The sequence below is a fragment of the Hemitrygon akajei genome, chromosome 1, assembly GCF_048418815.1.
Source record: "Hemitrygon akajei chromosome 1, sHemAka1.3, whole genome shotgun sequence".
In the NCBI taxonomy this organism is placed as follows: Eukaryota; Metazoa; Chordata; class Chondrichthyes; order Myliobatiformes; family Dasyatidae; genus Hemitrygon; species Hemitrygon akajei.
In genome coordinates this window covers 164,477,618-164,549,706 of record NC_133124.1, presented here as the reverse complement: position 1 = coordinate 164,549,706, position 72,089 = coordinate 164,477,618, and the positions used below count along the sequence as shown (strand labels likewise).

At 45.5% G+C, this 72,089-nt stretch overlaps 1 protein-coding gene across 2 annotated transcripts; it reads left to right on the top strand.

Annotated features, from left to right (window-relative positions):
* Positions 1-18,941: 18,941 nt before the first annotated feature.
* Positions 18,942-67,698, top strand: LOC140735181 (interferon-induced protein 44-like). Of its 2 annotated transcripts, XM_073059999.1 has the most exons (7): positions 18,942-19,091; positions 19,176-19,221; positions 19,330-19,531; positions 35,427-35,576; positions 58,474-58,636; positions 58,720-58,817; positions 67,234-67,698. In XM_073059999.1, exons 1-7 carry the CDS (start codon positions 19,082-19,084, stop codon positions 67,393-67,395), a joined length of 831 nt encoding a protein of 276 aa, XP_072916100.1. In that variant the 5' UTR covers positions 18,942-19,081; the 3' UTR covers positions 67,396-67,698. The 2 variants fall into 2 exon arrangements, with proteins under 2 accessions (XP_072916100.1, XP_072916190.1); XM_073060089.1 differs by lacking the exon at positions 35,427-35,576.
* The last annotated feature ends 4,391 nt before the right edge of the window (positions 67,699-72,089 follow it).

Genomic DNA, 72,089 nt, shown 5'->3' with positions numbered 1-72,089 from the left:
TTCCCTTGTTTGTGGTTGTGTCATCTTGCCTTTAGAGTAATTCTTCCTCTTTGGGATGTAACCTGTGCCTTCATTATTGCTTTCAGAAATTCCAGCCATTGATGCTCTGCAATCATCCCTGGCAGTGCTCTTTTCCCATGAACTCTGGCCAACTCCTCTCTCATGCCTCTGTAATTCCTTTTACTCCACTTTCATACTGATTTAATACTGATTCTCTGTCTGCCAGAGAAAGTAGGATCTCCCAGTGGCCACACATTTTAATTCCACATCCCATTCCCATTCTGATATGTCTATCCATGGCCTCCTCTACTGTCAAGATGAAGCCACACTCAGGTTGGAGGAACAAAACCTTATATACCAGCTGGGTAGCCTCCAACCTGATGGCATGAACATTGACTTCTCTAACTTCCATTAATGCCCCTCCTCCCCTTCTTACCCTATCCCTGATTTATTTATTTCCCCCCTCTTTTTTTCTCTCTCTCTCTCTGCCCATCACTCTTTGCCAGTTCTCCATCTCCCTCTGGTGGTCCCCTCCCCCGTTCTTTCTCCCTGGGCCTCCTGTCCCATGATCCTTTCCCTTCTCCAGCTCTGTATCCCTTTTGCCAATCACCTTTCCAGCTCTTGGCTTCACCCCACCCCCTCTGGTCTTCTATCATTTTGGATATCCCCCTCCCTCTCCTACTTTCAAATCTCTTACTATCTTTTATTTCAGTTAGTCCTGATGAAGTTAGGCCCGAAACATCGACATTGCTTCTTCCTATAGATGCTGCCTGGCCTGCTGCGTTCCACCAGCATTTTGTGTGTGTTGAGTTAATACTGATACATCTGGTTTTAGATTCTCAAATTTCAGGATAAATTTGATCACATAATGATCACTTAACTCTAAAGATTCTTTTACTTTAAGCTCGGTAATCAATTCCTGTTCATTGCACAATACCCAATCCAGAATAGCTGATCCCCTGATAGACTCAGACACAAGCTGCTCTAAAAAGCCATCTTGCCGGCATTCCAGATATTCTCCCTCTGGAATCCCACCCCAACCTAATTTTCCTAATCTACCTGCATATTGAAATCCCCCGTGACTACTGTAACTCTCTCTCTCTGCCTTCCTGTCTGTCCTTTCAATACAACATTAAGCTCCCAGCTATAATCTTCTTTCAGCCATGATTTAGTGATGCCTACAAAATCAATCTGTAACTGTGCTACAAGTTCATCGACCTTATTCTGTACATTACATACATTCAAATATAACACTTTTAATCCTGTATTCACCTTTTCGATCTTGTACACCTTTTACATTTCAACATCCTGTTGACTGCAGTTTTGCCCTGTCACCAGCCTCTCCTTGCTGGGAGTCTCACTGCACATTGCCTCTGTTTGTAAACCAACAATCTCACCTTCAGCACTATCACTCCGACTCCCATCCCCCTGCATAATTCATTTAAACCCACCCAAACAACTCTAACCAACCTGCCCACAGGATGCTGGATCCCTTCGGGTTCAGGTGTAACCCGTCCCTTTTGTACAATCATACCTTCCACAGAAAGGATCACAATAATCCATGAATTTGAACCCCTGCCCTCTGCACCTGTTCCTCTGCCACGCTTTCACCTGCCAGATCATCCTATTCTTACCCTCACTGGCATATGGCATAGGCAGCAATCCAGAGATTATTACCCCGGAGGTCCTGTTTCTCAGCTTTCTACTTATCTCCCTAAAATCTCTTTTCAGGACCTCCTCACCTTGTCTACCTATGTCACTGCTGCCAATTTGTACCAAGACTGCACACCCTCACCCTTGAGAATGCCATGGGTACGTTCTGAGACATTCCTGATCCTGGTACCAGGGAGACAACATAACATATGAGTGTCTCTATCATCCCTGTCAATAGTATACTTATTATTGAGGGGAATGGCCACAGGTGTACTCTGCACTGGCTGTGGATTTCCACTCTTTCTCCTGACAGTCACCCAATTTCCTGTCTCCTGCAAGCTAGGGGTTAGTACCTCCCGGTAGCTCCTGACCATCATCTCATTCTCCCATATGAGCCAAAGGTCATCGAGCTGCATCTTCAGTTCTGTAATATGTTCTCTCAGGCGTTGCAGCTCGGTACACCTGGTACAGAAATGTTTATCTGGGAGACCGGACATCTCCCAGACTTCCCACGTCCCACACACAGTACAAAACACTGTCCCTGGAGCCACTCTCACTGTACTATGCAGTAATAGATGAGGAATGAACAAATAAAGATAGGGAAAGAGTGTAACGTGGAAGATAATCTACCTGATCCGAGCCTGATCAGCCAGAGCCACTGTAAGGACTAGCATACTCTCCAGAATGGCCACTCAAAGAATGGCCGCTCAGCTTGCCCTTGTATTCTTCTTATTTGCCCTTTCTAATGAATCCCTCTTGCTGACCGGTCACTCCTCAACTCAGGAAAACTGCCGTGAAATTCTGTCTTCAAAATCTCGATCGCCACCCTGATTTAAAAAGTATTTCTTTTCACACACCCCTGGTGTGGAATGTCCAATTTATAGATGAAAACATTTGTTCGTACGATTTCAATCTAAGTTTATATGGGCGTGAATTAAATTAAATTAAATTAAATTGGCACACAATAAATTTGCATGGGTGTGTTAAGAGCATAAAGGAGATAGTCTTATTTTTCCTCAAACCTTTATGATCTTAGGAACATAGGAACATAGAAAACCTACAACACAATACAGGCACTTCGGAACACAATGCTGTGCCAAGAATGTACTTGCTTTAAAAATTACCTAGAGTTACTCATAGCCCTCTATTTTTCTAAGCTCCATGTACCTATCCGGGAGTCTCTTAAAAGACCCTATTGTATCCGCCTTAACCACCATCGCTGGCAGCCCATTCCACGCACTCACCACTCTCTGCATAAAAAACTTACCCCTGACATCTCCTCTGTACCTACTTCCAAGCACCTTAAAATGGAACCCCCTCATGTTAACCATTTCAGCCCTGGGGAAAAGCCTCTGACTATCCACACGATCACTGCCTCTCATTATCTTATACACCTCTATCAAGTCACCTCTCATCCTCTGTCTCTCCAAAGAGAAAAGGCCAAGTTCACTCAACCTATTCTCATATGGCATGCTCCCCAATCCAGGCAACATCCTTGTAAAACTCCTCTGCGCCGTTTCCATGGTTGCCACATCCTTCCTGTAGTGAGGCGACCAGAACTGAGCACAATACTCCAAGTGGGGTCTGACCAGGGTCCTATATAGCTGCAACATTATCTCTCGGCTCCTAAACTCAATCTCACGGTTAATGATGGCTAATTCACCATATGCCTTCTTAACTACAGAGTCAATCTGTGTAGCAGCTTTGAGTGTCCTGTGGACTCGGACCCCCAAATCCCTCTGATCCTCCACACTGCCAAGAGTCTTACCATTAATACTATATTCTGCCATCATATTTGACCTACCAAAATGTACAAACTCACAATTATCTGGGTTGAACTCCATCTGCCACTTCTCAGCCCAGTTTTGCATCCTAGCAATGTCCCGCTGTAACTTCTGACAGCCCTCCACACTATCCACATCACCCCCCAAACTTCGTGTCATCAGCCAATTTCCCTCCACATCCTCATTCAGGTCGTTTATAAAAATCACGAAGAGAAAGGGTCAAAGAACAGATACGTGAAGAACTGGTGACCGACCTCCATGCAGAATATGACCCGTCTACAACCACTCTTTGCCTTCTGTGGGCAAGCCAGTTCTGGATCCACAAAGCAATGTCCCCTTGGATCACATGCCTCCTTACTTTCTCAATGAGCCTTGCATGAGGTATCTTATCAGATGCCTTGCTGAAATCCATATACACTGCATCCACTGCTCTACCTTCATCAATGTGTTTTGTCACATCCTCAAAAAATCCAATCAGGCTCATAAGGCACCTCTATCAAATGCCTTTGACAAAGCCACGCTGACTATTTCTAATCATATTATGCCTCTCCAAATGTTCATAAATCCTGCCTCTCAGGATCTTCTTCATCAACTTACCAAGTACTGAATAAGACTTACTGGTTTATAATTTCCTGGACTATCTCTACTCCCTTTCTTGAATAAGGGAACAACATCTGCAACCCTCCAATCCTCCAGAATCTCTCCTGTCCCCACTGATGATGAGGATTGCCAGAGGCTCAGTAATCTCCTCCCTCACCTCCCACAGTAGTCTGGGGTATATCTCGTCCAGTCCCGGTGACTTATCCAACTTGATAATTTTCAAAATTCCAGCACATCCTCTTTCTTAATGTCTGTATGCTCAAGCTTTTCAGTCCACTGTAAGTCATCCCTATAATCGCCAACGTCCTTTTCCATAGTGAATACTGAAGCAAAGTATTCATCAAGTACCTTTACTACCTCTTCCTGTTCCATACACACTTCTGCACTGTCACACTTGATTGGTCCTATTCTCTCATGTCTTATCCTCTTGCTCTTCACATAATTGTAGAATGCCTTGGGGTTATCCTTAATCCTGTCTGCCAAGGCTTTCTCATGGCCCCTCTGGCTCTCCTAATTTTATTAAGCTCCTTCCTGCTAGCCTTATAATTTTCTAGATCATTACCTAGTTTTGTGAACCTTTAGTAAGCTTTTCTTTTCTTCTTGACTAGATTTTCAACAGACTTTTTACAGCATGCTTCTTGTACTCTACCATCCTTTCCCTGTCTCATTGGAACGTACCTGTGTAGAATGCCACACAAGAATCTCCTGAACATATGCCACATTTTTGCCATACATTTCTCTGAGAACATCTGCTTGCAATTTATGTTTCCAAGTTCCTGCCTGATAGCCTCATATTTCTCCTTGTTCTAATTAAACGTTTTGCTGACTTGTCTGTTCCTGTCCCTCTCCAATGCTATGGTAAAGGAGATAGAATTGTGATCTCTATCTCCAAAATGCTTTCCCACTGAGAGATCTGACTCCTGACCAGTTTTATTTCCCAATACCAGATCAAGTGCAGCCTCTCCTCTTGTAGGCTTATCTACATACTGTGTCAAGAAACCTTCCTAAACACATCTAACAAACTCCACCCCATCTAAACCCCTCGCTCTGGGGAGATGCCAATCAATATTGAGGAAATTAAAATCTTCCACTACGACAACCCCGTTATTATTGCACCATTCCAGAATCTGTCTCCCTATCTGCTCCTCGATGTCCCTGTTACTATTGGGTGATCTATAAAAAACACCCAGTAGAGTTATTGACTCAGTAGGCAATCCCTCCATGACTTTCTCCTTTTCTGCAGCCGTGACACTATCTCTGGTCAATAGTGCCACACCACCACCACTTTTGCCTCCCTCCCTGTCCTTTCTGAAACATCTAAAGCCTGGCAATCTAAGTAACCATTCCTGCCCCTGAGCCATCCAAGTCTCTGTAATGGCCACTACAACATAGCTCCAAGTATTGATCCACACTCTCAGCTCTTCTGCTTTGTTCACAATACTCCTTGCATTAAAACGGACACATCTCAAACCGCTGGTCTGAGTGCGTCCCTTCTCTATCACCTGCCTATCCTCCCTTTCACACTGTCTCCAAGCTTTCTCTATTTGTGAGCCAGCCACCCCTTCCTTTTGTGGTTATCTGTATCATATCTACCCTAGACCTGTTTATTTATTAGAAATGGACTTTTCATTGTTATTCCCCATGGATTGTAGAGTCATGGTCCTGTTAGTTTGCATTCATAGTAATAGGAAGAATTTTCATCCTCAAATGTGGCATGCAGATTGCACACCTCTTTCCTCTGGTGGTAGTTTCAAGTTTTCTGGTTGAGAAAAAGAAAGAGAAATAGTCTCCTGTATTGAAAAATTTGATATCGAAGTCGTTCTTCTTTCATGACTCACCACTACCAGAGGAATGGATAAAGTCACTAACTGATAAGACGTTGGAATGCAAAGATGTCTTTTCTACTGACAAGTTTGCTGTTAGTTGCTCCAAGTGTACTCAGCACACTATCAAAGTGACAGAGGACACACCTTTCTGAGAGAGGTCTCGCTGGTCAGTAGCAGTGGAGGTTGGAGACGTTAGGCAGCACCTGCTGAAACTTAAGGAAGCTGGAATTATCACTGAGTCAAGGAGTTCCTAAGGTTGAGGAAAAAGAATGGAGAAATACCAATGATTTGGATGATGGAATTGAAGGCTTTGTTGCAATGTTTGCAGACAATATGAAGATAGGTGGAGGGGCAGGTAGTTTTGAGGAAATAGGGAAGCTACAGAGGGACTTGGACAGATTAGGAGAATGGGCAAAGAAGTAGCAGAAGTGTCAGGAAACGTATGATATTGCACTTCAATGGAAAAAATAAAAGGGTTGACTATTCTCTAAATGGAGAGAATATTCAAAAATCCAAGGCACAAAGGGATTTGGGAGTCATTGTGCAGGATTCTTGGTTAATTTGCAGGTTGAGTCTGTGATGAGGAATTGAAATGTGAAGTTAACATTCATTTCATCAGGAGTAGAATATAAAAGCAAGGATGTTTTGTTGAGGCTTTTTAATGCACTGATGAGGCCTGACTTGGAGTATTGACTGCAGTCTTGAGTCCCTTATCTTAGAAAGGGTATGTTGAAACTGGAGAGGTTTCAAAGGAGGTTCACAAAAATTATTCCAGGATTAAATAGCTTGTCATACGAAGAGTGTTTAATGGCTTGGGGCCTGTATTCACTGGAATTTAAAAGAATGAGGGGGGACCTACTTGAAACCTATCAAATGGTGAAAGGCCTTGATGGAGTGAATGTGGAAAGGATGTTTTCTATAGTGGGAGTGTCGACGACCAGATGACATCACCTCAAAATAGAGGGGCATCCTTTTAGAACACAGATGAGGGGGAATTTCTTTAGTCAGAGAGTGGTGAATCTGTGGAATTTGTTGACCCAGACAGTTGTGGAGGCCGGGTCCTGTTGTGTATTGAAGGCAGAGTTTGATAGATTCTTGATTGGTCAGGGCCTGAAGGGATACAGGGTTGGGGAATGGAAGGCAGGAGATTGGGTCATTTTGAGAAAATCTGCAAAAAATAAAATGCCCAATAGCATAACTGTATTAATAAAATAAAGCATTGTCTTAAACCAGGGTATTACAGTAGCTGCAGAAAATGTTGATCCACCTGTAAGTGTTTGCTACTTCTGTAATTACTTTGCCAGTGTACCAAACGGGTACTGTTGCTGCTACACAATTTACAAGGGATCTCAAATTGTGGGATTATTTCCTTTAACAAAATTTTGTGACTGTACATGTATTATACTTTCACCCAGCAAATGCTTCAATTGATCATGACCACACATTGGTGATGACTAGTATGTGGCGACCCACTTCCTAGCGCACTCGAACCGGCTCACAAATAGCCAGCGCGCCAGACTCACAAAGGCCAGTCCCAAAAGGGTGCCAGGTCTGCTTCACCAACAAAGGGAAAAGCCTGCGGGGGGTTGTGAGTACGTTCCCATACAGCATCCGCGCCCGGGGAGGGCGGGATCAGGGAGGCTTTAAAGCAAGGCTGTGAAGTTCGAATAAAATCTTCTTTAACTGCAGTTTACCGACTCCGTGTTGTTATTTTAGCGCTGCGTGTAGCACACCGCTACAAGTACATATTTATATCCACATGGATATCTGTCTATCTGTATGTAAAAGCGAGGTCTGAGCCTCTGTTACTTGTACCAGCTCTCCTGAGTTCTGTAAGAGAATTGCCTGGAGATTTGTTCTGCCACTTGACTCACTCAAGGGGCATAGCAAATTTGGTTTGTTTGATCAGTCATTGCCCTCTTGTCTGCATGTGTGTAAAGCTTTCACACATTTAACAAACAAACAAGGAGGGGCAGAACTTGTGGTGAACTACATATACCAGTGTGGTTTGCTCCCAACAGACCCCTGCTGACTGCTCCTGTGGCTCCTCCCACAAACCCCTGTATAAAGGCGAATGAGGCCTGAGGCCGGCCCTCATTCTCCAGGTTGACTGGAGTTCTTCATTCTTCCAGTCAATAAAAGCCGATATCTCACTTCTTACGTCTCAGAGTGAGTTATTGATGGTGCATCAGAACTGCTGCAAGGAGGCCCCGGCTGATTAACACATTTTAAAACACAAAAGTGAATACCTCCGGAGTAAAGTATTTCCCTTATCACCTTTTCATGTTCTGAACACAAGAACAATTCTCTCAATATCAGCAAAGTAAACACAACCTTTGCTCTCTTTCTCTCTCTCTCTCTCTCTCTTTCTCTCTTTCTCAAGTGAATTCATATGTGGCCACACCACAGAATTAAAACATGCAAACCATTCACACTTTACTGCAGCCTTCCTATCTGGTTTAAAAACTTGGTGTGATGTCCAGTGTTGCTTTTCTTTTCATGCGCTGATGTCGGTATCACTTTCATAGCCATCTTTAAATTACTGCATTGTGTCTTCAATCAGCTTTTCACAATGAAACTGGAACAGCTGCATTCACTGTGTCTATAATCAGTACATTATACAGTACAGTCTATAATCAGTACGGTATAAACAGGACGGTCTGCACCTGGGCTGGACTGGAACCAATGTCCTAGGCGGAGCGTTTGCTACTGCTGTTCAGGAGGCTTTATACTAATGTGGCAGGGGGATGGGAACAAGTGCAGAGAGATAGAGGGGTGTAAAATGAGGGTAGAAGCAAAAAGTAGTAAGGTGAAAAGTAAAAGTGGCAGGCAGGCAAATCCAGGGCAAAAATCAAAAAGGGCCACTTTTCAACATAATTGTATAAGGGCTAAGAGTGTTGTAAAAACAAGCCTGAAGGCTTTGTGTGTCAATGCGAGGAGCATTCATAACAAGGTGAATGAATTGAATGTGCAGATAGTTATTAATGAAAATGATATAGTTGGGATCACAGAGACATGACTCCAGGGTGACCAAGGATGGGAGCTCAACATCCAGGGATATTCAATATTCAGGAGGGATAGACAGGAAAGAAAAGGAGGTGGGGTAGCATTGCTGGTTAGAGAGGAGATTAACGCAATAGAAAGGAAGGACATTAGCCTGGAGGATGTGGAATCGATATGGGTAGAGCTACATAACACTAAGGGGTAGAAAATGCTGGTGTGTACAGGCCACCTAGCAGTAGTAGTGAGGTTGGGGATGGCATTAAACAGGAAATTAGAAATGTGTGCAATAAAGGAACAGTAGTTATAATGGGTGACTTGAATCTACATATAGATTGGGTGAACCAAATTGGTAAGGGTGCTGAGGAAGAGGATTTCTTGGAATGTATACGGGATGGTTTTCTGAACCAACATGACGAGGAATCAACTAGAGAGCAGGCCATTCTAGATTGGGTATTGAGCAATGAGGAAGGGTTAGTTAGCAATCTTGTCTTGGGTAAGAGTGACCATAATATAGTGGAATTCTTCATTAAGATAGAGAGTGACATAGTTAGTTCAGAAACAAAGGTTCTGAACTTAAAGAAGGGTAACATTGAAGGTATGAGACATGAATTATCTAAGATAGACTGGCAAATGATATTTAAAGGTTGACGGTGGATATGCAATGGCAAGCATTTAAAGATCGCATGGATGAACTACAACAATTGTTCTTCCCAGTTTGGCAAAAGAATAAACCAGGGAAGGTAGTGCACCCGTGGCTGACAAGGGAAATTAGGGATAGTATCAAGTCCAAAGAAGAAACATATAAATTAGCAAAAAAAAGTGGCACACCTGAGGACTGGGAGAAATTCAGAGACCAGCAGAGGGGACAAAGGGCTTAATTAGGAAAGGGAAAAAAGATTATGAGAGAAAGCTGGCAGGGAACATAAAAACTGACTGTAAAAGCTTTTATAGATATGTGAAAAGAAAAAGATTGGTTAAGACAAATGTAGGTCCCTTACAGTCAGAAAAAGGTGAATTGATCATAGGGAACAAAGACATGGCAGACCAATTGAATAACTACTTTGGTTCTGTCTTCACTAAGGAGGACATAAATAATCTTCCAGAAATAGTAAGGGACCGAGGGTCCAGTGAGATGGAGGAACTGAGAGAAATACATGTTAGTAGGGAAGTGGTGTTAGGTAAATTGAAGGGATTAAAGGCAGATAAATCCCCAGGGCCAGATGGTCTGCATCCCAGAGTGCTTAAGGAAGTAGCCCAAGAAATAGTGGATGCATTAGTGATTATTTTTCAAAACTCCTTAGATTCTGGATTAGTTCCTGAGGATTGGAGGGTGGCTAGTGTAACCCCACTTTTTAAAAAATGAGGGAGAGGAAAACCGGGGAATTATAGACCAGTTAGTCTGACATTGGTGGTGGGGAAAATGCTAGAGTCGGTTATCAAAGATGAGATAACAGCACATTTGGAAAGAGGTGAAATCATCGGACAAAGTCAGCATGGATTTGTGAAAGGAAAATCATGTCTGATGAATCTTATAGAATTTTTGAAGATGTAACTAGTAGAGTGGATAGGGGAGGGCCAGTGGATGTGGTATATTTAGATTTTCAAAAGGCTTTTGACAAGATCCCACACAGGAGATTAGTGTGCAATCTTAAAACACACAGTTTTGGGGGGTATGGTATTGATGTGGATAGAGAATTGGTTGGCAGACAGGAAGCAAAGAGTGAGAGTAAACGGGACCTTTTCAGAATGGCAGGCAGTGACTAGTGGGGTACCGCAAGGCTCACTGCTGGGACCCCAGTTGTTTACAATATATATTAATGATTTAGACGAGGGAATTAAATGCAGCATCTCCAAGTTTGCGGATGACATGAAGCTCGGCGGCAGTGTTAGCTGTGAGGAGGATGCTAAGAGGATGCAGGGTGATTTGGATAGGTTAGGTGAGTGGGCAAATTCATGGCAGATGCAATTTAATGTGGATAAATGTGAAGTTATCCACTTTGGTTGTAAGAACAGGAAAACAGATTATTATCTGAACAGTGGCCGATTAGGAAAAGGGGAGATGCAACGAGACCTGGGTGTCATTGTACACCGGTCATTGAAGGTGGGCATGCAGGAACAGCAGGTGGTGAAAAAGGCAAATGGTATGTTGGCATTCATAGCAAAAGGATTTGAGTACAGGAGCAGGGAGGTTTTACTGCAGTTGTACAAGGCCTTGGTGAGACCGCACCTAGAATATTGTGTGCAGTTTTGGTCCCCTAATCTGAGGAAAGACATTCTTGCCATAGAGGGAGTACAGAGAAGGTTCACCAGATTGATTTCTGGGATGGCAGGACTTTCATATGAAGAAATACTGGATCGACCAGGCTTATACTCACTGGAATTTAGAAGATTGAGGGGGGATCTTATTGAAACGTATAAAATTCTAATGGGATTGGACAGGCTAAATGCAGGAAGATTGTTCCCAATGTTGGGGAAGTCCAGAACAAGGGGTCACAGTTTAAGGAAAAAGGGGAAACCTTTTAGGACCGAGATGAGGAAAAACTTCTTCACACAGAGAGAGGTGAATCTGTGGAATTCTCTGCCACGGGAAACAGCTGAGGCCGGTTCATTGGCTATATTTAAGAGGAAGTTAGATATGGCCCTTGTGGCTAAAGTGATCAGGGGGTACGGAGAGAAGGCAGGTACAGGGTTCTGAGTTGGATGATCAGCCATGATCATACTGAATGGCGGTACAGGCTTGAAGGGCCGAATGGCCTACTCCTGCACCTATTTTCTATGTTTCTATTTCTCTCTCTGGATAAGGGAAAGACAAACACTGTCTGATCTCTCACTTATCCTTTAATTCACTTACATTGAGTCCTCTAATTTGCAGTCTATTGCTTCTGCGCTATAGCGTTCTATAGGTTTCAAGCCTCATGTAATATTTCTCAGCCATTATTGTAACTTTGCACTTCTGTTAATTTACGAGTGAACAATTGCTGCCACCTTTCTTAGACTAACAATGACTTAGTGCATCCCAGACACTGGATCCATGTGCCCCTGACACTGTCCTTAAACTTTTACTGACTTGAGCTGTGCATCCCAGATCCCCCTAAATGTCCCTGACACACTGAACCATCCAATTCGTTCACTCACCTCTTTCACATGAACCTTTCGACTCTTGTTTTAGCATTTCGGTCACCGTGCCGAATCCATTGAGATGACAGGGTAAGAAACCGATCCTCCAAACCATCGCATAGACTGCATCGTATAGGGCAGTCGTGAAATAGAAACCAGAGGCCTGACTCCGGGAGGGAAAATCACCGTAAGCAAAAAGCAACTTACTCTTTGGAGGTGACTACTCTCAGGGAATTTCACTCAGGCAACTCAGTCACCGGGATTCTCCCAGACAGCTACTATCACATTACAAGATCAACTACCTAAAAAACCTCAAAATTATGAATCTATTTCCACATCTCACAGGCAACAGTTTGGTATATTTGCAGCGATAGTTATCAATTTGGCCACATCAAAAGAGGTGAGATACCATGACACATCTGGTCCCTCTAGCACTGGTGTCTCCTGAACTTTCTCTGTGAGTGCAGGTCACATAGGGGCGGTGGGTGCTGAAGGTTCCTCTTCCTCCTGAGCAGATCCAGAGGGAGACAGGCCGTTTCCCCAATCATTCTCACTATTGTAGTGCGTTGTCTCATACACTGTCACCCCAGTCGATATCACTATCATCAGCAGTCCTCCCCTCAAATGCTCGTATCACTTCTCTCTGAGCTGAGAGTGACTCTGTGGCTTTTCGATCTGTTTTGTTGTGATCGGCGCTGCCTTTCTTTTCCGCTGCCAATTTCTGAATGACATTCATAGCAATCGTAAATCCTGACACTGACTTTTCCATTCCTCTGCTTCCATATTTCCTTTTACACTCTTCTTTCCTTTTCTCCTGTCACACATTCACTCAGTCTGAATCTGATCCACGTGTATCAAATTCACCCGACCCTGATCGCTCAGCATTCCATTCTCTATCCTCTCTCTCCAGCTCTTTTTACTCTCTCTTGCACAATTCCTCAGCCAGTTTCTGGTTTTCTATTTTCATTTCAACTATATCTTCCAGCATACATCCTAATGTAACATCTTTTAATCCATTGTAATTTATTTTCAATAACTTCAGATCACAGACACAGACTGCCCTCTTCATAAATGTTCTATCTTACCAGAGAACATCTCACAAACAGCTTCTTGTTTAGAAATAAGACCATAAGATTGAAAGACTGAAAGAACAATTATTATTGAAGTGTGTATGTATACAACTCTGAGATTCACCCTCTCCAGACGGCCATGAAACACAGAAAAACATGAATCCATTCAAAGAAAAACATCAAACCTCCAATGCACAGAAACCAGAATAAATCACACAAATGGCAAAGAGAAAATGTGTGATAAACAGAGAATGTAACACATGAAACCACATTCATCGAAGCAGTCTAGGAATGTTCACTTTCAGCTCATATCAGTAATCTAGCACTGTTCCTTCAAGAGCAGCAATCAAGAGTGAGATAGAGACGATCGAATGCAGGTACCCTCCTCTGGCAGCAGTTAAAGAGAATGGCCAAATGCAGGCAGACAGTGCTGAATACCCACTCACTTTCCCCTCTTACCCTCTTTGATTTCAGTCTTCCTCGACACTTTAATCAGTGAGATCGGTGAGAAGTGGAGTCAATGATGGGCTCACATCCCATCTCCAGGTTTCTTGGCCTCCAGGCTTCACTCTTTGCTCAAAACATCTCTGAACTCCCCTGAAGACAGCAAAGCACCAGATTGCTCAATTGGCCTGAAAACACATCATGGGTCCAACAGCAGCAGAACCCTATTTAGGGCCATTAGACACAGGATTAGAATAAAACAATTCAGCCCATCGAGTCTGCTGTGCCATTTTTATCATGGCTGATCCATGTTTTATCTCAATCCCATTTTCCTGTCTTCTCCCAATAATCTTTCCTGCCCTGACTAATCAAGAACCTATCAATCTCCACCTTAAATGCAGCTAATGACTTTGTCTCCACAGCCACCTGTGGTAGTCAGTTCTACTGATTCACCACACTCCAGCCAAAGAAATTCCTCCTCATCCCCGTACTAAATGGATGTCCCTCTATTCTGAGGCTGTGCCCTCTGGTCCTCCACTATATTCAATCCATATCCACTCTCTCTTGGCCTTTTAGCATTTGATAGGTTTCAATGAGAGATGGCTAGGATCTTTATGTCCTCGTTGTCCATGGGAATGGTACCGGAGGATTGGAGAGAGGCGAATGTTGTCCCCTCGTACAAAAAAGGTAGTAGGGATAGTCCGGGTAATTATAGACCAGTGAGCCTTACGTCTGTGGTGGGAAAGCTGTTGGAAAAGATTCTTAGAGAAAGGATCTATGGGCATTTAGAGAATCATGGTCTGATCAGGGACAGTCAGCATGGCTTTGTGAAGGGCAGATCGTGTCTAACAAGCCTGATACAGTTCTTTTAGGAGGTGACCAGGCATATAGATGAGGGTAGTGCAGTGGATGTGATCTACATGGATTTTAGTAAGGCATTTGACAAGGTTCCACATGGTAGGCTTATTCAGAAAGTCAGAAGGCATGGGATCAGGGAAGTTTGGCCAGGTGGATTCAGAATTGGTTTGCCTGCAGAAGGCAGAGGGTTGTGGTGGAGGGAGTACCTTCAGATTGGAGGGTTGTGACTAGTGGTGTCCCACAGGATTGGTTCTGGGACCTCTACTTTTCGTGATTTTTATTAACGACCTGGATGTGGGGGTAGAAAGGTGGGTTGGCAAGTTTGCAGATGACACAAAGGTTGGTGGTGTTGTGGAAAGTGTAGAGGATTGTCGAAGATTGCAGAGAGACATTGATAGGATGCAGAAGTGGGCTGAGAAGTGGCGGATGGAGTTCAACCCGGAGAAGTGTGAGGTGGTACACTTTGGAAGGACAAACTCCAAGGCAGAGTACAAAGTAAATAGCAGGATACTTGGTAGTGTGGAGGAGCAGAGGGATCTGGGGGTACATGTCCACAGATCCCTGAAAGTTGCCTCACAGGTAGATAGGGTAGTTAAGAAAGCTTATGGGGTGTTAGCTTTCATAAGTCGAGGTATAGAGTTTAAGAGTCGCGATGTAATGATGCAGCTCTATAAAACTCTGGTTAGGCCACACTTGGAGTACTGTGTCCAATTCTGGTTGCCTCACTATAGGAAGGATATGGAAGCACTGGAAAGGGTACAGAGGAGATTTACCAGGATGTTGCCTGGTTTAGAGAGTATGGATTATGACCAGAGATTAAGGGAGCTAGGGCTTTACTCTTTGGAGAGGAGGATAAGAGGAGACATGATAGAGGTATACAAGATATTAAGAGGAATAGATAGAGTGGGCAGCCAATGCCTCTTCCCCAGGGCACCACTGCTGAATACAAAAGGACATGGCTTTAAGGCAAGGGGAGGGAAGTTCAAGGGGGATATCAGAGGAAGGTTTTTTACTCAGAGAGTGGTTGGTGCGTGGAATGCACTGCCTGAGTCAGTGGTGGAGGCAGATACACTAGTGAAGTTTAAGAGACTACTAGACAGGTGTGTGGAGGAATTCAAGGTGCGGGGGGGGGGGGGGGGTTATATGGGAGGCAGAGTTTAAGGGTTGGCACAACATTGTGGGCCGAAGGGCCTGTACTGTGCTGTGCTATTCTATGCTCTATGTTCTATATCCCTTGATTCTTCTAAATTTCAGTGAGTACAAACGCAGAGCTATCAAACTCTCCTCATACAATAACTCTTTCACTCCTGGAATCACTCTTGTGAACCTCTTCTGAACCTTCTCTAACATCAGCACATCCTTTCCTAGATAAAAGGACCAAAACTCTCAAAATGAATCCTAACATCGCATTTGCCATCCTCACCACCAGCTCAACCCGCAAGATAACCTTTACAGAATCCTGCACCAGGACTCCCAGTCCCTTTGCACCTCAGATGTTTGAATTTGTTCCCTGGTTAGAAAACAGTCTATGCTTTTATTTTTCTGCCAAAGTGCATGATCACAGACTTCCCAACACTGTAGTCCATCTGCCAGTTCTTTGCCCATTCTCCTAATCTGTCTAAGTCCACCTGCGGCTTCACTAATTCCTCAACACTACCTGCCCCCACCGCACCCATCTTTGCAAGCCCTGCAAACTCGGCCACAAACACAGGAATTCCATCATCCAAATCAATGACGTACAGTAAAACAAAGCGGTTTTAACACTAACCACTAGTCACCAGAACAGGCTCCCTTTATTCTCACCCTTTGTCTCCTGACAATGAGCCAATCCTGCATCTTTCCTTTATTACCATGGGCTCTGAGTTTGCTAAGCAGTCTCATGTGTGGCAACTTGTCACAATCCTTCCGAAAATCCATGGGCACAACATCCACCGACATTGTCTCTCCTGATTGTTATTTCTTCAAAGAATTCCAACAGATTAGTCAGGCACAATTTTCCCTTAAGGAGACCATGCTTATTTGGCTTATTTTAACCTGTGCCTCCAAGTACCCTGAGATCTCATCCTTAACAAGGGACTGTAATACCTTCCCAACCCCTTAGGTTGAGCTAACTGGCACACATTTTCCTTTCTTCTGCCTCCCTTCCTTCTTGAAGAGTGGATTGGCATTTATCAACCTTCGACCTTTCAGTTTCTGAAGCACCTTCTCCCGAGTAATAGCAACTGCACTCACTTCTGCCCCTGACACTCTCAAACTTCCACCATACTGTTAGTGAGTGTGTTCCACAGTGAAGACTGATGCAGTTCTGACCAGCCAACTCTCAGAAGGATGTTGAGTCTTTGGAGAGGGTCCAGAAGAGGTTTACCAGGATGCTTCCTGGTTTACAGTCCATGTGCTACCACGAGAGGCTGGATAAACCTGCATTCTTCTCTCTGGAGCACCAGAGGCCGAGGGGACATCTGATGGACGTTTACAAGATTATGAGAAGGACAGATAGAGTGGACAGAGAGTATCTGTTTGCCAGGGTAAAATTTCTAATTCCAGAGGCAGTCATTGAAGGTGAGAGGGGGTAGGTTCAAAGGGGACATGCAGGGTAAGTTTAAAACTCAAGGAGTCATGGATGTCTGGAATGCACTGCCTGGTTTGGTGGCAGAGGCAGATACGCTGGAGGATTTTAAGAGATGCTTGGATAGGTACATGGATATGAGGAAGATGGAGAGTCATGGATACAGTGTTGGTTGTAGTGATCAGTGTTTGGGTGTTCTTGATTTGCTTTTAAGCTGGTTTGCCACAACATTGTGGGCTGAATGGCCCATTCCTGTGCTTTACTGTTCTATGTTCTAAAGGATTCTTCAGTTTGTCTGTCATTTCTTTGTCCCCAATTACTACATCCCCAGCATAATTCTGTGTTATATGTCCTCTTTATGCTTTTTTGTTGTCTTTAACTTCCTTTGTCAGCTACGGTTGTGTCATCCTGTCTTTAGAAATCTTCATCTTTGGGATGTGTCTATCCTGTGCCTCCCGAAATGCTCTGAGAAACTCCAGCCATCACGGTTCTGCCACAATACCTGGAAGTGTCCCATTCCAATCAACTTTGACCAGCCACTCTCTCATGCCTCTATAATTCCCTTTACTCCCCTGTGATACTGACACATCAGACTTTAGTTTCACCCTTGCATATTGCAGGATGAATTCTACCACCCTATGATCACTGCCTCCTAAGGGTTCCTTTACCTTGTGCTCCCCAATCAAATCTGGTTCATTACACAACACCCAATCCAGAATAACCTTTCCTCTAGAGGGTCCAACACAAGCTGCTTTGCAAAGCCATCTCGTAGGCATTCTACACATTCTCTCTATTGGGATCCAGCACCAATTTGACTTTCCTGATCCACTTACATATTGAAAACCCCCATGACTATATCATAACATTGCCCTGTTGACTTGCCCTTTCTACTGTCCATTGTAAGTTGTATCACACATCTTGGCTATGTTCAGAGGCCTTTATGTAACCCCCATCAGGGTATTTTTACCCTTTCAGTTTCATAACTCCACCTAGAAAAATTCTACATCACAGAAACATAGAAAACCTACAGCACAATACAAGCCCTTCAGCCCACATCCTCTGATCCCATGTTACCTCTCTCTAAGGATTTGATTTCATTTTTTACCAACAGTACCACACTTCTCCCTCTGTCTGTCCTTTCAATACCAGTGTATCATTGAGCAATCAGCTCTCAACTATGAACTTTTATCAGTAACAAAATGCCCACAGTCATACCTGCCGATCTCTACCTGCGCTGCAGGATCATCTGTCTTAAGTTCGATGATCTGATCTTGATCATCAATTCAGCACATTAACAGAAGGGGCCTCACTGTGTCCACTTTTCAGTGCTTTGATCCATGGATTCCTGTTCACAAGATGTTTCACAAAATGTAGATTGGAGAACAATCTCACTAATTAGCCGCCTCCATTCCTTCCACTACAAGACAAGAACAAATCAATTTGAGTTATTTATTTCCAGAATCCTCTCCTACTTCTCATCTGAAGTGACTCCTACATCTCCTGATGCCTTTCCCAGGCTGAGTACACGGCCCTGGAAAACCACTGCTCCCATGGGAAGGCCACTTCTCCATCTGGGATTGAGTGATATGGGGAACTATGACAACGTTGGTTGATCAAGGAGCAAAGATGAAGCTGATGTGTTGGGCAGGGGAGGAGGCAAAGAGACTGATCACAGTGTCCCCAGACTCACAGGGAAGGTGAAGGAATGGGAATTCACTCGGTGGTATGTGGGGTCTGGAGGGCAGCAACATTCCCCGGTGGAACAACGGGACAGAATTTTCCCGGTGGAGAGTCCCATCATGTTTCCTGGCCGAGGGTGGCGAGGACATAGTGTTATCTTCTTCTTCTGACTTTAATGGTAGTTTGCAATTTAACGTAAAGGTAAGGTCATAGTCTTATAAACGTAAAGGGCTGTTCACAGGTAAGGTGTTCGCCCTGGGAGGAGTCTCTGGATCCGGACGAACAGGAAGAGCGGAATGAACATCACGTGATGTCACTGTAAAATTATTTACTAGTTCCTGCCTTACATTGAGCATCCTGCCCAAGTTCGCACATTGACCAGTCGCAAAGTGAAACTGCAAGGTAGAAAAATACTTGGATTTGCGCAGTCTAAATCGCAATCAACTCTCCGCAGATTACTGTGTACACACGGCGCCAAACATGGGAAGCGGTAAGTTTCTATCTTCAGTCTGTTACTGAGACCACACTTGCGTGAGTAAAACAAAGAAATTAATGCTTTCATATTGCATTTCAGATTTTTCAAAGGAGGACAGTTTTCACTTCCCAACCATGGACAAGCGGTAGGTTCCCTTAATCACGGTGTGTCATCCCAACCGACACAGGTAACTGTGATGTTTTCGTTAACCCGTTTCACCCAGACAGCTGATGCTTGTCTCTGACTTTGTCAGGAATCTGAACACTCTGAGGGACTACTTGCGTAACTACAACCCTCCTGAGGGCTGTGGAGGCTGTATAAACATCCTGCTCTTCGGCCTGGTTGGGGCTGGGAAATCATCGATCATCAACACATTCCTCTCGGCTCTGGATCCACGAGGAGCGACCATAACCTGTGTCCCGACAGGAAACAATCCCGTGTGTCTCACACCAGAGGTACACACACTGCCGTCACTTTAATATAAACACACGGACTGTATAAGATGATGTATTCACCATGAATTCATTGCCCATTTTCTGTCTCCCTGATGTACCCCAGTGTCCACATCAGAGGCAGTGAATGGTCCAACAAGCCTCACTCCAAACGATTGGGTGGAGAGCACCCTGGGAGATCCTGAGGCTGGGAGAGGTGCCATTTAAATACATGTCCCGATAACCAGTGAACAATTTGCTGGGGAATTAAGAAGGGAGGGTGGGGGCAAAAGACAAGAAATTATAGGCCAGTTAGCCCGAGTTCAGTGGTTGGGAAAATGCTAGACTCCATTGTTATGGAAAAGGTTTTGATACACTTGCAGGCACAGGACAAAATAGGCCAAAGTCAGGGGATATTTTACCTGGCAATTCTGATGGAATTCTTTGAGGAAATAACAGGTAGGATACACAAGCAGAGTCAGTGGATGCTGTTTACTTAAATTTTCAGAAGGTCTTTGACAAGGAGTCCCACATGAAACTGTTAAACAAGTTAATAGCCTATGGTATTACAGGAGAGTTACTGGCATGGACAGAAGATGGGCTGACTGGCAGGAGGCAAAGTATTGGAATAGATGGGGCTTTTCCCGGTTGGCTGCCGGTGACTAGTCGTGTTCCAAAAGGGTCGATATTGGGATTGCTTCTTCTCATGTAGTTTGCCAATGATTTGGATGACGGAATTAATGGCTTAGTGGCCAGATCTGTGGACAATATGAACTTAGTTGGAGGGGTAGGCCATTTTGGGGAAACAGGGGTCCTGCAGAAGAAATTAGACAGATTGATACAGTGGTGTCCAGGTCCCAGGCCGTACTGAGGCAAATTGAACCTGATGCCTGGATGGAGATTTAAGTGGGGGGGTGGAATTGCGAAGTTCAGGTGCAGACCAAATCAAGACACTGGGGCCCTGCCCCGAGCATTTTGAGATGATTGAACTCGATGTTTGGACGTTGATTTAAGCACCAGATCAGATTGAAAATGTTTGGGTGTCAGGGCCTGAGGTGAGGGAAGGGCCAGTTCAGATCACTGTTTCACCACTCGGCTCTGTGCTGAACTATGGATCTCTCTTTGCAGACTTTGGTTCAGAGTGCAATTTGCTTGTGGTTATCGTTTGCGTGATGTGGTTTTTCTCTGCACATTGGGTGTCAATGGTCTTCTTTAAATATGGGTTCTTTTGGGTGTCTTTGTGTCATGGCTGCCTGTTAGAAAACAAATCTCAAGGTTGTATAAAGTATGCATATGTAGCGGTGTGCTACACGCAGCGCTGCAATAACGACACGAAGTCAGTGAGCTGCAGTTGCAAAAGAGATTTATTCAAACTTCGCGGCCTCGCTTTAAAGCCTTCCTGATCCCGCCCTCCCCGGGCGGGAATGCTGTAGGGGGCGCGTATTCACAGTCCCATTCCACGCGCGGGCTTTTCCCCTTGCTGGTGAAGCAGACTTGGCGCCCTCTTTGGGACTGGCCTCAATGTGGCGCGCGCTGGGAAGTAGGTCGCCACATAACCCCCCCTCCCCCCCAGTACTGGTGATACACCCCCCAATGTCCTCAGTCTGGATCAGCCTCTGTTTGGGATGTCTGCCTCTGCACCGCGGTGCCTGAATCTCGACCGGCTGCGCCACGTCCACATGGGCCGGTTTGAGTCGGTCCACCGTGAAAACCTCCTCTCCCCCCCCAATGTCCAGCACCAATGTGGACCCGTTGTTTCTGATCACTGTAAACGGCCCCTCGTAAGACCGCTGTAGCGGTGCCCGATGTCCGCCCCGTCGTACAAAAACGAACTTACAGTTTAGCAGGTCTTTGCGTACACAGGTCGGGTTCTGCCCATGCTGTGAAGTGGGTACGGGGGCCAGGTTGCCGAGCCTCTCGCGTAGTCTGTCCAGGACTGCTGCGGGTTCTTCTCTTGCCCTCTTGGGGCTGGTATGAACTCTCCTGGGACGACCAGGGGTGCGCCATACACCAACTCGGCCAACGAGGTGAGCAGATCGTCTTTGGGCGCCGTGCAGATTCCGAGCAGGACCCAGGGGAGCTCGTCCACCCAGTTAGGTCCTCTCAGGTGGGCCATGAGAGCCGACTTCAGGTGACGGTGGAAACGCTCCACCAGGCCGTTCAATTGTGGGTGGTAGGCAGTGGTGTGGTGCAGCTGTGTCCTCAAAAGGCTGGCCATAGCTGACCAGAGGCTGGAGGTGAACTGGGCGCCTCTGTCGGAGGTAATGTGGGCCGGTACATCAAAGCGAGATACCCAGGTGGCGATCAGTGCCTGGGCGCAAGATTCGGAGGTGGTGTCGGTGAGCGGGTATCTTGTGAACCAGCCCACGATAGTCAGGAGGTGCCACGCTCCGCGCGACACTGGCGGGGGCCCACGATATCCACAGGAATGTGGTCGAAACGCCGGTGGGTGGGGTGGAACTGCTGCGGCAGGGCTTTGATGTGCCGCTGCACCTTGGCTGTTTGGCAGTGCATGCACGTTTTGGCCCATTCACTGACCTGCTTGCGGAGTCCGTGCCAAACGAACCTGTTGGCTACCATCCGGATGGTTGTCCTGATGGAGGGGTGTGCTAAGTTATGAATGGAGTTGAAAACGCGCCGCCGCCAGGCTGCCGGGATGACGGGGCGGGGTTGGCCGGTGGTGACGTCACAGAGTAGGGTCCTCTCACCTGGGCCGACGGGGAGGTCCTGGAGCTGCAAACCGGAGACTGCAGTTCTGTAACTAGGGATCTCCTCATCTGCCTGCTGTGCCTCTGCCAGTGCTTCATAGTCTACCCCTTGGGAAAGGGCATGAATGTTAGGGCGAGAGAGCGCGTCCGCCACGACATTGTCCTTTCCCGAGACGTGCCGGACATCCATCGTGTATTCGGAGATGTAGGACAGATGTCGCTGCTGGCGGGACGACCAGGGGTCAGATGCTTTCGTGAACGCAAAGGTAAGCGGTTTGTTGTCCGTGAACGCGGTGCAGGGCCTACCTTCTAAGAAGTACCTGAAATGCCGGATTGCCAGGTATAGCGCCAACAGTTCCCGGTCGAAAGCACTGTATTTGAGCTTGGGTGGTCGCAGGTGTTTGCTGAAAAACGCCAGGGGTTGCCAGCAACCCTCGATGAGTTGTTCCAGTACTCCACCGACTGCCGTGTTAGATGCGTCCACTGTGAGGGCGGTAGGGACGTCCGTTCTGGGGTGCACTAGCATCGCGGCATTTGTCAAGGCTTCTTTGGTTTTAATGAAAGCGGCGGCGGACTCCTCGTCCCAGATAATGTCCTTGCCCGGACCCGACATCAGGGCGAACAGGGGGCGCATGATTCGGGCAGCTGAAGGGAGGAAGCGGTGTTAGAAATTCACCATACCCACGAATTCCTGAAGGCCTTGGATTGTGTTGGGTCGGGGGAAATGGCAGACTGCGTCTACCTTGGCGGGCAGAGGGATTGCCCCATCTTTAGTAATCCTGTAGCCCAGGAAGACGATGGTGTCGAGCCCGAACTGGCATTTGGCCGGGTTGATTGTCAGGCCGTATTCACTCAGTCAGGCGTAGAGTTGACGGAGGTGGGACAGATGCTCCTGACGACTGCTGCTGGCAATGAGGATGTCGTCCAAATAGATGAAAGCGAAGTCCAGGTCACGTCCCACCACGTCCATTAACCGCTGAAACGTCTGTGCGGCATTCTTTAGGCCGAACGGGGTGCTGAGTGCCGTTTTGGGGACATCATCCAGATGCATCAGGATTTGATGGTATCCCTGGATGAGGTCTACCTTGGAGAAGATCTGTGCGCCGTGCAGGTTTGCTGCAAAGTCCTGAATGTGCGGCACAGGGTAGCGGTCCGGTGTTGTAGTCTCGTTTAGCCTGCGGTAGTCGCCGCTTGGTCTCCAGCCCCCTGTCGCTTTGGGCACCATATGCAGGGGGGAGGCCCATGGGCTGTCGGACCGCCGTATGATCCCCAATTCCTCCATCCTCTTGAACTCCTCCTTCGCCAGTCGGAGCTTGTCCGGGGGAAGTCTTCGACCACGGGCGTGGAGGGGTGGTCCTTGTGTCGGGATGTGGTGCTGTATGCCGTGTCTGGGCATGGCTGCCATGAACTGCGGTGCCAGAACCGATGGGAAATCCGCCAGGACTCTGGTGAAGTCGTTGTCGGACAGCGTGATGGAGTCGAGGTGTGAGGCTGGCAACTGGGCTTCACCCAGGGAGAACATCTGAAAGGTCTCGGCGTGAACCAGTCTCTGCCTCGGCAGGTCGACCAGCAGGCTGTGAGACCGCAAAAAATCCGCACCCAGGAGCGGTTGGGCTACAGCGGCCAGTGTGAAGTCCCACGTGAACCGGCTGGAGCCGAACTGTAGTCGCACCGTACGGGTGCCGTAGGCCATTCACGGCCCTCAGGGGGGGACCCGGTGCCCTGCTGCGGGTGTCGTAACTCGTCGGAGGTAAGACACTGATCTCGGCTCCGGTGTCAACCAAAAAGCGGCGTCCCGACTGCTTGTCCCAGACATACAGGAGGCTATCCCGATGGCCAGCCGCCGTAGCCATCAGCAGTGGCTGGCCCTGGCGTTTCCCGGGAACTTACAGGGCGGGCTACAGCGGCGAGCTTCTACGCCCCACCGCTGGTGGTAGAAGCACCATTGTTCATTGGTCTCCTCACCCCTGCCTCTGGGGTTAGTGGGTTCTGCAGCCGGGCCTGGTCTGGTTTGCTGCTGGGAGGGTGGCCGGGTGATCTGTGTGACGGACACCCCACTCTCCTTCTTGGCGTTCCACAGCAAGTCCGCCCGGGCTGCCACCTTCCGGGGGTCGCTGAAATCCGCGTCGGACAGCAGCAGGCTTATGTCCTCGGGCATGTTTAAGCATTTCCAGGAATGCCTGCTCAAACATGAGGCAGGGCTTGTGTCCTCTGGCCAGAGACAACATCTCATTCATTAAAGCCGATGGAGTTCTGTCCCTCAAACCATCCAGGTGCAGTAAGCCGGCAGCTCGCTCGCGCCATGAGAGTCCGAAAGTCCTTATGAGCAGGGCTTTGAATTCTGTGTATTTGCCGTCCTCCGGGGGCGACTGTATGAACTCCTCAACCTGGGTCGCTGTGTCCTGGTCGAGGGAGCTCACCACGTAGTAGTAATGTGTGTCATCCGAGGTCAGCTGCCGAACGTGGAATTGGGCTTCTGCTTGCTGGAACCACAGGTGAGGTCGCAGCGTCCAGAAGCTTGGCAGTTTTAACGAAACTGCATGAACAGATGCGGCGTCGTTCAACTTCAGCCCAAATATCGTTTGGGCCGTCGGGGTCACCAATTGTAGTGGTGTGCTACACACAGCGCTGAATTAACGACACGCAGTCGGTGAGCTGCAGTTGCAAAAGAGGTTTATTCAAACTTCCCGGCCTCGCTTTAAAGCCTTCCTGTTCCCGCCCTCCCCGGACGGGAATACTGTAGGGGGCTCGTATTCACAGTCCCGTCCCACGCGTGGGCTTTTCCCCTTGCTGGTGAAGCAGACTTGGCGCCCTCTTTGGGACCGGCCTCAATGCCGGCCCGCGCCAGTTTGTGAGCCGGTTCGAGTGCGCTGGGAAGTGGGTCGCCACACATACTTTGATAATAAATGTACTTTGAACTTTGAAGTTTAAGATTTGAAGAGTGGGTGTATGGAGTGACATTTGCAAATTTTCACTCCTCCAGAATCATGCTAGAATTGAGTGTTTCTTCAAATCACTACCAGTGACTGCCTCCACAATCTCTTCAGGTCCCCATTTCAGAACTCTGGGCTGCAATTCCTCTGGTCTACATTACGTCTACCTTCAGACCTCTCCACCTCCCGAGCACCTTCTTACTCTCACTCCTGTCCCTGACACTTTAGCATTTCTGGCATATTGCTGGTGTCTTCCACATGTCATGTACCCCGTGACTGGGTTACCGAACCAGCAGAAATGGAATACACGTTGGAGTCTGGTATTACTGTAACTAATAGTGTTTATTAGTAAACTAAGTAATACAGTACTATAAAATGCAAATATATGAAACAGGTTAGCAATGATATATACAGACGTGTGGAAATAGGAACCAAAACCAAGCTCTTTCACAGTCTAGGGGTAAATGAATAGTCTTAAGATGATGCAGAGTTCAGTTCAGTTCAGTTTAGTTTAGGTCGAGGTAGTTGCTGGTGTACCATTGGTGGGGTGTGGAGAGAGAGATGATGCAGTTGCAGTCAAACTTTCCGTTGTCTTCTTGTCCTGTTGTGGTCACCGACTGTGACCCCTCTGTACCAGTCATAACCGATCTTCAATGGTAGGCCTGTCACCCAGGCGAGGATGGACACACACACAAGCCCCCACCGGACTGCCTTCACACACTGAGCCTCTGATCGATTCCCCCGGATCGAATCTCCAAACCCCCCACCTTCCTGTGGGTGCACAACACTCTTTCAGTGTCCCATGGTGCGTCTGCTTGTGTCTCAGCAGACTTGCTTTTTATCTCCCCTGACGGGGTACCGGCCATCCATCAGCTGTCCATCACCTGGTCCCGCCTTGCTGTCTCAGCAGGAATCCACACGAGCAGGCAAAGTGAGTGTCCTTGGAGCAAAGTAAACAATTAGTGAAGAAGCCATAATACTACATCATCCCTCTCTCTCTCTCTCCAATGTTACACTAGAACTACCTCGATCTAAACTAAACTGAACTGAACTCTGCACCATCTTAAGACTATCCATTTACCCCTAGACTTCGATAGAGCCTGGTTTTGATTCCTATTTCCACACGTCTGTATATATCATGCTATCCTGTTTCATATATTTGCATTTTATAGTACTGTATTACTTAGTTTACTAATAAACACTATTAAAGTGATACCAGACTCCAACGTAGTGTTCCATTTCTGCTGGTTCAGTAACCTGGTCATGGGGTACGTGACACACAGTGAAGCCATTCCTGTGTTCCCCATTTCTACCTTTCTAGCATTATTTTCCAGCTATTTAATATCTACTCTTGCATCTCTTTGACTCTATATATCTGAAAAATTCTTTCATATCCTTTTTATATTACTGGATAGCTTATCTTCTTATTTAATCTTTTCTATCCTAAAGGCTTTTTCAGTTAAAGTCAGAGCCATAACACAGAAACGAGGTTTTTGGCCCATCCAGTCTAGGCTGACCCATTTAAACTGCCTACCCCCATCGACCTGCACCAGGACCATAGTCCTCCATATCCCTATGATCCATGTGCCAATCCAAACTTCTCCTAAACATTGAAACTGAGCTTGCATGCACCACTTGTGCTGGCAGCTTTTTGAATACTCTCGTGACACTCTGAGTGAAGAAGTTTCCCTCATGTCCTGCTTAAACTTTTCACATTTCACACTTAACCCATGGCCTCTAGTTGAAGTTTCCCCCGACCCTCAGTGGAAAAAGCCTGCTTGCATTTGTCTATACCCCTCATAATTTTGTATACCTTTCTCAAATCTCCTCTCAATCTTCTACATTCCAAAGACTAAAGTCTAACCTATTAAATCTCTACATAACTCAGATCCTGCAAACCCGGCAACATCCATGTAAATTTTGTCTGTACTCTTCCAAATTAGACCTCACTAACATGATGTACAATGTCAACACAACATCCCATCTTCCATACTCAATCCATTGCTTTATGAAGGCCAATATGCCAAGAGCCTTCTTTACAACCTTAACTACCTGTGACACCACTTTCAATGAATTATGGACCTGTATTTCCAGATCCCTTTATTCCACCACACTCCTCCCTGTCTGACCGTTCCCTGTGTAAGAGTTACACTGGTTGGTCCTACCAAAGTGTAATACCTCACTCTTGTCTGCATTAAATTCCATCTGCCATTTTTCAACATATTTTTCCGGCTGATACAGATCAGTGTGAAAGCCACATTGGCCTTTCTCACTGTCCACTATTCCCCTATTTTGGTGTCATCTGCAAATTTGCTGATCCAGTTAACCACATTATCATACAGATCATTGATACAGATGACAAACAACAATGGACCAAGCACTGGTTCCTGCAGCATACCACTAGTCACAGGGCTCCAGCGAGGCAACCAGCTACTACCGTTCTCTGGCTTCTCCCACAAATCCAATGTCTAATCCAATTTACTATCTCATCTTGATCTCCAAGCAACTGGACCTTCTTGACCAACCTCCCATGAAGGACCTTTTCAATTGTTATGTAAACAAATCCACTGCTTTGCCTCCATCACATTCCTGGTAACTTGCTTGAAGTTACAACTTCTCAGTTTCCTTTTGTTGATTTTGAAAATCTTCCCAAACCTCTAACTTCCTGTGAGTTTTTTGCTATAATATGTGCTCTCTCTTTTGCTTTTCTGTTGTCTTTGACAGTCCCTGTAAGTTACAGTTATCCCGTTACCTCCCCACTTGATGTACGTCTTCTTTGGGATGAGTCTATCCTGCATATTTTGAATTACTCTCAGAAACTCCAGCCATGGCTGACGTGCCATTATCCCTGCTCATGTCCCCCTTCCAATAACTTTGGCTAGCTCCTCTCTCATGCCTCTGTACAGTCGGCCCTCCTTATCCGCGAATTCCGCAAGCACGAATTCAACCAGCCGCGAATCACAAAAACCCGGAAGTGCTCTTCCAGCACTTGTTCGAGCATGTACAGACTTTTTTTCTTGTCATTATTCCCTAAACAATGCAGTATAACAACTATTTTACATAGCATTTACATTGTATTAGGTATTATAAGTAATCCAGAGATGATTTAAAGTATACAGGAGGATGTGTGTGGGTTATCGTGGATCGGGATCGAAAAAAATCGGAAGTTCTTATGAAGTAAGTCAGAACAGGTACATCCGGTATTATTTAGCGTCAGTCAAACGTTTGTCTGAGTGTATAGTACATATTTTACCTTTCTATGCATATAAAACACTTGAGAACGTATGTTTTAGCGCTCGGCTCAGGAATGGAAATTCCCGAGTTCGATCTAGTGATAGATCGCTCCCAAGTGCGCTCTGCACCATGCTGGGTTGATGTGAGGATCAAAAACCCCAAACCCCAAAACCCAATAATTAAACCACTGCGTTGCTTAGTAATAATTGTAGCTTTCATCGGGGTAGAGCCTTTCTCACTTTATCCTTTAAAATTGTTCCGATCGTTGACCGATGTAGCCTAACACTTTTCCAGTGACTGATGGCGTTTCACCTCTTTCCGATCGCTTCATTATTTCCGCTTTACTTTCTTTTGTTTGTAATTTATTTTTTTATTGAAGTTCATCATCAAACAAACATTTCCATAAGATGTATTTCAGACATTGTACATATATATCACAAATCTCCACAAAGTATTTATCTGAGATACACACTTATAGAAAAGAGTAGAAAGAAAAAACAAGCAAAAGGAAAGAACTATGTCCAAATAGGGAGTGATCTTTTTTTTACAACATATTGATTTGTGAGAATAAAATCAGGCCTATGAGGTCTATAGTTAAACCATTTTTCCCAGTATGAATCAAATTGTTCCAGCTTATGATTAACAGATGCTGTTATCTTCTGCATTTTGTAAATGTCCATTGTAATTTCCATCCATGTATTTAAAGTTGGGCTCTCCTCCGATAACCATTTCCTAGAAAGAGTCTTTTTACCAGCCACCAACAGTATATTCATTAAATATTTATCTCTTTTCAACCTTTCTTGAGGTATATATCCAAAATTTATCATCTTACTCTCTAAGGGTATTTCATATTTAAAGATGTCTTGTAGGGCATTGTGTATCCCCCTCCAATAGTTTTTGATAACAGGGATTTCCCAAAAAATATGATAATGATTTACATTTTGATTTCCACAATTTCTCCAGCAAACAGGAAGGTTATTGTCATAATGGGATTTCTGAGAGGGTGTAATAAAATATCTTATCACGTTTTTCCATCCAAACTCCCTCCATTTCTGTGAACTGGTTCACTTCCATTGATATCTCCATATTATTGTCCATTCTTCCTCAGATATAATTATCCCTCCTTCCTTCTCCCATTTTGTTTTAATGTATGAAGTCGAATGTCTTAAAAGATTTGACAACCCCTTACACATGCTTGAAATGATGCTACTACCATTATCCGAATTATATGCTTTTCTAAAGAGCTCTATCAAGCATGTACTTGCATTGGTTACATTTTTAAGCATCTTATTAACATATTGTCGCATCTGTAAATACCAGTAAAAATCTTGTTTCTCTAATAAGTGTTTCTCTTTAAGCATTTCAAAACTGAACAGTGTTCCTTCTTTCATTATGTTGCAAAGAACTGTTATTTCTTTAGCTGTCCAGTCCTTAAATCTAGCATCCAATTTATTTGGAGTAAAATCTGAGTCATATGCACACCATTTAAGAATTGCAATATCTCCCTCTAGATTATATTCTTTTATAGTAGTTTTCCATATTTTAAGAGTCAATTTCACCCATGGGTTATCAATAGTGTTTATGTACCTTTGCAGGTTGTTATCAGCCAAAATTGCTTGTATGGGGATGGGAAGTACCCACTCCTCAATGTTTTCCCATTGAGCGTCATATGATGGGTTGCACCAACATATCACAGCTCTCAACTGTGCTGCAGGATAATAATCTCTAAGTGAAGGTAGACCCCATCCCTCCTTTTCCTTTGATAATTGCAAAGTTTTGAGTCAAACTCTAGGTCTTTTACCCTGCCAAATATACCTTGATAACATCTTGTTCCATTCATTGAATTGATTTTGATTAATCTCTATTGGTAGGGTCTGAAAGAGATATAACAGTCTGGGCAGTATATTCATTTTAAAAGACTCAGTCCTTGACCTGAGACTGAAAAAAGGAATCAGGTTCCATCTTGCCACATCTTCCGTAATTTTTTATATAAAGGCTGATAATTACATTCTGATAATTTTGCCAAATCTTTTGGCATAATTATGCCCAAATATTTGAAAGACTCTGTGTGCCATGCCCAGGAGTATCGACTTTCAATTTCTCTTGGTTGGCTATAGTAATATGAAAGTAATTGGGTTTTATCTATGTTGATCTTGTATCCCGACAATTGAACATATTGTTCAAAGGATTGCATCAATTTAGGTAAAGAGTATGTTGGTTGTCCTAGATAGATCAAAATATCATCTGCGTAACAAGCCAATTTATGCTCTGTTCCTTTAATAGCAATTCCCCTGATATCTTCATTTTGTCTGATGTATTGAGCTAATGGTTCCAGATATAACATGAAGAGTAGTGGTGACCATGCACAACCCTGTCTTGTGCCCCTTTCTAGCATAAGACTTTTTGATAAATGTCCATTGATTTTAATCCTAGCAGTAGGGTTGTCATATAGTGTCTGTATAATTTTAATAATTGTGTCTTGGAAACCAAAACTATGTAAAACTCTGTAAAGAAAATTCCAATTAACTGAATCAAATGCTTTTTCAGCATCCACACTTATCACTATTGCTTCGATTTTATTTTTTTGTATATGATCCATAATGTGAAGTGTCCTTCGTATATTGTCTTGTCTCTGGCACTGTTGTATAAAACCTGTCTGATCGTTATGTATCAGTATGGGTAGAAACTCCTCTAATCGTTTGGCCATGATGGAGGTAAATAACCTATAATCTACATTAAGAACGGATATTGGTCTAAATGACCCACATTCCATTTTATCCTTGCCTTCTTTCGGTATAGCTGAGATTATCGCTTCCTTCCAACTGGGTGGCATTTGTGCCTTTTTTAGAGCCCAGTTCAGTGTGGGGAATAAAACAGGAATTAACTCATTTTTAAATTCTTTGTGCCACTCTGCCGTATACCCATCTGATCCTGGTGACTTGCTTAATTTAAGCCTACTAATTGCAGCTTTTAATTCAACTTCAGTTATGTCAGCAGTCATCATTCTATTTTGTTCTTCGCTTAAAGTGGGTAACTCTAGAGAATTCAAGAAGGTGCCAATTTGGGTTATGCTTCCCCCTGGAGCTTTGGAATAGAGAGTTTTATAAAACACTTCAAAAGCTTCTTGAATTTCACTGAGCTTATTTTTTATCATTTTTGTTCTTGGGTCCCCAATTCTATGAATTGTATTTTCTACTAATTTTTTTTCCAGTTTCCACGCCAGTATTTTCATAGATTTTGATCCACTTTCATACTGCCTCTGTTTCAGAAACATTGTTTTTCCTGATTTCTTGCATAGCCAAATTATTTATTTCATTCCTAATTCTTTTAATTTCCTCTAATGTATCCTGTACCAAATTCAATTTGTGTTTTTTCTCTAGTTCCTTCAGCCTATTTTGTCATTCCTCAAATGTTTTATTCCTTATTTTTTATATGAAGATAAGGCTATAATTTTCGCTCTTTGGCAGCCTTCAGAGTATCCCATAAAATGGGAGGTGAAACCTCTCCATTATCATTAAATTCTAAGTAGAGACCAATTTCTTTTTTAATTTGTTCCTTAAAGTACAGATCATTGAGTAGACTTGAATTTAGTTTCCAAATAGTATTCTTTGGTTGTAGGTCAAAATCAACAGATAAATATATAGGTGCATGGTCACTTACAACTATTATCCCAATTCCACAGGTGTTTATTTTGTCTTTTCCAAATGTTATTAAATAATCTATTCTTGTATATACAGAATGGAGAGCAGAATAATGAGTGTAATCCCTTCTGTCAGGGAAAAGGCCCCTCCATATATCAATTAAACCAACATCCTCAAAAAGTGTATTAACTTTCTCATGTAAAGATTTTGTTTCATAGGTTTTTCTATTGGAAGAATCTAAATTTGGTTGTAATTGTAAATTTAAGTCTCCCCCACATATCATATCAGGAGACCTTCTGTTTCTGCTACAATAATATCAGTAATTTTCTGAAAGAAACCAATATCACTTCCTGGGGTGCATATATATTCAATAGAGTAACTGAATTTCCATCTATATTCCCCCTTACCAGAATATATCTGCCCTCTTTATCTCCCATTTCAAATACTTTTTCAAAATTTAGCTTACTTAAGTTAAGAATAGCAACTCCTCTCCTATGTCCTAATTTATATGAGGAGAGAAACAGGTTAGTGAAGCCCATTCTCTTTAGTTTTTTATGCTCATTATCACTTAAATGAGTTTCCTGTAAATATACTACACGTGCTTGTTCTATTTTCATTTTGGATAAAATTCTGTCACGTTTGATTGGGTTTAATAGCCCATTGACATTAAAAGAAATGAATTTTACCTTGTCCTTAGCCATCTGTATTTATCTGTCAATGTATCATTGAAATTAGAGTAAAACTTAATGAATCTACTCCCTGAACAAATAAGAACCAAGAAGCGCAAATAATAACAAAAATAGCAACGAATGTGTGATTCCAAGGCTGAGGTCTCTTGTAGATGACCCTGCGTTGAGCTAGAGGAAATGTCTAGCTGTGGGGGATAACCCCTCCTACTTGTGAGTTGAGGGCCCCAATTGCAGTATTCATAAAAGTCAGTGAACAAATCCATTACACAGAAAAGGTTTCCCTGTGTACTGCTATAAATACATATATATATATGCACACACACAAATATACACACACACAGACACACACACACACACACACACACACACACACACACACATATATATATATATATATATATATATACACACATACATATATATTACATACACATATATGCACACATATATACTCATTTTGGTGGGGAAAAAGGAGTAAGTGAACAAATAAAGAATAACAACTAAGTAATATAAAATCCACATTATAATAAGTATTTCTTGAGATGGGTATATCACCGTCTACTTTTGCTTCTGTTTAGCTTCTCAACATTTTTAAAGTTAGCCAAACCTTATGGCTCTTCTGAAGGGGGTGAGGACTGTCTTTGGGAAACTCCCGGTCTCTTCCTGATATATTTCTCTCGGCCTCCTCCCATCTCCTGCCTTCTCAATTCTCGCACTATTTCCCAAGCGGAGCGGGATAATTCCTCAGCCAGGCTTTCCCTCTTTTTGGTCATGCTGACGGGCAACCCTCTGGCCTTCATGTCTGTAGTCGCTCTTCCAACGTCTGGTACAACCGCGTCCCGTTGTCATAAAACAGTCGAAGTTTAGCCAGGTACAGAGTTTGAAATCTAATCTTATTTTGCTTTAGTACTCACTTTACTTCAGAGTATTCTTTGCATTTCTGGAGGACCGCGGGGGGTAATCTTGGTCGAAATATGTTAATTTATCATCTAAAAACACTCTCTTCTTACCCCAGGCCCTTCATAGAATCTCTGCCTTGGTGCTGTACCGAAGGAATTTTATTATTATTGAGCGTAGCTTTCTATCCCGGGTAGTTTTCAGGATGAGCGCACGATGGGCTCTTTCGACTTCCAGCTCCATAGCTGAGGGAAGATCCAACGCGTCCAGCAGTAACTTTCCGACAAACTCCGTCATAGACAAGCCCTCCGCTCCTTCGGGAACGTTGTAGATTCTGATATTATTCCGCCATGATCTTCCCTCCAGGTCAAGCAGTTTACCTTCTTGGTGATGTAATATTTTTATTGTCTTACTCAGAATCCGTTCCACATTTTGAAAGTGATCTTCCACGTTCTCAATTCAAGTCCCTGCCACCGCTATTTTTTGATTGACGCCGGCGAGCTCTGACCTAATATCATGGACCTGCTGCTTTATTTCTTTCTGAAACTCCCTTATCTCTTTCAGGATTTCGATCATATTCGTCGCTTCGCCTGAACGAGGTCCAGCGTCCACCTCGCTAGCACGCGGTCGGGTAGGAGAGCCGCTCGCTGCACTCCTCTCGGCCGCAGTCTCCACAGTGTCGCTGTTTTTTATTTCCATTCTTTTTCCCCATTCTTGCCCCTCTTTTCAGTTCAAATATTTTTTGAAAAATACTATATTTGATGAGTTAACAGGGCTTAATACACGTTTTTCCGGAGGAGCTAGTGACTTAAGCTGCCATTCTCGACAATGACGTCACCGGAAACCTTGCGCTTTATTTTCTATCATTATCGTGATTATTTTCATGAACAGAAACACTGTGGATTCAGATCTCTGCTGCTGGGTCCTAATGTCCATCGCACTGAGACAGGTTAAATATAGTCTGGGGTTCCGCTGGGTCCTAAGATCCACGTCATTGAGACAGGTTGAATAAGGGACGAGCATCCGCGAATTTTGGTATCCGCGAGGAGTCCCAGAACCAATCCCTCTCAGATAAGGAGGGCTGACTGTAATTCCCTTTGCTCCACTGTAATACTAATACATCTTATTTTAATTTCTCTCTCTCAAACATCAGGGTGAATTCAATCATCTTATGAACACTGCCTCTTAAGGGTCTTTTACCATAAAGTTCTTAATAAAGTCCGATTAATTTCAGAACACCTAATCTCAAGTGATGTCAACCACATTACTCTAAAAAGCCATCTTGCAGGCATTCTCCAGTTTCATTCTCTTGAGAACATTCCCGGTTCCTTTCTCCATGGATGCTGCCTGATCTGTCGAGTATCCTCCACATTCTGTTTCTCTCACCCCAGACTGTCTGTATTAATCTGATTTCCTCAGTGAACTGGAAGTCTGCAGATTGAAAGAGGAATCCAGAGATTTAAACACAGTAATCCTGGATATATTTACTGCAGTCAGAGTGTCTCAGGGTCCATACACCAATGATTCATCTGCCCTCTGACGGGGATGTAAACAGTCCCATGGCAGTGAGGGAAATGGAATTCCCCTGGGTCCTGGGATATCCCATCACTGAGGGAAAGGAAGGCCGTGCTCCGTGTCCCGATCTGTATTTTGTGCTGTCATCCAACAAAGCAAAAGCAAATACTCTGTTTCTCACCATTCTGCTGTTTATGGGATCTTGCTGTGTGAACGTTGGCTGTCGTGTGTCCTAAATTACACAGGACATCTCTCATCATCAAAGAAGCCATAAAAATGTACATATTTTTGAAAATTCACAGCTGAGGTCCTACAGAGCAGGGAAGATAAAATTTTGGGATTCTGCTGGATGGAATGTGATGAACCCTGATCAGACAAAGAGAGTGAATTGGAAAAAGAAAAAGAGAGAGTTACAGATGATCCTGGAAGGAAGAGTTCCCATTCAAACAGACGTGAGTTTCCTCAGTTACTTCATATTTCTGATACACACGACTGGAGTTTCATAAAACACTGAGCAAACTGGGAAAGGGAAAGGAGAAATGGGACCAAAAAAGTTACCAACAAAACTGAAGGACAGAAGACTGTGGCCTGATTCCAAAGGGATGCAGCGATAACTTGGGCTCAGAAAGTGTTGCACTCTGTAAATGAAGTTACACATAAATACGTGGAGAAAAGCAATCAAAGAGGAACACATGGGGACACAGTGACAGAGATTAGTCCTGGAGTAACACATACGGACACAGTGACAGAGATTAGTCCTGGAGTAACACACTGGGACACAGTGACAGAGATTAGTCCTGGAGTAACACATAGGGACACAGTGACAGAGATTAGTCCTGGAGTAACACATAGGGACACAGTGACAGAGATTAGTCCTGGAGCAACACATAGGGACACAGTGACAGAGATTAGTCCTGGAGTAACACACTGGGACACAGTGAGATAGATTAGTCCTGGAGTAACACATAGGGACACAGTGACAGAGATTAGTCCTGGAGTAACACGCAGGGACAGTGACAGAGATTAGTTCTGGAGTAACACACAGGGACACAGTGACAGAGATTAGTCCTGGAGTAACACACGGGGACACAGTGACAGAGATTAGTCCTGGAGTAACACACAGGGACACAGTGACAGAGCTTAGTCCTGGAGTAACACACGGGGACACAGTGACAGAGATTAGTCCTGGAGTAACACACAGGGACACAGTGACAGAGATTAGTCCTGGAGTAACACACAGGGACACAGTGACAGAGATTAGTCCTGGAGTAACACACAGGGACAGTGACAGAGATTAGTCCTGGAGTAACACACAGGGACATTGACAGAGATTAGTCCTGGAGTAACACACAGGGACACAGTGACAGAGATTAGTCCTGGAGTAACACACGGGGACACAGTGACAGAGATTAGTCCTGGAGTAACACACGGGGACACAGTGACAGAGATTAGTCCTGGAGTAACATACAGGGACACAGTGACAGAGCTTAGTCCTGGAGTAACACACGGGGACACAGTGACAGAGATTAGTCCTGGAGTAACACACAGGGACACAGGGACAGAGATTAGTCCTGGAGTAACACACAGGGACACAGTGACAGAGTTTAGTCCTGGAATAACACACAGGGACATTGACAGAGATTAGTCCTGGAGTAACACACAGGGACATTGACAGAGATTAGTCCTGGAGTAACACACAGGGACACAGTGACAGAGATTAGTCCTGGAGTAACATACAGGGACACACTGACAGAGATTAGTCCTGGAATAACACACAGGGAGACAGTGACAGAGATTAGTCCTGGAATAACACACAGGGACACAGTGACAGAGATTAGTCCTGGAGTAACATACAGGGACACACTGACAGAGATTAGTCCTGGAGAAACACATAGGGACACAGTGACAGAGATTAGTCCTGGAGTAACATACAGGGACACACTGAGAGAGATTAGTCCTGGAGTAACACACAGGGACACAGTGACAGAGATTAGTCCTGGAATAACACACAGGGACACAGTGAAAGAGATTAGTCCTGGAGTAACACACAGGGACAGTGACAGAGATTAGTCCTGGAGTAACACATAGGGACACAGTGACAGAGATTAGTCCTGGAGTAACACACTGGGACACACTGACAGAGATTAGTCCTGGAGTAACACATAGGGACACAGTGACAGAGATTAGTCCTGGAGTAACACGCAGGGACAGTGACAGAGATTAGTTCTGGAGTAACACACAGGGACACAGTGACAGAGATTAGTCCTTCAGTAACACACAGGGACACAGTGACAGAGATTAGTCCTGGAGTAACACACCGGGACACAGTGACAGAGCTTAGTCCTGGAGTAACACACGGGGACACAGTGACAGAGATTAGTCCTGGAGTAACACACAGGGACACAGTGACAGAGATTAGTCCTGGAGTAATACACAGGGACACAGTGACAGAGATTTGTCCTGGAGTAACACACAGGGACAGTGACAGAGATTAGTCCTGGAGTAACACACAGGGACATTGACAGAGATTAGTCCTGGAGTAACACACAGGGACACAGTGACAGAGATTAGTCCTGGAGTAAAACACGGGGACACAGTGACAGAGATTAGTCCTGGAGTAACACACGGGGACACAGTGACAGAGATTAGTCCTGGAGTAACATACAGGGACACAGTGACAGAGCTTAGTCCTGGAGTAACACACGGGGACACAGTGACAGAGATTAGTCCTGGAGTAACACACAGGGACACAGTGACAGTGATTAGTCCTGGAGTAACACACAGGGACACAGTGACAGAGTTTAGTCCTGGAGTAACACACAGGGACATTGACAGAGATTAGTCCTGGAGTAACACACAGGGACATTGACAGAGATTAGTCCTGGAGTAACACACAGGGACACAGTGACAGAGATTAGTCCTGGAGTAACATACAGGGACACACTGACAGAGATTAGTCCTGGAATAACACACAGGGAGACAGTGACAGAGATTAGTCCTGGAATAACACACAGGGACACAGTGACAGAGATTAGTCCTGGAGTAACATACAGGGACACACTGACAGAGATTAGTCCTGGAGTAACACATAGGGACACAGTGACAGAGATTAGTCCTGTAGTAACATACAGGGACACACTGACAGAAATTAGTCCTGGAGTAACATACAGGGACACAGTGACAGAGATTAGTCCTGGAGTAACACACAGGGACACACTGACAGAGATTAGTCCTGGAGTAACACACAGGGACACAGTGACAGAGATTAGTCCTGGAGTAACACACAGGGACACAGTGACAGAGCTTAGTCCTGGAGTAACATACAGGGACACAGTGACAGAGCTTAGTCCTGGAGTAACACACGGGGACACAGTGACAGAGATTAGTCCTGGAGTAACACACAGGGACACAGTGACAGAGATTAGTCCTGGAGTAACACACAGGGACACAGTGACAGAGTTTAGTCCTGGAATAACACACAGGGACAGTGACAGAGATTAGTCCTGGAGTAACACACAGGGACATTGACAGAGATTAGTCCTGGAGTAACACACAGGGACATTGACAGAGATTAGTCCTGGAGTAACACACAGGGACACAGTGACAGAGATTAGTCCTGGAGTAACATACAGGGACACACTGACAGAGATTAGTCCTGGAATAACACACAGGGAGACAGTGACAGAGATTAGTCCTGGAATAACACACAGGGACACAGTGACAGAGATTAGTCCTGGAGTAACATACAGGGACACACTGACAGAGATTAGTCCTGGAGAAACACATAGGGACACAGTGACAGAGATTAGTCCTGGTGTAACATACAGGGACACACTGAGAGAGATTAGTCCTGGAGTAACACACAGGGACACAGTGACAGAGATTAGTCCTGGAATAACACACAGGGACACAGTGAAAGAGATTAGTCCTGGAGTAACACACATGGACAGTGACAGAGATTAGTCCTGGAGTAACACATAGGGACACAGTGACAGAGATTAGTCCTGGAGTAACACACTGGGACACACTGACAGAGATTAGTCCTGGAGTAACACATAGGGACACAGTGACAGAGATTAGTCCTGGAGTAACACGCAGGGACAGTGACAGAGATTAGTTCTGGAGTAACACACAGGGATACAGTGACAGAGATTAGTCCTTCAGTAACACACAGGGACACAGTGACAGAGATTAGTCCTGGAGTAACACACGGGGACACAGTGACAGAGATTAGTCCTGGAGTAACACACAGGGACACAGTGACAGAGCTTAGTCCTGGAGTAACACACGGGGACACAGTGACAGAGATTAGTCCTGGAGTAACACACAGGGACACAGTGACAGAGATTAGTCCTGGAGTAATACACAGGGACACAGTGACAGAGATTTGTCCTGGAGTAACACACAGGGACAGTGACAGAGATTAGTCCTGGAGTAACACACAGGGACATTGACAGAGATTAGTCCTGGAGTAACACACAGGGACACAGTGACAGAGATTAGTCCTGGAGTAAAACACGGGGACACAGTGACAGAGATTAGTCCTGGAGTAACACACGGGGACACAGTGACAGAGATTAGTCCTGGAGTAACATACAGGGACACAGTGACAGAGCTTAGTCCTGGAGTAACACACGGGGACACAGTGACAGAGATTAGTCCTGGAGTAACACACAGGGACACAGTGACAGAGATTAGTCCTGGAGTAACACACAGGGACACAGTGACAGAGTTTAGTCCTGGAGTAACACACAGGGACATTGACAGAGATTAGTCCTGGAGTAACACACAGGGACATTGACAGAGATTAGTCCTGGAGTAACACACAGGGACACAGTGACAGAGATTAGTCCTGGAGTAACATACAGGGACACACTGACAGAGATTAGTCCTGGAATAACACACAGGGAGACAGTGACAGAGATTAGTCCTGGAATAACACACAGGGACACAGTGACAGAGATTAGTCCTGGAGTAACATACAGGGACACACTGACAGAGATTAGTCCTGGAGTAACACATAGGGACACAGTGACAGAGATTAGTCCTGTAGTAACATACAGGGACACACTGACAGAGATTAGTCCTGGAGTAACATACAGGGACACAGTGACAGAGATTAGTCCTGGAGTAACACACAGGGACACACTGACAGAGATTAGTCCTGGAGTAACACACAGGGACACAGTGACAGAGATTAGTCCTGGAGTAACACACAGGGACACAGTGACAGAGATTAGTCCTTCAGTAACACACAGGGACACAGTGACAGAGATTAGTCCTGGAGTAACACACAGGGACATTGACAGAGATTAGTCCTGGAGTAACACACAGGGACATTGACAGAGATTAGTCCTGGAGTAACATACAGGGACACAGTGACAGAGCTTAGTCCTGGAGTAACACACGGGGACACAGTGACAGAGATTAGTCCTGGAGTAACACACAGGGACACAGTGACAGAGATTAGTCCTGGAGTAACACACAGGGACACAGTGACAGAGTTTAGTCCTGGAGTAACACACAGGGACAGTGACAGAGATTAGTCCTGGAGTAACACACAGAGACACAGTGACAGAGTTTAGTCCTGTAGTAACACACAGGGACAGTGACTGAGATTAGTCCTGGAGTAACACACAGGGACATTGACAGAGAATAGTCCTGGAGTAACACACAGGGACACAGTGACAGAGATTAGTCCTGGAGTAACATACAGGGACACACTGACAAAGATTAGTCCTGGAATAACACACAGGGACACAGTGACAGAGATTAGTCCTGGAATAACACACAGGGACACAGTGACAGAGATTAGTCCTGGAGTAACATACAGGGACACACTGACAGAGATTAGTCCTGGAGTAACATACAGGGACACAGTGACAGAGTTTAGTCCTGGAGTAACACACAGGGACACACTGACAGAGATTAGTCCTGGAGTAACACACAGGGACACAGTGACAGAGATTAGTCCTGGAGTAACACACAGGGACACAGTGACAGAGATTAGTCCTGGAATAACACACAGGGACACAGTGAAAGAGATTAGTCCTGGAGTAACACACAGGGACAGTGACAGAGATTAGTCCTGGAGTAACACACAGGGACACAGTGACAGAGATTAGTCCTGGAGTAACACACGGGGACACAGTGACAGAGATTAGTCCTGGAGTAACACACGGGGACACAGTGACAGAGATTAGTCCTGGAGTAACATACAGGGACACAGTGACAGAGCTTAGTCCTGGAGTAACACACGGGGACACAGTGACAGAGATTAGTCCTGGAGTAACACACAGGGACACAGTGACAGAGATTAGTCCTGGAATAACACACAGGGACACAGTGAAAGAGATTAGTCCTGGAGTAACACACAGGGACAGTGACAGAGATTAGTCCTGGAGTAACACACAGGGACACAGTGACAGAGATTAGTCCTGGAGTAACACACGGGGACACAGTGACAGAGATTAGTCCTGGAGTAACACACGGGGACACAGTGACAGAGATTAGTCCTGGAGTAACATACAGGGACACAGTGACAGAGCTTAGTCCTGGAGTAACACACGGGGACACAGTGACAGAGATTAGTCCTGGAGTAACACACAGGGACACAGTGACAGAGTTTAGTCCTGGAATAACACACAGGGACAGTGACAGAGATTAGTCCTGGAGTAACACACAGGGACATTGACAGAGATTAGTCCTGGAGTAACACACAGGGACATTGACAGAGATTAGTCCTGGAGTAACACACAGGGACACAGTGACAGAGATTAGTCCTGGAGTAACATACAGGGACACAATGACAGAGATTAGTCCTGGAATAACACACAGGGAGACAGTGACAGAGATTAGTCCTGGAATAACACACAGGGACACAGTGACAGAGATTAGTCCTGGAGTAACACACTGGGACACAGTGACAGAGATTAGTCCTGGAGTAACACATAGGGACACAGTGACAGAGATTGGTCCTGGAGTAACACATAGGGACACAGTGACAGAGATTAGTCCTGGAGCAACACATAGGGACACAGTGACATAGATTAGTCCTGGAGTAACACATAGGGACACAGTGACAGAGATTAGTCCTGGAGTAACACGCAGGGACACAGTGACAGAGATTAGTCCTGGAGTAACACACAGGGACACAGTGACAGAGCTTAGTCCTGGAGTAACACACGGGGACACAGTGACAGAGATTAGTCCTGGAGTAACACACAGGGACACAGTGACAGAGATTAGTCCTGGAGTAACACACAGGGACACAGTGACAGAGATTAGTCCTGGAGTAACACACAGGGACAGTGACAGAGATTAGTCCTGGAGTAACACACAGGGACATTGACAGAGATTAGTCCTGGAGTAACACACAGGGACACAGTGACAGAGATTAGTCCTGGAGTAACACACGGGGACACAGTGACAGAGATTAGTCCTGGAGTAACACACGGGGACACAGTGACAGAGATTAGTCCTGGAGTAACATACAGGGACACAGTGACAGAGCTTAGTCCTGGAGTAACACACGGGGACACAGTGACAGAGATTAGTCCTGGAGTAACACACAGGGACACAGGGACAGAGATTAGTCCTGGAGTAACACACAGGGACACAGTGACAGAGTTTAGTCCTGGAATAACACACAGGGACAGTGACAGAGATTAGTCCTGGAGTAACACACAGGGACATTGACAGAGATTAGTCCTGGAGTAACACACAGGGACATTGACAGAGATTAGTCCTGGAGTAACACACAGGGACACAGTGACAGAGATTAGTCCTGGAGTAACATACAGGGACACACTGACAGAGATTAGTCCTGGAATAACACACAGGGAGACAGTGACAGAGATTAGTCCTGGAATAACACACAGGGACACAGTGACAGAGATTAGTCCTGGAGTAACATACAGGGACACACTGACAGAGATTAGTCCTGGAGAAACACATAGGGACACAGTGACAGAGATTAGTCCTGGAGTAACATACAGGGACACACTGAGAGAGATTAGTCCTGGAGTAACACACAGGGACACAGTGACAGAGATTAGTCCTGGAATAACACACAGGGACACAGTGAAAGAGATTAGTCCTGGAGTAACACACAGGGACAGTGACAGAGATTAGTCCTGGAGTAACACATTGGGACACAGTGACAGAGATTAGTCCTGGAGTAACACACTGGGACACACTGACAGAGATTAGTCCTGGAGTAACACATAGGGACACAGTGACAGAGATTAGTCCTGGAGTAACACGCAGGGACAGTGACAGAGATTAGTTCTGGAGTAACACACAGGGACACAGTGACAGAGATTAGTCCTTCAGTAACACACAGGGACACAGTGACAGAGATTAGTCCTGGAGTAACACACGGGGACACAGTGACAGAGATTAGTCCTGGAGTAACACACAGGGACACAGTGACAGAGCTTAGTCCTGGAGTAACACACGGGGACACAGTGACAGAGATTAGTCCTGGAGTAACACACAGGGACACAGTGACAGAGATTAGTCCTGGAGTAATACACAGGGACACAGTGACAGAGATTTGTCCTGGAGTAACACACAGGGACAGTGACAGAGATTAGTCCTGGAGTAACACACAGGGACATTGACAGAGATTAGTCCTGGAGTAACACACAGGGACACAGTGACAGAGATTAGTCCTGGAGTAAAACACGGGGACACAGTGACAGAGATTAGTCCTGGAGTAACTCACGGGGACACAGTGACAGAGATTAGTCCTGGAGTAACATACAGGGACACAGTGACAGAGCTTAGTCCTGGAGTAACACACGGGGACACAGTGACATTGATTAGTCCTGGAGTAACACACAGGGACACAGTGACAGAGATTAGTCCTGGAGTAACACACAGGGACACAGTGACAGAGTTTAGTCCTGGAGTAACACACAGGGACATTGACAGAGATTAGTCCTGGAGTAACACACAGGGACATTGACAGAGATTAGTCCTGGAGTAACACACAGGGACACAGTGACAGAGATTAGTCCTGGAGTAACATACAGGGACACACTGACAGAGATTAGTCCTGGAATAACACACAGGGAGACAGTGACAGAGATTAGTCCTGGAATAACACACAGGGACACAGTGACAGAGATTAGTCCTGGAGTAACATACAGGGACACACTGACAGAGATTAGTCCTGGAGTAACACATAGGGACACAGTGACAGAGATTAGTCCTGTAGTAACATACAGGGACACATTGACAGAGATTAGTCCTGGAGTAACACACAGGGACACAGTGACAGAGCTTAGTCCTGGAGTAACATACAGGGACACACTGACAGAGATTAGTCCTGGAATAACACACAGGGAGACAGTGACAGAGATTAGTCCTGGAATAACACACGGGGACACAGTGACAGAGATTAGTCCTGGAGTAACACACAGGGACACACTGACAGAGATTAGTCCTGGAGAAACACATAGGGACACAGTGACAGAGATTAGTCCTGGAGTAACATACAGGGACACACTGAGAGAGATTAGTCCTGGAGTAACACACAGGGACACAGTGACAGAGATTAGTCCTGGAATAACACACAGGGACACAGTGAAAGAGATTAGTCCTGGAGTAACACACAGGGACAGTGACAGAGATTAGTCCTGGAGTAACACATAGGGACACAGTGACAGAGATTAGTCCTGGAGTAACACACTGGGACACACTGACAGAGATTAGTCCTGGAGTAACACATAGGGACACAGTGACAGAGATTAGTCCTGGAGTAACACGCAGGGACAGTGACAGAGATTAGTTCTGGAGTAACACACAGGGATACAGTGACAGAGATTAGTCCTTCAGTAACACACAGGGACACAGTGACAGAGATTAGTCCTGGAGTAACACACGGGGACACAGTGACAGAGATTAGTCCTGGAGTAACACACAGGGACACAGTGACAGAGCTTTGTCCTGGAGTAACACACGGGGACACAGTGACAGAGATTAGTCCTGGAGTAACACACAGGGACACAGTGACAGAGATTAGTCCTGGAGTAATACACAGGGACACAGTGACAGAGATTTGTCCTGGAGTAACACACAGGGACAGTGACAGAGATTAGTCCTGGAGTAACACACAGGGACATTGACAGAGATTAGTCCTGGAGTAACACACAGGGACACAGTGACAGAGATTAGTCCTGGAGTAAAACACGGGGACACAGTGACAGAGATTAGTCCTGGAGTAACACACGGGGACACAGTGACAGAGATTAGTCCTGGAGTAACATACAGGGACACAGTGACAGAGCTTAGTCCTGGAGTAACACACGGGGACACAGTGACAGAGATTAGTCCTGGAGTAACACACAGGGACACAGTGACAGAGATTAGTCCTGGAGTAACACACAGGGACACAGTGACAGAGTTTAGTCCTGGAGTAACACACAGGGACATTGACAGAGATTAGTCCTGGAGTAACACACAGGGACATTGACAGAGATTTGTCCTGGAGTAACACACAGGGACACAGTGACAGAGATTAGTCCTGGAGTAACATACAGGGACACACTGACAGAGATTAGTCCTGGAATAACACACAGGGAGACAGTGACAGAGATTAGTCCTGGAATAACACACAGGGACACAGTGACAGAGATTAGTCCTGGAGTAACATACAGGGACACACTGACAGAGATTAGTCCTGGAGTAACACATAGGGACACAGTGACAGAGATTAGTCCTGTAGTAACATACAGGGACACACTGACAGAGATTAGTCCTGGAGTAACATACAGGGACACAGTGACAGAGATTAGTCCTGGAGTAACACACAGGGACACACTGACAGAGATTAGTCCTGGAGTAACACACAGGGACACAGTGACAGAGATTAGTCCTGGAGTAACACACAGGGACACAGTGACAGAGATTAGTCCTTCAGTAACACACAGGGACACAGTGCCAGAGATTAGTCCTGGAGTAACACACAGGGACATTGACAGAGATTAGTCCTGGAGTAACACACAGGGACATTGACAGAGATTAGTCCTGGAGTAACACACAGGGACACAGTGACAGAGATTAGTCCTGGAATAACACACAGGGAGACAGTGACAGAGATTAGTCCTGGAATAACACACAGGGACACAGTGACAGAGATTAGTCCTGGAGTAACATACAGGGACACACTGACAGAGATTAGTCCTGTAGTAACATACAGGGACACACTGACAGAGATTAGTCCTGGAGTAACACACAGGGACACAGTGACAGAGATTAGTCCTGGAATAACACACAGGGACACAGTGACAGAGATTAGTCCTGGAGTAACACACAGGGACAGTGACAGAGATTAGTCCTGGAGTAACACACAGGGACACAGTGACAGAGATTAGTCCTGGAGTAACACACGGGGACTCAGTGACAGAGATTAGTCCTGGAGTAACACACGGGGACACAGTGACAGAGATTAGTCCTGGAGTAACATACAGGGACACAGTGACAGAGCTTAGTCCTGGAGTAACACACGGGGACACAGTGACAGAGATTAGTCCTGGAGTAACACACAGGGACACAGTGACAGAGATTAGTCCTGGAGTAACACACAGGGACACAGTGACAGAGTTTAGTCCTGGAGTAACACACAGGGACAGTGACAGAGATTAGTCCTGGAGTAACACACAGAGACACAGTGACAGAGTTTAGTCCTGTAGTAACACACAGGGACAGTGACTGAGATTAGTCCTGGAGTAACACACAGGGACATTGACAGAGAATAGTCCTGGAGTAACACACAGGGACACAGTGACAGAGATTAGTCCTGGAGTAACATACAGGGACACACTGACAAAGATTAGTCCTGGAATAACACACAGGGACACAGTGACAGAGATTAGTCCTGGAATAACACACAGGGACACAGTGACAGAGATTAGTCCTGGAGTAACATACAGGGACACACTGACAGAGATTAGTCCTGGAGTAACATACAGGGACACAGTGACAGAGTTTAGTCCTGGAGTAACACACAGGGACACACTGACAGAGATTAGTCCTGGAGTAACACACAGGGACACAGTGACAGAGATTAGTCCTGGAGTAACACACAGGGACACAGTGACAGAGATTAGTCCTTCAGTAACACACAAGGGACACAGTGGCAGAGATTAGTCCTGGAATAACACACGGGGACACAGTGACCGAGATTAGTCCTGGAGTAACACACGGGGACACAGTGACAGAGATTAGTCCTGGAGTAACACACAGGGACATTGACAGAGATTAGTCCTGGAGTAACATACAGGGACACACTGACAGAGATTAGTCCTGGAGTAACACATAGGGACACAGTGACAGAGATTAGTCCTGTAGTAACATACAGGGACACACTGACAGAGATTAGTCCTGGAGTAACACACAGGGACACAGTGACAGAGATTAGTCCTGGAATAACACACAGGGACACAGTGAAAGAGATTAGTCCTGGAGTAACACACAGGGACAGTGACAGAGATTAGTCCTGGAGTAACACACAGGGACACAGTGACAGAGATTAGTCCTGGAGTAACACACGGGGACACAGTGACAGAGATTAGTCCTGGAGTAACACACGGGGACACAGTGACAGAGATTAGTCCTGGAGTAACATACAGGGACACAGTGACAGAGCTTAGTCCTGGAGTAACACACGGGGACACAGTGACAGAGATTAGTCCTGGAGTAACACACAGGGACACAGTGACAGAGTTTAGTCCTGGAATAACACACAGGGACAGTGACAGAGATTAGTCCTGGAGTAACACACAGGGACATTGACAGAGATTAGTCCTGGAGTAACACACAGGGACATTGACAGAGATTAGTCCTGGAGTAACACACAGGGACACAGTGACAGAGATTAGTCCTGGAGTAACATACAGGGACACACTGACAGAGATTAGTCCTGGAATAACACACAGGGAGACAGTGACAGAGATTAGTCCTGGAATAACACACAGGGACACAGTGACAGAGATTAGTCCTGGAGTAACATACAGGGACACACTGACAGAGATTAGTCCTGGAGAAACACATAGGGACACAGTGACAGAGATTAGTCCTGGAGTAACATACAGGGACACACTGAGAGAGATTAGTCCTGGAGTAACACACAGGGACACAGTGACAGAGATTAGTCCTGGAATAACACACAGGGACACAGTGAAAGAGATTAGTCCTGGAGTAACACACAGGGACAGTGACAGAGATTAGTCCTGGAGTAACACATAGGGACACAGTGACAGAGATTAGTCCTGGAGTAACACACTGGGACACACTGACAGAGATTAGTCCTGGAGTAACACATAGGGACACAGTGACAGAGATTAGTCCTGGAGTAACACGCAGGGACAGTGACAGAGATTAGTTCTGGAGTAACACACAGGGACACAGTGACAGAGCTTAGTCCTGGAGTAACACACGGGGACACAGTGACAGAGATTAGTCCTGGAGTAACACACAGGGACACAGTGACAGAGATTAGTCCTGGAGTAATAAACAGGGACACAGTGACAGAGATTTGTCCTGGAGTAACACACAGGGACAGTGACAGAGATTAGTCCTGGAGTAACACACAGGGACATTGACAGAGATTAGTCCTGGAGTAACATACAGGGACACAGTGACAGAGATTAGTCCTGGAGTAAAACACGGGGACACAGTGACAGAGATTAGTCCTGGAGTAACACACGGGGACACAGTGACAGAGATTAGTCCTGGAGTAACACACAGGGACACAGTGACAGAGCTTAGTCCTGGAGTAACACACGGGGACACAGTGATAGAGATTAGTCCTGGAGTAACACACGGGGACACAGTGACAGAGATTAGTCCTGGAGTAATACACAGGGACACAGTGACAGAGATTTGTCCTGGAGTAACACACAGGGACAGTGACAGAGATTAGTCCTGGAGTAACACACAGGGACATTGACAGAGATTAGTCCTGGAGTAACACACAGGGACACAGTGACAGAGATTAGTCCTGGAGTAAAACACGGGGACACAGTGACAGAGATTAGTCCTGGAGTAACACACGGGGACACAGTGACAGAGATTAGTCCTGGAGTAACATACAGGGACACAGTGACAGAGCTTAGTCCTGGAGTAACACACGGGGACACAGTGACAGAGATTAGTCCTGGAGTAACACACGGGGACACAGTGACAGAGATTAGTCCTGGAGTAACACACAGGGACACAGTGACAGAGTTTAGTCCTGGAGTTACACACAGGGACATTGACAGAGATTAGTCCTGGAGTAACACACAGGGACATTGACAGAGATTAGTCCTGGAGTAACACACAGGGACACAGTGACAGAGATTAGTCCTGGAGTAACATACAGGGACACACTGACAGAGATTAGTCCTGGAATAACACACAGGGAGACAGTGACAGAGATTAGTCCTGGAATAACACACAGGGACACAGTGACAGAGATTAGTCCTGGAGTAACATACAGGGACACACTGACAGAGATTAGTCCTGGAGTAACACATAGGGACACAGTGACAGAGATTAGTCCTGTAGTAACATACAGGGACACACTGACAGAGATTAGTCCTGGAGTAACATACAGGGACACAGTGACAGAGATTAGTCCTGGAGTAACACACAGGGACACACTGACAGAGATTAGTCCTGGAGTAACACACAGGGACACAGTGACAGAGCTTAGTCCTGGAGTAACACACAGGGACACAGTGACAGAGCTTAGTCCTGGAGTAACATACAGGGACACAGTGACAGAGCTTAGTCCTGGAGTAACACACGGGGACACAGTGACAGAGATTAGTCCTGGAGTAACACACAGGGACACAGTGACAGAGATTAGTCCTGGAGTAACACACAGGGACACAGTGACAGAGTTTAGTCCTGGAATAACACACAGGGACAGTGACAGAGATTAGTCCTGGAGTAACACACAGGGACATTGACAGAGATTAGTCCTGGAGTAACACACAGGGACACAGTGACAGAGATTAGTCCTGGAATAACACACAGGGACACAGTGACAGAGATTAGTCCTGGAGTAACATACAGGGACACACTGACAGAGATTAGTCCTGGAGAAACACATAGGGACACAGTGACAGAGATTAGTCCTGGAGTAACATACAGGGACACACTGAGAGAGATTAGTCCTGGAGTAACACACAGGGACACAGTGACAGAGATTAGTCCTGGAATAACACACAGGGACACAGTGAAAGAGATTAGTCCTGGAGTAACACACAGGGACAGTGACAGAGATTAGTCCTGGAGTAACACATAGGGACACAGTGACAGAGATTAGTCCTGGAGTAACACACTGGGACACACTGACAGAGATTAGTCCTGGAGTAACACACTGGGACACACTGACAGAGATTAGTCCTGGAGTAACACATAGGGACACAGTGACAGAGATTAGTCCTGGAGTAACACGCAGGGACAGTGACAGAGATTAGTTCTGGAGTAACACACAGGGATACAGTGACAGAGATTAGTCCTTCAGTAACACACAGGGACACAGTGACAGAGATTAGTCCTGGAGTAACACACGGGGACACAGTGACAGAGATTAGTCCTGGAGTAACACACAGGGACACAGTGACAGAGCTTAGTCCTGGAGTAACACACGGGGACACAGTGACAGAGATTAGTCCTGGAGTAACACACAGGGACACAGTGACAGAGATTAGTCCTGGAGTAATACACAGGGACACAGTGACAGAGATTTGTCCTGGAGTAACACACAGGGACAGTGACAGAGATTAGTCCTGGAGTAACACACAGGGACATTGACAGAGATTAGTCCTGGAGTAACACACAGGGACACAGTGACAGAGATTAGTCCTGGAGTAAAACACGGGGACACAGTGACAGAGATTAGTCCTGGAGTTACACACGGGGACACAGTGACAGAGATTAGTCCTGGAGTAACATACAGGGACACAGTGACAGAGCTTAGTCCTGGAGTAACACACGGGGACACAGTGACAGAGATTAGTCCTGGAGTAACACACAGGGACACAGTGACAGAGATTAGTCCTGGAGTAACACACAGGGACACAGTGACAGAGTTTAGTCCTGGAGTAACACACAGGGACATTGAAAGAGATTAGTCCTGGAGTAACACACAGGGACATTGACAGAGATTAGTCCTGGAGTAACACACAGGGACACAGTGACAGAGATTAGTCCTGGAGTAACATACAGGGACACACTGACAGAGATTAGTCCTGGAATAACACACAGGGAGACAGTGACAGAGATTAGTCCTGGAATAACACACAGGGACACAGTGACAGAGATTAGTCCTGGAGTAACATACAGGGACACACTGACAGAGATTAGTCCTGGAGTAACACATAGGGACACAGTGACAGAGATTAGTCCTGTAGTAACATACAGGGACACACTGACAGAGATTAGTCCTGGAGTAACATACAGGGACACAGTGACAGAGATTAGTCCTGGAGTAACACACAGGGACACACTGACAGAGATTAGTCCTGGAGTAACACACAGGGACACAGTGACAGAGATTAGTCCTTCAGTAACACACAGGGACACAGTGACAGAGATTAGTCCTGGAGTAACACACAGGGACATTGACAGAGATTAGTCCTGGAGTAACACACAGGGACATTGACAGAGATTAGTCCTGGAGTAACACACAGGGACACAGTGACAGAGATTAGTCCTGGAATAACACACAGGGAGACAGTGACAGAGATTAGTCCTGGAATAACACACAGGGACACAGTGACAGAGATTAGTCCTGGAGTAACATACAGGGACACACTGACAGAGATTAGTCCTGTAGTAACATACAGGGACACACTGACAGAGATTAGTCCTGGAGTAACACACAGGGACACAGTGACAGAGATTAGTCCTGGAATAACACACAGGGACACAGTGACAGAGATTAGTCCTGGAGTAACACACAGGGACAGTGACAGAGATTAGTCCTGGAGTAACACACAGGGACACAGTGACAGAGATTAGTCCTGGAGTAACACACGGGGACACAGTGACAGAGATTAGTCCTGGAGTAACACACGGGGACACAGTGACAGAGATTAGTCCTGGAGGAACATACAGGGACACAGTGACAGAGCTTAGTCCTGGAGTAACACACGGGGACACAGTGACAGAGATTAGTCCTGGAGTAACACACAGGGACACAGTGACAGAGATTAGTCCTGGAGTAACACACAGGGACACAGTGACAGAGTTTAGTCCTGGAGTAACACACAGGGACAGTGACAGAGATTAGTCCTGGAGTAACACACAGAGACACAGTGACAGAGTTTAGTCCTGTAGTAACACACAGGGACAGTGACTGAGATTAGTCCTGGAGTAACATACAGGGACACACTGACAAAGATTAGTCCTGGAATAACACACAGGGACACAGTGAAAGAGATTAGTCCTGGAGTAACACACAGGGACAGTGACAGAGATTAGTCCTGGAGTAACACACAGGGACACAGTGACAGAGATTAGTCCTGGAGTAACACACGGGGACACAGTGACAGAGATTAGTCCTGGAGTAACACACGGGGACACAGTGACAGAGATTAGTCCTGGTGTAACATACAGGGACACAGTGACAGAGCTTAGTCCTGGAGTAACACACGGGGACACAGTGACAGAGATTAGTCCTGGAGTAACACACAGGGACACAGTGACAGAGATTAGTCCTGGAGTAACACACAGGGACACAGTGACAGAGTTTAGTCCTGGAGTAACACACAGGGACAGTGACAGAGATTAGTCCTGGAGTAACACACAGGGACACAGTGACAGAGTTTAGTCCTGTAGTAACACACAGGGACAGTGACTGAGATTAGTCCTGGAGTAACACACAGGGACATTGACAGAGAATAGTCCTGGAGTAACACACAGGGACACAGTGACAGAGATTAGTCCTGGAGTAACATACAGGGACACACTGACAAAGATTAGTCCTGGAATAACACACAGGGACACAGTGACAGAGATTAGTCCTGGAATAACACACAGGGACACAGTGACAGAGATTAGTCCTGGAGTAACATACAGGGACACACTGACAGAGATTAGTCCTGGAGTAACATACAGGGACACAGTGACAGAGATTAGTCCTGGAGTAACACACAGGGACACACTGACAGAGATTAGTCCTGGAGTAACACACAGGGACACAGTGACAGAGATTAGTCCTGGAGTAACACACAGGGACACAGTGACAGAGATTAGTCCTTCAGTAACACACAGGGACACAGTGGCAGAGATTAGTCCTGGAATAACACACGGGGACACAGTGACCGAGATTAGTCCTGGAGTAACACACGGGGACACAGTGACAGAGATTAGTCCTGGATTAACACACGGGGACACAGTGACAGAGATTAGTCCTGGATTAACACACGGGGATACAGTGACAGAGATTAGTCCTGGAGTAACACACAGGGAAACAGTGACAGAGATTAGTCCTGGAGTAACACACAGGGACACACTGACAGAGATTAGTCCTGGATTAACACATGGGGACACAGTGACAGAGATTAGTCCTGGATTAACACACAGGGACACAGTGACAGAGATTAGTCCTGGAGTAACACACAGGGACACAGTGACAGAGATTAGTCCTGGAGTAACACACGGGGACACAGTGACAGAGATTAGTCCTGGAGTAACACACAGGGACACAGTGACAGAGATTAGTCCTGGAGTAACACACAGGGACACAGTGACAGAGATTAGTCCTGGAGTAACACACGGGGACACAGTGACAGAGATTAGTCCTGGAGTAACACACAGGGACACAGGGACAGTGATTAGTCCTGGAGTAACACACAGGGACATGGTGACGGAGATTAGTCCTGGAGTAATACACAGGGACATGGTGACAGAGATTAGCCCTGGAATAACACACAGGGACATGGTGGAAGTGAGCACTAAGAAAGGCATGACCATGTGAAAGGGGTTATATTACAGACCACCCAACAGGCCGAGGGATTTGGAGGGACAAATTTGTGAAGGATTCACAGGCTGTTGTATGAAACATTAGCTTATTACATTAGGTGATTTTAATTTCCACATATTAACTGGGAATGCCATACTGTAAGAAGGCTCGATGGGATTAAGCTTGTCCAATGTGTTCAGGGAAGTTTCCTTAATCAGTACATAGCTGTCCCAGTGAGAGAGTGTGTGAAACTGTATCTGCTATTAGGGAATGAACCAGGGCAGGTGACAGAAGTTTGTGTAGGGGAACATTGTGACTACAATGCCTTTGTGTTGGGTTTCTGTCATTTCTGACGATGTTGTAGAACTGTGTGGAAGAAGTTTTGTAGTGAAAACTGTTGCACTGGGGCAGTTCCACTCTCTCAGCCTCAAAAATCTTGGTCCAATGTTATGAAAAATTGCCACGAATGGAGACTTCCTCAGCTGTAGTGGATATCCGTGTGTCTTCTGTGTCTTGTCGTGCCCTTTGCTCTCCAGGAAGCATTGCAGCACCGCCTTCTTGGCTGATGGATCTCGTAGCTGATCTTATCCACCCAGTCCGCAGGAACTGGCTTTGCATGCGAGGGTAGGCATATCCCTACCTCACCGGGATTGGAGATTCCCGGTTACCTCAACTGGTTGAGCCCACCTGTCAAACAGTGTACTGGGGTGTGGCCACTGTCACATGTAAACAGTTACTTGGAGCCACCTGGGTGGCGGGTGGGGAATAAAGGTTGATGAGCAGGCTCTGGGTGGAGCTTGACAAGTCCACCATCAGAGGTGCTACCCACCCTGCACACCCCATATACCCCTACACAATACCATTAGATTGAAGGTAAATATGCAGAAAAGCTAGGTCTGGTCTGCGGGTTGAGATTTTAAATTGGGGAAAGGATAATTTTGAACAGAAATTATAAGGAAAATGTCAATTGGAACAGTTTGTTTTCTGGGAAAGGTGTACTTAGTAACTGGCAGGCCTTTAGAAGAGACATTTTGAGAGAACTAAGCTTTTATATGCCTGTGAGAAAAAGGGCAGAGATAATTCATGTGGGGAACCTTGGTTTTCAAGAGATATCGAGAACTTAGTTAAGGGAAAAAAGGAGGTGGATGGTAAATATAGGCAGGGATGAAGAAATGGGGTGCTTATGGAGTAAGAAATGCAAGAGAACATTTAGTAAATAAATGAGGAGAGCTAAAAGAAGGCATGAATTTGCTCTTGCAGACAAGGTGAGGGGTAATCCGAAGGGATTCTACAGATATATTAAGAACAAAAGGATTGCAAGGGGCAAAATTGGTCCTCTGGAAGATCAGAATGGTGATCCATGTGTGGATCCAAAACAAACGGAGGAATCTTCAACAGTTTTTGCATCTGTATTCACTCAGGAGACAGACACAGAGTCGATAGAATTGAGGCAAAGCAGCATCGACTTCATAGACCTTGTACAGATTACAGAGGAGGAGATGTTTACTATCTTTAGGCAAATCAGGGTGAATAAATTCCCAGCACCTAACAAGGTGTTCCTGTGGACACTCGGGAGACCAGTGCAGAAATTGCCAGGACCATAACAGATATTTAAATCATCTTTAGCGACAGGAGAGGTACCGAAGGATGAGAGGGTATCCAATGCTGTTCTGCTGCTTAGCAAAAGCTCCAAACATAAACCTGGAAATTGTAGGCAAGTCAGTTTGATGTCAGTTGTGGGAAAGTTATTGGAAGATATTCTAAGGAACTGGATACATAAGTATTTGTATAGATATGGACATATTAAGGATAGTCAGCATGACTTCCTGTTTGTTAGTTCATGTCTAACCAATCATATACAGTTTTTTGAGGAAGTTCTCAGGAAAGTTGATAAAGGAAAGGCAATGGAAGTTGTCTACATGGACTTTAGCAAGGCATTTGACAAGATTCGGCATGGGAGGTTGGTCAAGAAGATTCAGTCGCTCAGAGTTCAATATGAAGTAGTAAATTGGATGCGACATTGGCTTTTTGCACTTCAGTAGGGCCAACCAGAGTAGTTCTTTCACAGTATGTGGTAGGGCACTGAGGAGTGTAGTAGAACAAAGGGAATCTTAGGATACAGGTCCATAATTTGTTGAATATGGCATCACAGGTAGATTGGGTTGTAAAGAAAGCTTTTGGCACCTTGGCCTTCAGAAATCAATGTATTGAGTTCAGGATTTGGGATGTTATGTTGAAGTTGTATAAGACATTGGTGAGGCCAAATTTGGAGTATAGTGTGCAGTTTTGGTCAGCAACCTACAGGAAATATGTACCGTAAATGAGATCAGAGAAAATTTACAAGGATATTGTCCAGTCTGGAGGATCTGAGTTATAAGGAAAGATTGAAAAGGTTAGGACTTTATTCTTTTGTATCCTCTTTCATATTATTGGAAAGCTTACCTACATATTTCATCTTTTCCCTGACCCACCTATTGGGCCTGAACACCTCCCTCTGCAACTGGATACTAGACTCCCCGACTGGGAGACCTCAGTCAGTCCGGATCGGGAGCAGCATCTCCAACACCAACTCACTAAGCACGGGGGCTCCCCAGGGTTGTGTGCTCAGTCCACTGCTGTTCACTGTGCTACAACACACAGCTCGAACCACATCATCATCGTGGTGGGTCTCATCAGCAAGAACGACGAGTCAGCTTACAGAGAGGAGGTGCAGCGGCCAACAACCTGTCTCTGAACGTGAGCAAAACAAAAGAGATGGCTGTTGACTTCAGGAGAGCACGGAGCGACCACTCCCCGCTGAACATCGACAGCTCCTTGGTAGAGATCGTTAAGAGCACCAAATTTCTTGGTGTACACCTGGTTCCTCAACACCAGCTTCATAGCTAAGAAAGCCCAGCAGCATCTCTACTTTCTGCGAAGGCTGAGGAAAGTCCATCTCCCACCCCCGATTCTCATCACATTCTACAGAGGTTGTATTGAGAGCATCTTGAGCAGCTGTATCACTGCTTGGTTTGGAAATTGCACCGTCTTGGATCACAAGACCCTGCAGCAGATAATGAGGTCAGCTGAGAAGATCATCGGGGTCTCTCTTTCCACCATTACAAACATTTACACCACACGCTGCATCTGCAAAGCAAACAGTATTATGAAGGACTCCACGCACCCCTCCTATAAACTCTTCTCCCTCCTGCCGTCTGGGAAATGGCACCAAAGCATTCGGGCTCTCACAACCAGACTATGTAACAGTTTCTTCCCTCAAGCCATCAGACTTCTCAATACCCAGAGTCTGGACTGACACCAATTTACTGTCCTCTACTGTGCCTATTGTCTTGTTTATTATTTATTGTAATGCCTGCAACTGCTTTGTGCACTTTATGCAGTCCTGGGTAGGTCTGTAGTCTAGTGTAATTTTTTACTGTGTTGTTTTTACGTAGTTCAGTGTAGTTTTTTGTATTGTTCATGTAGCACCATGGTCCTGAAAAGTGTTGTCTTGTTTTTACTGTGTCCTGTACCAGCAGTTATGGTCAAAATGACAAAAAGTGACTTGACATATGGCTTTTTTAGTTGCATTGAGGTGTTTTTCAAAAGTGTCCCAATCTTCCGTCTTCCGACTAATATGCCCTAACTTTTGCTTTTATGTTGTCTTTGATTTCCTTTGACAGCTACAGTTGTGTCATCCTGCCTTTAGAATACTTCTTTGCTCTGTATCTATCCTGTGCCTTCGGAAATACTCCCAAAAAACTCCAGCCATTGCAGTTCTGCTGTCATCCCTGGTAGTGCCCCTCTCCAACCTACTCTGGCCAGCTCCTCTCATACCTCCAGAATTCCTTTACTCCACTATACAACTGGCTTTAGCTGTTCCCTTACAAATTTCAGGGTGAATTCAATCATTTTATGATCACTGCCTCTATGTATGACTATCATGTTTCAAACTGACTAAATATCTGTATTGTACTGCATTCTGAAACTTTTGTCCACACAGAAGCTTTTGACTGATCTGTAAGCCTTGCTATCATGCCATTACATTAACAACTACATTATTAACACATTAGACAGAACCAGCGTCTGAGTACTGAGAAACTGAGAGCAAATTCTGAAACAGCTCCTGGGGACGGAGTGGACCCACAGTGAAAAGATCTGCAGAGTAAGAGTGAACTGGAGAGAACAACATTCCCAGCTGACAGGGACAGAGAGACCCCACCAATCCATGAGCAGGAGTGAGGTTGGGGCCCAGTGGATCTCAGTGGATCAGTGGCTCTGATCACTGGGCTTTGTCTGATGAGCCTGGTCTCTCCAGTCAGAGTTCAACTCGGTGCTGAGTGAGTGTGAACATCAGTGTTCTTGCTGCTTCTCTGTAACCAGTTCTTCATTGTCTCATGCAGTTGCGCAGTTTCGACCCTGACTCAGATATTTCCAGCTATCCCGTTATTCCGGAAAATGTAATTCATGGAGTCGCATTCGTATTTGACATCAACACCATAGAGAACATCAGTGACGATAAAATGAATGTGTTTCAGGAGTTGGAGACAACAGTGGTTCAGAAGTGTAAGTGTTTTCTTTTGGTCTGAGTAACCATTGTCACAATGTTGCAGATTCACATTGATATCTGGATCATCTCTCTTTTCCAGATATTCACAGGGTTGTGATTGGGACCCAGTTTGATTTATTAGGGATGCCAGAGAAACACAATGCATGGATTTATGAATTCAAGCCACTGCAGCAGAAGGTAATAATCTGTAGAATCAGGAGCAGTGATATCAGTACAATGATTTTACAGTGTACCGGTCCCCCTGTGTGGGGTTGCACACACATCCACTGTTTATTGTCCATCCTTGATCAACCTCAGGCTGGTAACAGTGAACCACCATTTCCATGTCATTGTAATTATGATCTCAGGCGGTCATCGGACACTCAGTCAGTGATGTGCATTCATGCTCAACCTTTGAAGTTATTTTATTATCAAAGAATATTTTTGTCACCACGTACAACCCCAAGATTCATTTTCTTGCAGGCATACGATAAGTCCATAATAGAATGATAACTAAGAGAGCATGGTGAACTGCCCAGTTGCACTGACACCCACAGTGATGAAGAGTTTAGAGAAACATAGAAACATAGAAAACCTACAGCACAATACGGCCCTTTGGCCCACAAAGTTGTGCCGAACACCTCGCTATCTTAGAAATTACTAGGCTTACCTATAGCCCTCTATTTTACTAAGCTCCATGTACCTATCTAAAAGCCTCTTAAAAGACCCTATCGTATCAGCCTCCACCACCGTTTCCGGCAGCCCATCCATGCACTCACCACTCTGAGTAAAAATCTTACCCATGACATCTCCTCTGTACCTATACCAAGTACCTTAACACTATGCCCTGTCATGCTAGCCATTTCAGCCCTGGGGAAAAGCCTCTGACTATCCACACGATCAATGCCTCTCATCATCTTATACATCTCCATCAGGTCACCTCTCATCCTCCATCACTCCAAGGTGTAAAGGTGTTCACTCAACCTATTCTCATAAGTCATGCTCCCCAATCCAGGCAACATCCTAGTAAATCTCCTCTTCACCCTTTCTATGGCTTCCATATCTTTCCTGTAGTGAGGCGACCACAACTGAGCACAGTACTCCAAGTGGGGTCTGACCGGGTCCTATATAGCAGTAACATTACCTCTCGGCTCCTAAATTCAACTCCACGATTGATGAAGGACAATACACCATACACCTTCTTAACCACAAAGTCAATCTGCACAGTTGCTTTGAGCATCCTTTGGACTCAGACCCCAAGATCCCCTCTGATCCTCCACACTGCCAAGAGTCTTACCATTAATAATGTATTCTGTCGTCATATTCCACCTACCAGAATGAACCACTTCACACTTATCTGGATTAAACTCCATCTGCCACTTCTCAGCCCAGTTTTCCATCCTATCAATGTCCCGCTGTAACCTCTGACAGCCCTCCACACTATCCACAACACCTCCAACCTTTGTGTCATCAGCAAACTTACTAACCCATCCCTCCACTTCCTCATCCAGGTCATTTATAAAAATCACCAAGAGTAAGGGTCCCAGAACAGATCCCTGAGGCACTCCACTGGTGACTGACCTCCAAGCAGAATATGACCCATCTACAACCACTCTTTGCCTTCTGTGGGCAAGCCACTTCTGGATCCACAAAGCAATGTCCCCTTGGATCCCATGCCTCCTTACTTTCTCAATAAGCCTTGCATGGGGTACCTTATCAAATGCCTTGCTGAAATCCATATACACTACATCTACTGCTCTTCCTTCATCAATGTGTTTAGTCATGTCCTCAAAAAATTCAATGAGGCTTGTAAGGCATGGCCTGCCCTTTACAAAGCCATGCTGACTACTCCTAATCATGTTATAACTCTCCAAATGTTCATAAATCCTGCCTCTCAGGATCTTCTCCATCAACTTACCAACCACTGAAGTAAGACTCACTGGTCTATAATTTCCTGGGCTATCTCTACTCCCTTTCTTGAATAAACAGACAACATCTACAACCCTCCAATCCTCGGGAGCCACTCCTGTCCCCATTTTACCTGCTGCGTCCTCTGAAATGGTAACACAAGGAATTTAAAGTTGCTAACCATCTCTACATCTGATCCTCCAATAAGGACTGGCTCACGGACCTCTGGTTTCCCTCTCCTGAGCCTACAGTCAGCTCCTTGGCCTTGCTGACATTGTGTGAGAGGTTGTTGTTGTGACACCACTCAGCCAAATTTTCAATCTCTCTCCAGTATGCTAATTCATCACCAACCTTGATACGGCCCACAACAGTGGTGTCAGAGTCTGGTGATAAAACATATCAGCTCCTGCCTGGGAGCTGACTTGGATCCACTCCAATTTGCTGACTGGAGCAACAGGTCTGCAGCCAATGACACCTCACTGGTTCTTCACACAACCCTGGAACATCCGAACAGGAAAGATACATACATCAGGATCCTCTTTATTGGCTACAGCTCAGCATTCAGTACCAGCATCCCCTCAAAACTAATCAATAACCTCCAAGACCTTGGCCTCAAAACCTCCTTGTGCAATTGGATCCTGGATTTCCTCACTTGTATACTTGTCATTTCAGATTGGCAACAACATCTCCACGATTTCCATCAGCACTGGTACACCACAAGGCTGTATGCTTAGGCCCCTACTTTACACCTCATTGGCTAAACACATCTCCAAAACCATATTCAAGTTTGCTGATGACACCACTGTTGTTGTCCGTATGATGGTGATCAATGATGGTGATGAATTAGCATACAGAAGGGAGATTGAAAATTTGGCTGAGTGGTGTCATAACAACAACCTCTCAAACAGTGTCAGCAAGGCCAAGGAGCTGACTGTAGACTCAGGAGAGGGAAACCAGAGGTCTGTGAGTCAGTCCTTATTGGAGAATCAGACATAGAGATGGTTAGCAACTTTAAATTCCTTGTGTTACCATTTCAGAGGACCCACCAGGTAAATGCAATTGTGTAAAAAGTACGACAGTGCCTCTACTTCCATAGGATCCTGTGGAGATTTGTCATGATGTCAAAGACTTTCAGAAACATCTATAGATGTGCAATGGAGAGTGTATTGACTGGCTCCATCACAGCCTAGTATGGAAACACACATTCCTCTTAATGGAATATCCCACAAAAGATGGATTCAGCCAAGTACCTCACAGGTAAAGCCCTCCTAACCACTGAGCACATCGACAAGAAACACTGCTGTAGGAAAGCAGCATCCCTCATCAGCGGTCCTCACCAATATACATCCTAAAATGCTTTTTCTTCACAGCCACGCACAAAAACAGAGGAATGTCCCAAAGAAGGAATGACAGATGTTAGAACCCGAAAGTCCCCCCAGCTCCCCCCTCCCACACGTAAGCAGCAGTGGACAACAATCCCCCCTCCCCCCACCGGCAAAAAAAAATATCAGCACCATCACCGAGCACTCAAGCGTGAGCAAAACAACAGTAACGACGCAGATTGCAGTTACCCCAGAGACTACATTGTTCACCCGGCATTCGACATACCACAGGCTCTCTCCCTAATAAGGGAGAAAGTGATGTCTCCATTTCACAGCGAGCAGGGAGACATAACAAACAACTCTCTGGATTATGATGTTAAAAGTCCACCACATTGTTCTTTATCGAACTCTGTGCCCAAAGATAACGAGTCTCTGGGCACACAGCCACAGATATTCTGACCCCTCTGATGACACCGACCCTCGATCTGCCCGTCTTCAGAGGCTCGAGATCCTAGGCTTCCAAAGCCGAGCCGAATCCTTAGGCCGAGCCCTTGGCATGCCGAACAACGGCCAACCCTGAAACCCCAAGAGCAGGTCCCATTCCCGCAAAGAACCGTAGTCAGCGTGTAACCCCAGGTCAGGGTCTTCAAAAGAACCCTGAAAGGGAAACTAAAGATATTAAAAATGGAAATAGTGTTGTTTCTGAAGATGAAAGCAAAGGAGTCATCGTTTAACACCATCATCACTCTGCTCTGCCTTCTATAAGCCTTTCATACCAGGCTGTGAGACAGACAGTCAATATACTCTCCACTACACATCTAGAGAAGTTTGTCAAAGTTTTAGATGTCATCCCAAATCTTTGTAAACTTCTAAGGAAGTGGAGGCACTTCTGCTTTGCTCATAATTGCACTTAATTTTTGGCCCAGAACAGGTCCTCTGAAATAGTAACACCAAGGAATTTAAAGCTGCTGACTTCCTCCACCTCTGAATCCCCACTGAGGACTGGCTCGTGGACCTCTGGGTTCCTCCTCCTGAAGTTACTAATCAGTTCCCTGTTATTGCTGACATTGGGGTGGGAAACACAGCATCCAATCTGTGCATAGCATGATCCCACTGACAGAGAGGTAGGAGGATGTCACTCAGCTCCTCTATCATGCTGCCCCTATCATTACAATTCAGCTGATCTGCCCTGGACCTCATCTACTTCTGTCCCAGTTCCCGGCACCATTGATCCCCAACCTTTCAAACACTTATCCAGTAGATAGGTGACCAAAACTGCACACATTACTCCAAGTTAGGCTTCACCAACATCTTATACAACTTCAACACAGCATCCCAAATCTAATACTCAGTACATTGATTTATGAAGGACAATGGGACAATGTGCCTAAAGCTCTCTTTACAACCCTATTTACCTTTGATGCCACTTTCAAGGAACAATGTGTTTTTATTCCTAGATCCCTCTGTTCTACTGCTCAATGCCATACCACTCACCATGTAAATCCTATCCTGGTTTGTCCTCCCAAAGTGCAAGACCTCACACTTGTCAGCATTAAATTCCATCTGCTAATCTTTTGCCCATTTTTCCTGCTGATCCAGATCCTGCTGCAAGGTTTGATAGTCGTCTTCACTCTCCATTACACCACAATCCTGTTGTCATCTGCAAATTTGCTGATCCAGTTAACCACATTATTATCCAGATCATTGATATAAATGGGAAGCAACAACAGACCCAGCCCTGATTCCTGTGGTTCACCGCTAGTCACGAGCCTCCAGTCAGAGAGGCAAACATCTACTACCACTCTCTAGCTTTTATTACCTTATCTTGAATGCCAAGCTCACACATGGGACCTTGTCAAATGCCTCGCTAAAGGCCATGAGACGACATCCACTGCCAAGCCTTCATCCACTTTCCTGTTAACTACCTTGTAAAGTTGGTTAGATATGACATATCATGTACAAAGTCATGTTGACTATCGCTAACCAGTCACTGTCAATCCAAATATTTACTATATATCTGGCCCCTTAGAATACCTTCCAATAACTTACCGACTACTGACGTCAGGCTCACCTGACTGTAATTTCCCAGCTTATTCTCTGAGGTTTTCTTAAACAACCAAACAGCGTTACCAATCCTCCAATACTCCAGCACTTCACCCGTGAAGGATGTTTTAAATATCTTGGCTAGGGCATCTGCAATTTCTGCACAGGCATCCCACAAGGTCACAGGGAACATGTGTCAGGCCCTGGGGATTTATCCACTATAATTTGTCACAAGGCAGCAAACACCTCGTCCTGTGTAACCTGTATAGGTGTTTGGAGTTGGTGCTGAGGAGGTTCAACAGGTTGATTCTAGAGATGAGGGGATTCAACATGAGGAGAGATTGAGTCCCCTGACACCTATCAAATGGTGACAGGATGTGGATGTGGAGAGTATGTTTCCTATGGGGTGAGTCTAGGACCAGAGGACACGGCCTCAGAATAGAGGGGCGACCCTTTTAGAATGGAGATCAGGAGGAATCTCCTTAGCCAAAGAGAGCTGAATCTGTGGAATTCATTGCCACAGGTGGCTGTGGAGGCCACTTCTGTATCTATATTTAAGGCACAGTTGATAGATTTTTGGTTGCTCTGGACATGAAGGGACATGGGGAGAAGACAGGAGTTTGGGGCTGAGATGAAAAATGGATAAGCCATGATGAATTGGTGGATGGGCCAAGTGGCCTAATTCTGCTCTGATACCTTATGGTCTAAGTAAATACAGATACAAAAAATCCATTAAGATCTCCTCCATATCTTTCAGCTCTGATCTTCAAAGGAGCAATTTTGTTCCTTGCTGTCTTTGTGTTTGTAAAATATCTTCAAAAGCCCTAATGCCTTCTTTTAGCCCTGATTTCTTTCTTAAGTGTTCTCTTGAATTTCTGATACTCCTCAAATACCTAATTTGTTTAGTTAGGTGCTCCCGGTGCGGCCTCCTCTACATCGGTGAGACCCAATGCAGCTTGGGGGACCACTTCGTCGAGCACCTCCGCTCTGTCCGCCACAACAGACAGGATCTTCCGGTTGCCACTCACTTCAACTCTGCTTCACATTCCCATTCGGGTATGTCCATACATGGCCTCCTCTACTGCCATGATGAGACCAAACTCAGGTTGGAGGAGCAACACCTCATATACCATCTGGGTAGTCTCCAGCCCCTTGGCATGAACATTGAATTCTCCAACTTCTGGTAATTCCCTCCCCCTCCCTTCCCCCATCCCAGTTTCACTCTGCCTCCTCCTCCAGCTGCCTATCACCTCCCTCATGGTTCCACCTCCTTCTACTACCCTTTCCCCTCACATTCCTTCTTCACCTCCCCTGCCTATCCCCTCCCTGCTTCCCCTCCCCCAACCGTTGATCTTTCCTCTGATTGGTTTTTCACCTGGCACCTTCCACCCTCCCCCCACCTTCTTTATAGGGCCCCTGCCCCCTCCTTCTTCAGTCCTGATGAAGGGTCTCGGCCCGAAATGTTGACTGTTTGTTTCCACGGATGCTACCCGACCAGCTGAGTTCCTCCAGCTGTTGTGCGTGTTAATTTGTTTTTACCTGCCTATACCTGCTATGCACCCCCTCCTTCTTAACCAACGCCTCAATAGCTCTAAAAACACAAGGAACTGTGCCAATCTACACTTGCCAGGTTCTTCCAAAATTGGCCTTTCACCTATTTAGAATCTCAACCCAAGGAACAGACCTGCTCTTCACCGCAATGAACTTGAAACAAATGGCATTGTAATCACTAAATAGGAAGTGTTCACCTACACATACTTCTGTCACTTCCCTGTCTCATTCCCTTATAGGAGATCTAGTATCTCACACTCTCTACCTGGGATCTCTATGCACTGATTCAGGAAACTTTCCTGAACACACTTGAGATATTCTATCCCATCCAGCCCATTAACAGCATGGGAGTCCCAGTCAATATGTGGAAAGTTAAAAGCACCTCATGTCCAGGGGTGCAGGACTAGCCGGAGTGCACCCGGCACATCGTTAAGAAAAAAGACAAACTAAACAAGCTAATTAATTACTAAAGTCACCCAGGGTGGTTTCAGTATCTCCGAAACTGCTGATCTCCTGGAATTTTTACACACAGCAGACTCCGGAATTTACAAAGAATGGTCCCAAAAATGAAAAAACATCCAGCGAGTGGCTGTTCTGTGAGTGAAAACATCTCGTTAAACCCACTCGCTGGATGTTTTCTTTGTTTTTGGCACCATTGCCACCTGTGGCCCCAGGGTCGCTGTTCAGTTCAGCTTCTTTCTTAAGGATGTGCCGGGTGCCTCTGGCTAGACCTGAACCCCTGGACATATCACAACCTTATGTTTCTTATAACAGTCTGTGATCTCTCTAATTTGATCATCTAAATCCTGCTGCCTATTATGTGATCTATGATGTAATCCCATTAACATGGTCATACATACCTGTCTTATTCCTCAGTTCTATCTATAAAGCCTCAGGAGCCGAACTGTTCATTTACCCTGTAAAAGCCCTGCTGTGATATTTTCCCTGACTAGAATTGCCACACTATCCCTTTTACTTCCTCCCGCTCTATCACATCTGAAGCAACAGAGTTCCAGAACAGTGAGCTACCAGTCCTGCTCCTCCTGCAACCCAGTCTCACTAATGTCTACAATGTCATAATTCCATGTCCTGATCCATGCCTTAAGCTCATCTGCCTTTCCTACAATACTCCCTGCACTGAAATATACAAAACTCAGAACATTAGTCCCACCATGGTCAAACTTTTGATTCCTGACTCCACTATCTGTTCAGACAGACTGGCTTCCTTCCCCTGCAGCTCTAGTTTACACCTCCAACATCCTCACACCCCCACCCTCAGAGCACTAGAACCTTCCTGCTGGGATATTCACTTCCCCTCCAGTTCAGGTGCAAACCATCCCGTCTGTACAGGTCCCACCTTCCCTGGAAGAGAGCCCAATGATCCAATAATCTGAAGCCCTCCTCCTCCTGCACCATCTCCTTAGCCACATGTTAAACTCTATTACTCGGCTTTACTTTGTGCTGCCTCATTTTACTGATATTTTCTGCCCCCTCCTGCCACACTTTGTTTGTCAAATCCCCCTCACTCCTCTGTGCCACCGCTCTCTCACTTCCTCTTCAGTTATTAATCATTCTGCCCCTGGAACCCTCCCCTTTCTGTCCAGTCTGAAGCCTGGTCTACACAGTATTCACGTGATTCCCCAGGACACTGGCCACAACACAGTTCAGCTGAAGCTCATCCCAATGGAACAGCTCTCTCCATCTCTGTTACTGCTACCATTGCCCGTGAATCTGAAGCCTGTGGAGTTTATAATTCCATTAATACCCTCTCTCGCCTTCCTTTCCCTCAGTTTGAGAATTTGGCGGTACGTACTGGGATGGAAAGGCGTTCCATGTTTGTGGTTTCGAATCGGTGGAGAGGTGATCAGATCGAGATGATAAAATGCATCCTGGCCCTGTATGTTCTGGATAATATGGTCAGAAACATTGATCGATTTCTCAGAGTGGTGTAATGGTCACAGCTGACCTTGTCCAGTGCTGAGAATCCGATCCAGTTCCAGGAGCACAGACACTGCTGTGGGATTGATATTTTTATTGTTTTCCCTGTAGTTTTAGCATTCTTTATGCTTGTTTATATATTTGTACAGTCACCTGTTTGTCTGTAAACTTTTAGTAACTTTGTACAATTGGTTCCATTCTTCTGTCGTTTCTTTCCCTGCAAAGCTGAAGGGGGAATCAGTTTGTATCTGCTGAAAGGGTTTCTCAAATAAACTGGCCCAGAGCACTTGGCAGAATAAAAGCAAACCATGTGCTCATGGTCCTTTGTTACAGTGGTCAGAGTTACAGATGGTCAGATTTACAGCCAGTCACCGTTACAACCAGACACTCACACAGATGGTCACAGTTACAGTGGTCAGAGTTACAGTCACTCATTGTTACAGCAGGGCACTGGTACAGTTGGTCACTGTTAAAGTAGGTCACAGTTACAGCCATTCCCTGTTACAACAGGTCACACTTACAGTCAATCACAGTTACAGCTGGTCAGTATTACAGCCTGTCACAGTTACACCTGGTCACTGTTACAGATGATCACTATTACATCTGTTCATAGATGCAGCCAATCTCAGTTACAGATGGTCACTTTTAGAGCCAGTGACAGTAACAGCCAGTCACAGCTACAGCCATTCATTGTTACAACTGGTGACAGTTGTAGCCAGTGACAGACAGAGATGGTCACCGGTGCGGTTATTCATTGTTACAGCTGGTCAGTGTTACAGATTGTCACTATTACAGTCGGTCACAGTTACAGATGGTCACAGAGACAACTGGTCACAGTTACAGCCAATCACATTTACAATTGGTTGCTATTATAACCAGTCAGTCACAGCCGGTCACTGTTACAACCACTAACAGGTACAGATCATCACAGTTATAACTGGTCACAGGTGCACACATTTATTGTTACAACAGGTGACAATTACAGCTGGTAACAGTTACAACCAGTGACAATTACAAACAGTAACAGATAAAGATTATCACAGTTTACAGGCAGTCACTGTTACAGGCAGTCTCAGTTACAGCTGGTCACTATGACAACCAGTCACAGTCAATGTTCCCTGTAATTAGTGATGACCAGTGTGCACAAAATTCTTGTGCTGTGCAGTTTTTTGCCCAGTGACAATAGCATTTGCTCATTGAATTTTTAATTTTGTGCACTCACACAAAACATTCGTAGCAGGACTACATCATTGCAAACTCCACATTTTCAATACTGTCCGCATCAGAAACCGGAAAAGGACGTGATTGTGCACGATTGTGAAATGTACTTAACATACGAACAAGGTAGAGGCTAACAACGATTTGTGCACAGTTCAAATTCATTTGCACACTAGTAGCAAAAGATGTGTGTGTGCTTACACACGCACACACCTTACAGGGAACATTGGTCACAGTTACAGCCAGTCACATTTACATTCAGTCACTGTTAAAGATCATCACAGTTACAGCCAGTCACTGTTACAGCCATTCATAATTACAGCTTGTCACAATTACAGCCCCTCACATTTACAGTTGTCCACAGTTACAACCAGTCACAGTTACAGATATTCACAGTTACAACCAGTCACAGGTTGTTACAGTTATTATCTGTACCTTCTCTGCCTTACCTGCTGATGTAGACTGACTCTGTCTGACCTGCACCATGATGAACATCTAATGAAACTGTGGTAAACATAAGATTTGTGACTCATTCTTGAGTTCTAAAGAAGCTGCTGGACATCACCCCCAGATCTAACAGAATGGACAGGAGCACAGTAAGGGAGCGAGTGGCCACAGCTTTAAGCTGCAGTTATTTCAGTCCATTGGGCTTCACAGGCAAGTCGGATGGACTGAGGATATGGACTGGAACTGGGAACTGGGATATCACAACCAACAACAGAAACATGACTGAGGGAAGGGTAGGGTGGGCAGCTCAATGCTCTGGGTACAGATGCTACAGGTGTGACTGAGGTACAGGTAAGAGAGGAGGAGGGGGAGTTGATATTTGGGGAAAGAGGACATAGGAATGCTCTTTGCTTGGAAGCTCATCCAGTGAAACTGTTGGAAACAGAACGGGATGGGTTGTAGCCCCCATCAATAGTCAGTGGGAATTGGATGAGCAGATACGTCGACATAGATGTAAACATAAAAGGGTTGTGTTAATGGGAGATTTTAACTTTCCAAATATCACCTGGGCAACCAGAGTATAAAAGGCCTGAGCAGAGTGGAATTTGTGAATTATGTCCAATAAACCTTCCATTATTATATACTGGAGCTACCAGAGAGAGTACAGCGCTGGATCTCCTCCTGGTGAATGAGGGAGGGCAAGTGCCAGAAGTGGGCGAACACTTTGGACCCAGCAACCATAACTGTGTCAGTTTTAAAATAATTATGGAGAAGGAATCGACCAGTACACAGGTTCAACTGTGGAACTGATCCAGCTTCAGACCACACTCTATAGCTTAGCCTGCTTCAGAAACACCAGCCTGTAAACCAACTACCTTCTGAGCTGCAATGTGTAGGGGATTGGAAGCTGAGGATTTACCAGTTATATAGAAACATTCAACAAATCTCATCAAGCTGGTTTAGACAAAAGGAGGACAGTTCAGAAAGCTGGCAATCTTGGGAAATTACTTCAGCATGTAAACTTCACAATGTTGACTCAAGGGAAGAAATGAAGGCGGAGGGATTAAAGATGTTGGAATATGGAACTATTCCTGACTCAGGGTCTCAACCTTAAATGTTCAAAAGACCATAAAATATAGGATCAGAATTAGGCCATTTGGCCAATTCTGTTGCACCATTTTATCATGACTGACCCATTTAGCCACTCCGCTTCCTCAAGCACGGGGAAATCTGCAGATGCTGGAAATTCAAGCAACACACACAAAATGCTGGTGGAACACAACAGGCCAGGCAGCATCTGTAGGAAGAAGTACAGTCGGTGTTTCGGGCCGAGACCCTTCGTCAGGACTAACTGAAAGAAAAGACAACAAGAGATTTGAAAGTAAGAGGTGGAAATCCAAAATGATAGGAGAAGACAGGAGGGGGTGGGGTGAAGCTAAGAGCTAGAAAGGTGATTGGCAAAAGGGGTACAGAGCTGGAGAAGGGAAAGGATCATGTGACGGGGGGCCTAGGGCGACAGAAAGGGGAAGGGGAGCACCAGAGGGAGATGGAGAACTGGCAAGGAGTGATTGTGAGAGGGACAGAGAGAAAAAAAAGAGAAAAAGGAGGGAATAATAACTAAATAAGGGATGGTGTAAGAAGGGGAGGAGGGGCATTAACAGAAGTTAGAGAAATCAATGTTCATGCCATCACGTTGGAGGCTACCCAGACAGAATATAAGGTGTTGTTCCTCCAACTTGAGTGTGGCTTCACCTTGACAGTAGAGGAGGCCATGGATAGACATATCAGAATGGGAATGGGACGTGGAATTAAAATGTGTGGCCACTGGGAGATCCTGCTTTCTCTGGCCAACAGAGCATAGGTGTTCAGCGAAATTGTCTCCCAGTCTGCGTCGGGTCTCACCAATATATAAAAGGCCACACCGGGAGCACCGGACGCAGTATACCACACCAGCGGACTCACAGGTGAAGTGTCGCCTCACCTGGAAGGACTGTCTGGGGCCCTGAATGGTGGTGAGGGAAGAAGTGTAAGGGCAGGTGTAGCACTTGTTCTGCTTGCAAGGATAAGTGCCAGGAGGGAGATTGGTAGGAAGGGATGGGGGGGACAAGTGGACAAGGGAGTCGCGTAGGGAGCGATCCCTGCGGAAAGCAGAAAGAGAAGGGGTGGGAAAGATGTGCTTGGTAGTGGGATCCTGTTGGAGGTGGCGGAGGTTACGGAGAATTATACGTTGGACCCAGAGGCTGGTGGGGTGGTAGGTGAGGACAAGGGTAACCCTATCCCGAGTGGGGTGGCGGGAGTATGGGGTGAGGGCAGATGTGTGTGAAATAGGAGAGATGCGTTTGAGAGCAGAGTTGATGGTGGACGAAGGGAAGCCTCTTTCTTTAAAAAAGAAAGACATCTCCTTCATTCTGGAATGAAAAGCCTCATCCTGAGAGCAGATGCGGCAGAGATGGAGGAATTGCGAGAACGGGATGGCATTTTTGCAAGAGACAGGGTGGGAAGAGGAATAGTCCAGGTAGCTGTGAGAGTCCCTAGGCTTATAGTAGACATCAGTGGATAAGCCGTCTCCAGAGATGGAGACAGAAAGATCAAGAAAGGGGAAAGAGGTGTTGGAAATGGACCAGGTAAATTTGAGGACAGGGTGAAAGTTGGAGGCAAAGTTAATGAAGTTGACGAGCTCAGCATTTGTGCAGGAGGCAGCACCAATGCAGTCATCGATGTAGCGAAGGAAGAGAGGGGGACGGATACCCATATTGGCTTGGAACATGTACTGTTCCACAAAGCCAACAAAAAGGCAGGCATTACTGGGACCCATACGGGTGCCCATGGCTACACCTTTGGTTTGGAGGAAGTGGGAGGAGCCAAAGGAGAAATTATTGAGAGTAAGGACTAATTCTGCTAGACGGAGGAGAGTGGTGGTAGAGGGGAACTGGTTAGGTCTGGAATCCAAAAAGAAGCGGAGCTTTGAGACCTTCCTGGTGGGGGATGGAGGTATATAGGGACTGGACATCCATGGTGAAAGTTAGGTGGTGGGGGCCAGGGA

Excerpts from the sequence above, each read along its gene's own strand:
- LOC140735181 (XM_073059999.1), top strand. Across the intron at positions 19,532-35,426 it reads CCGTGTGTCTCACACCAGAG|CTGAGGTCCTACAGAGCAGG; the intron begins GTACACACACTG and ends GAAAATTCACAG. Across the intron at positions 35,577-58,473 it reads GAGTTCCCATTCAAACAGAC|TTGCGCAGTTTCGACCCTGA; the intron begins GTGAGTTTCCTC and ends TGTCTCATGCAG.